General features: G+C 41.0%; 2 protein-coding genes across 2 annotated transcripts; one reads left to right on the top strand and one right to left on the bottom strand.

Moving 5' to 3' along the window:
* The first annotated feature begins 7,910 nt into the window (after positions 1-7,910).
* On the top strand, positions 7,911-9,234 carry srp9 (signal recognition particle 9). The gene is made up of 3 exons (XM_062550655.1): positions 7,911-8,111; positions 8,735-8,803; positions 8,896-9,234. The coding sequence occupies exons 1-3, from the start codon at positions 8,040-8,042 to the stop codon at positions 9,013-9,015; spliced, it is 261 nt and encodes an 86-aa protein (XP_062406639.1). The 5' UTR covers positions 7,911-8,039; the 3' UTR covers positions 9,016-9,234.
* A 5,479-nt stretch (positions 9,235-14,713) lies between these two features.
* slc5a6a (solute carrier family 5 member 6a) lies at positions 14,714-58,624 on the bottom strand. The gene is made up of 17 exons (XM_062550618.1): positions 58,411-58,624; positions 55,517-55,682; positions 45,042-45,492; positions 44,390-44,455; positions 44,235-44,286; positions 44,076-44,143; positions 43,607-43,761; positions 39,519-39,659; positions 39,131-39,260; positions 37,187-37,275; positions 36,974-37,086; positions 36,356-36,423; positions 30,595-30,681; positions 30,331-30,509; positions 27,583-27,686; positions 24,455-24,576; positions 14,714-15,267 (listed from the first exon to the last, which is right to left on the bottom strand). The coding sequence occupies exons 3-17, from the start codon at positions 45,387-45,389 to the stop codon at positions 15,142-15,144; spliced, it is 1,848 nt and encodes a 615-aa protein (XP_062406602.1). The 5' UTR covers positions 45,390-45,492; positions 55,517-55,682; positions 58,411-58,624; the 3' UTR covers positions 14,714-15,141.
* Between the last annotated feature and the right edge of the window lie 2,324 nt (positions 58,625-60,948).

Raw genomic sequence — 60,948 nt, forward strand, 5'->3', positions numbered from 1 at the left:
TGTGTTTCTTCCTCTTTATAATGATACTATGGTTAATTTTAAGTAAATACTATAGTGAAAACAATTGTAAATGCAGAAAACATGAAACCATAGTAGAATATGCCCTATATTTGAACAATATATCAGAATATATGTGAGAAATATAAGTCTGAAATATATAGGTCATGTGATCACAACTTTCATCAAGGGTCACGTGATCATTCTTCTTAGTGCAATATATTTAAATATATTTAATTATATGCAGAAAATATAAGAAAGTGGCCAATTTCAAACATGTACTTATATGTTGACATATATTGATACATATATGTAAATATATGTATTTAACATAGATGTAAATATATGTATTTAACATAGATGTAAATATATGTATTTAACATAGATGTAAATATATGTATTTAACATAGATGCCCTTATACTGGAATATATTCAAGCTGCATACATGTCAATATGTTATTTTTCTGTATGGGAAAATCCAAGTATTTTTCAAACCTTGAAAACACCACATTAAAATCCAAGCATTTTCATGGATTTCAAGCACCCGTACGAACCCTGAAAGTTATATGGGTTCCCTGTCAGCAACGTTGTGCATCAGCACTGACTTACCCCCCGACAGCGTCCTGTGAGCCGAGATCCAGCCGGTTTTTGATCATTTTTGATGCTGAAGAAAGTAGTCCGGCAAGTTTCTGGGGTCACGAAAGTAAAGTGTTTTTCTTCTCAAAAGAAAAACACTTTATATATATATTTGCACCACAAAAACGTTGTCCAGCTGTCAGTAGCGCGCAGTGATAGGAATCGAGAAAAATAGTGCCAAGATAACGAGGTTTGAATTTTTCCTGGACAACGTTTTTGTGGTGCAAATATATCACTCTTTTGAACACGTATGGTTTTGAGAAGAAAAACACTTTACTTTCGTGACCCCAGAAACTTGCCGGACTACTTTCTTCAGCATCAAAAACCGGCTGGATCTCGGCTCACAGGACGCTGTCGGGGGGTAAGTCATTGCTGATGCACAACGTTGCTGACAAGGAACCCATATAACTTCGTGTTTTAAAACCGAACTATCCCTTTAAAAAAACGTTGAAATTTACTTCCTCGGTCTCTGCTGCCGTCTACGTGATAGCTCTGTCCATATCTTTTACTGTCTAATATGATTCCTTCCTATGAACAGCAGTAGTCAAGGCGACATCTAGTCAATATCTATGGGTGCCTTTCATGTAACGATTTATCGGTCCTTCCTTCCTCCCTCGATCCTCGTTCACCGGAAATCGCTCACAGTCGAGGGCACGAGGACATCTCATTCATGTAATAGAGCTCCCCAGTCCCGCCCCTCCTCCGAGAGAGGTGCTTGTCCGGAAGTAAAATTCTCATTCATTTCTCCCATTGACTTCTGGAAAAATTCGGATATAAAGAGTTTTAGACCATGCCTTAGGCTAACCAGCTACGATGTGACTCATAAGCATATAACTTATAATTTCGAGTGAAAAAATGAACAGAAAATGTAAAAAAAGCGAAAGGTACAAGACTGTGTACATATCTTAAATTCCGAGATAGAGAACTCAAATCCCAGGATGCTTTGCAAACGTACACACATTTCCAACATTTGCAGCCTAAAGATAGTTTAACATGGTTCCATATTAATCTGAGAAAAGAAGATGATTACTTCCTACCGTTTCCATTGAGTAAATTCAACCTTCAAGATGAGAAAACCGTTATTTTTCGGAAGACCACACATCGGTCCTGATCAGCCCTGCAGCCATTTTAAGTTTAGAAGTTCCAGCGAGACGAAGCTGGACGATAGGCGCGGGAAAAGCTGAGTACAGTTTGTTTGGCATTGCCATGGCAACGGCGATCTCTACCAATCAAAGGCTCTGCTTTCACCAGTTTTACACGTTAGGGTGTCGGGTAGTGTAGTACTCTCTCGTTAAATCGTGAATAAAGCATTGTTTTCTCAAAACAAGGTTGATGCCCCCATTAACTTTTGACATCTATATGAGCAGGTATAATCGCTTAGTCACATCGTAGCTGGTTTTAAGTCTACCATGGACGGTTACGATGTTATGGCTTATTCTCCAATTGTCAATGGAGAAATTGTATTGGATTTTTACTTCCGGACTAGGCTGTGGGCGGGACTGGGGAGCTCTATTGCAACCAGAGGAGGCAAGACCGAGGACAGAGGAGGGATGTGGCAATCCTGATACGAGAGGAAACATAAGACCATCCCACGCGGAAGTGTTATTTCGGAGATGGGCGTTCTGTGGCTATGCATGGATGAGGTATCCTGTATAACGTTTAAAAATATAGAAATGTTGTCTGTTATTTATGGCGTGTGAAGTTGATGCTAAAAGCTATAGTGGGATTATGTTAGGGGCTCATGAAGAAACATAAATGTAGCCTAACGAACAATAAGTTCATTATTTGAACGTCCTTATCAACATTTGCCATTGAAACATTTTGTGCACAAAAAAGCATCATGTCATCATGTGTTGATTTCAAAACACAATGTTGTGAATGTCCTTTTTATAAGCAGAAGAGCTGACGAGTTGCATGCACACAGATGTCGGCGCGTCTTTTAGATCCGCCCTATTACACTGACGCTGCACGTGCTAAATGGTGTGTATGCAGTCGAGGACGTCTCATAGAGCTCCCCAGTCCCGCCCCTCCTCCGAGAGAGGTGCTTGTCCGGAAGTAAAATTCTCATTCATTTCTCCCATTGACTTCTGGAAAAATTCGGATATAAAGAGTTTTAGACCATGCCTTAGGCTAACCAGCTACGATGTGACTCATAAGCATATAACTTATAATTTCGAGTGAAAAAATGAACAGAAAATGTAAAAAAAGCGAAAGGTACAAGACTGTGTACATATCTTAAATTCCGAGATAGAGAACTCAAATCCCAGGATGCTTTGCAAACGTACACACATTTCCAACATTTGCAGCCTAAAGATAGTTTAACATGGTTCCATATTAATCTGAGAAAAGAAGATGATTACTTCCTACCGTTTCCATTGAGTAAATTCAACCTTCAAGATGAGAAAACCGTTATTTTTCGGAAGACCACACATCGGTCCTGATCAGCCCTGCAGCCATTTTAAGTTTTGAAATTCCAGCGAGACGAAGCTGGACGATAGGCGCGGGAAAAGCTGAGTACAGTTTGTTTGGCATTGCCATGGCAACGGCGATCTCTACCAATCAAAGGCTCTGCTTTCACCAGTTTTACACGTTAGGGTGTCGGGTAGTGTAGTACTCTCTCGTTAAATCGTGAATAAAGCATTGTTTTCTCAAAACAAGGTTGATGCCCCCATTAACTTTTGACATCTATATGAGCAGGTATAATCGCTTAGTCACATCGTAGCTGGTTTTAAGTCTACCATGGACGGTTACGATGTTATGGCTTATTCTCCAATTGTCAATGGAGAAATTGTATTGGATTTTTACTTCCGGACTAGGCTGTGGGCGGGACTGGGGAGCTCTATTTGCGCAGTTCATCAAGCTTCGTTCCTCCATCCTCCGCTCATTCCTTCGTCGTTTCCTTCGCAAAATTCATTAGTATGACCGGGGCGAGGATCGAGGGAGGAAGGAAGGACCGATAAATCGTTACATCCATGTAACGCATAATTTAAAATCACTAGGTCCGACATGATGCTTTTTTGTGCACAAAATGTTTCAATGGCAAATGTTGGTAAGGACGTTCAAATAATGAACTTATTGTTCGTTAGGCTACATTTATGTTTCTTCATGAGCCCCTAACATAATCCCACTATAGGCCTAGCTTTTAGCACCAACTTCACACGCCATAAGTAACAGACAACATTTCTATATTTCTATATTTTGAAACGTTATACAGGATACGTCATCCATGCGTAGCCAGAGAACGCCCATCTCCGAAATAACACTTCCGCGTGGGATGGTCTTATGTTTCCTCTCGTATCGGGATTGCCACACTGTTAGACTTTTTATTGTATTTTTACAGTATCTCACTGGCAACACTGTTGCCAGTGACTTACTGTAAGTAATCTTCTACAGTAGCCTACTGTAGATGTGTTTTCCGGTAATTGCTACCCTTACCGCAATTTAGGTGTACAGTAGAGACACTTACCGCAATTTTAGTGTACAGTATAATGCCCTTACCGCAATTTTTGTGTACAGTAAGATCCCTTACCGCAATTTTATTTTACAGTTTGATGGCTTTACTATAGTTTTATTTTACAGTAAATAATACACTTACCGCAAATTTCCAGTTGCGGTAAATAATTAAATATAAATCCATGACAATTATAGTTAATATAAATGTTTTATTATTCTTTACCATTACAAATTACACACATAAGCTGAAAAATACTTTTACATTAAGTCAATTGAACACAAAAAAAAGAAAACAGACATGTTCATATGCCCATATCATCCCCCAATCAGATATTGTCTTATTATTTAGCAATTATGTACTAAATCTTCATGTTACTGTATAAGAGATATTTAAATAGTTAACCATCTTTACTTAACACCACTGTACATTTCATAAGTTGACTATCAATTGTGAAAAGGTTTGACCCACCCTGTGAATAAAGGAGTGTTTACAGTAACAGAAACAGAAACAATGACAAAGTTTGCTATGTTGATTTGGCTTGTAATACAGGCACAGAGCTTACAACGTCCATTGTAGACTTGTCTTCAATCCTGGCCCACTGGTATTGGCACGTTGCTGACAGTTGATATGTGGAGAAAGAGAAGGAAAACATGTGAGATGGTCATGGATTTATCTCATTTTAATTGCTGACAGCTAACAACCTGTGTACAGTAAGAGGACAACATGCAGACATGTTGGTGACCATATTAACAAAAAAATCAGTTCTGAACATTTCACAAGAGCCAGGTTTTAGAGATGAGACGCAAAGACTGTCCAGTATATTCACGGTTTGTTTTCCTTGTTAGTAAATATGGATTGCTCATACAGTCCTCATGTGAAGTAGTTTATGCAGTTGTTACTCACCTCTGTGGATGCTGACTGTTGATATTCAAGACTGGACCATGTGCTCTTTGTGGGAGACAGTCAGGCTTCAGGCCCAGACTCTACTGCTTCTGGGTGCATTATTCTTCCCATCACTCTCAATTCACGATTTTCCAGTCGCTGTTCTCCATGTAAAACAATGAAAAATACATTGAAAACAATTAAATGTAGGCTACATTTGTAAGTGCACACATTTTAATGTGTAATGTGACAGTGGCCAATCTACCATGGGATAATAAGACAAGATAACATTTGCATGATGTATTGGTAAACTAGGCCTACCACAAGCAAATCACATTATCAAAAAGGCTAAATAGGCAGTGGGTTTCCATTCAGCTCATATTATACTGTTCATGAAAATGTGCAATATTTGCCTCTTTCTATCCAGTTTTACAAATTGACATTATTCAAATTCTAACTTGGGATCAAAACGAAATGTTACTGCTAGTTAATTAACAAATAGCCTAACTAACTAAACGTAACCAACCATTCTGGGGGCGCTTCCCAAAACCAAAGTTAACAACTTCGTCGGTTGCAATGCAATTTCCCATTGCCAACCGACTAAGTTGCTAACAGGGTAGCAACAATGGTTTTGAGAAATGCACCCCAGAATGGTATCAGACTACGTTACCAGAGAGGGTTAAAGTAATCAAGGATCTTTGATGTTACTATAAAACATGATGACCCACTCAGATATCCATTGGTCGTCGTAAAAATAATTAAAGGACTAGAAGATTAGCTAGTTAGCTAATGTTAGCAAGCGTTTAGCTAACGTTAACATACTTAGCACATTTTACTCTAAGTGGACAAGCAGCCAAAGCAATTTTGTGAAAAAGTAAGCTGCAAATACAGTTCTGGTTTAAATGTGGTTAATGCTTACCTTGGGTTTAGTGAATGTTGTCACCCAGCAGTTAGATAATGGCGCGAGTGAAATGAGTTTCACAGGCTCACGGCGAGGCTACACCGGCACGGTCACATAACTGAAGTGTTCCGTTCAAATCCGTTGGCGTAGCTGCTAGCTAGTGCCTGTCTGCTGCCACCACTGTAATAATGTAAACTGGCTACACAAAACTAAACTAAACTAAACTTAACTAAAACCTCATATATACATTTTTATGCGACGTGAACGGAGCTCTTCGATTGCTCAGCCGGGGTATCTGTTAATGGACAGACATTTAAAGTTACAGTAGCACTACTGTTGTTTTTATCTACTGTAAAAGTGTTTAACAGTAGTGCTACCACAAATTACCTATTTCCCAGTAAGTTACCATAAATGATATGAAACGTCATCAAAATGCCCATAATGCAATGCAGAATACAGTAGTGATACTGTAATGGTAAAGTGATGGTATTTTACTGGTCATTTTGCGGTAAGCATACTGGGAAATTACAGTTAACAGTGCACTTCCCTCCTCTGTCCTCGGTCTTGCCTCCTCTGGTTGCAATTACATGAATGAGATGTCCTCGTGCCCTCGACTGTGAGCGATTTCCGGTGAACGAGGATCGAGGGAGGAAGGAAGGACCGATAAATCTTTACATGGAAGGCACCCCAAGGGGGCAGCGAACGTTCTGAGAGTGTAGACAGTATGGCGGCCGCCATGCTAACGAGAAGACCGTGGCTAGCTGGCCATTCCATTGAATCCTATGGAGCGTAAGCGCCACTTTGACATCAAATTACGTTAGAGCTGAAGCGTTTTAAGCCTTTATATGAACATTTTCTATTGTCGGGGTACATACTACATTGTGAAATTGACATAATAATCTCGTAACGGTCTTATCGGCTGAGTAATTAACGTTTTTCCGAAGTCAATGCTAACGTGAGAATGCGCATGCGTCCATAGAGTAGTAAAGCGTCGCCATAGGTCAGACTCGGTCAGACTACGTGCCTACGTCACATGTACGACACCTGAGCCTGCGCAGGAGACTTATGACGGAATAAGAAGACCTAAAAAAACCATTGAAATTTGCTTCCTCGGTCTCTGCTGCCGTCTACGTGATAGCTCTGTCCATATCTTTTACTGTCTATGGCTGCGTTCAGACTGCCTGCCAAAATCCTATTTTAAGCCCATTCAGATTTGTATCGGATGTCACTTTTGAAGTCTGAACAGTGACAGGTCACATGAAATCCGATTTTTGCGAAACGGTTGCAAACCACATCCAGGAGGTAGTTTCATATCGCATTCGTATCAGATATGGACAGATGCGTCTCAGTCTGAACAGCTCCCAACACTTAGATCGGATTTGACTGTACGTGACTTTACGTGCGTGACCGCCCACCGATTTCGAGTTGTGAAGCAACGTTACGGCTATGTCTTTTGACCGTGTTATATTAAACGTGACTTAACAATAGCCTACTCACTGCTAAATATAGCATTATAAAGTCTCTGCTCTATTTCATGGAAGTTGCAAGAATCCACATTGTTCTATTAAATGCCGTTAAATAATTAAATAGCCTCAACAGTTGAAGCGGAGCTTGCCACTGATTAGTTTCGGTTTCTGTTGCGCAAATGCGCACACGTATGCATGCGTTCAATGAACACTCACCTAGTTGTATTGTTCTGTTTAATCACACCAAATTAGCAGGTATTTCCTCCTGATGGCAGAAATGTTTGTTTTCGTTGCTACAGAAACCTGTCAGATCTGTTACTAATGTGACCCAGTCTGAACAGAGCCATATCCGATTTGGACACTTGCTAAAGGCAGTGTGAACAGTCAGCCCTAAAAATCGGATATGAGAAGGAATCAGATTTGAATCAGATTCGTCTGCAGTCTGAACGCGGCCTATGAGGCACCCTAGGAGGAGATGCAAGGAGACTTGCCTCGTCTTTCTTTTTGATCCGAGTTATTACACCTCAGTCCAGTAGATGGCGGTAATGCGCTAAGCTTGCAAGCTAGCAATAAAATTCACAGCAGAAGAAGCAGAGGCTCAGTGGTGCTGTTTCTTCTTTGATGAGGTGGAATTATCTTACTGAGTGGATCAACACGGCTGTATTTTTCAAACTGCTTTAATCTTTCTGTCTTTCTCCAAATCATGCCGTACTATCAAGCATGGGACGAATTTGCCCGGGCTGCCGAAAAGCTATATCTAACTGAACCGATGAAGGTAAAAAAATGTGATCGTCGTTGGCAAATGACTTGCTTAACGTTATCAAAACATTTACTTCCAGTTGTAGTTAGTATGCTTTTTAAAAGATTTCATCCGTTAATATTAGGACAAATTCCACAACGTTAATGGGCTATTTCAGTGAATTAACTGTAACGTTCTTTGTAAAAAAAAACCGGCCAAATTGAGGCTTTGTACGAACAGTAGCCTACATTTTACAACGTTAAATCGTTTTGAATTTGAGAACAGCTAGGCCTGTGGGTTTTTATAGGCCATAGGTGTAGAGACAGGCGGTGATGAGTCTTGTGCATATAAAAACTTGCGCGTTCTTTGTACATCCATCCCTGAGTGATGGTTTTCAGACTGCAAACTCTGTGGGATGTTGTTGCAAGTGTGGTGTGCGAGTGCTTTTGACCAGCATAAAATACATATTTTAAACAAATGTACATCGCAGACTGACTGGCCGGTCACTGGTAATGGCCAATCACATGAAAAATGGCCAATTCTGGTCACCAGCAGATCAATCGATGCATCTCAAGTTTCTATTGCTTTTGGGAATTAAAGAGTTAATTTATTTTGCATCCACGGTTCTTCTAGCTAATGTATGCCTCTTTCTTTTTAAGGTTAGAGTGGTCCTGAAGTACAGGCACTGTGATGGGAACCTCTGTATAAAAGTCACAGATGACGCTGTGGTAAGGGCAAGATTTTTTTGTGGTTTGTATTTTACCACTGATGCTCTCAAACTTATGTTCAATTGTTTGACTTTCTGTTTCTTATATTTCAGTGTTTGCAGTACAAGACCGATCAAGCGCAAGATGTGAAGAAGATTGAAAAGCTACATGGAAAGTTGATGAGATTAATGGTCTCTAAAGAGTCTCACAGTGGTGCAATGGAGACAGATTGATACTGGATTCATTGACTTTGTATTGTGCCAATTTAGAAAATTTTGACATTCAGCCGAAGTATTCACAGTTGAAGCTGTACATGGTTATATATTATTTTCACTTTATTTGTGTAAGCATCTGCTATCAAAGGCAAGCAGGTGAATCACAGTCCTGTAAGTGAGGTGAGGGAACAGGTGTGCTTGCTCAATTTCCAGTCACCAAATAAATTTTGGTCTGTAGCCTCGTGTTCCCTTATTGCTGAGCAGATAAGCATTTCGGGGGCCTTTTAGAGTTTATTGAGGCCTAAAATGCCTGATATCGCAGCAGCTTTTCCAACAAATTGCTAAAGTTGCAGTGTTTTTAGGTGTTCCAAGAAATTGCTGGAGGAAGAGAAAATGGCAAAATAGTTGATAAATGTATTTAGCACTCAAACATACCTTCAGCTGGTTTACCCAGCTTACGATGGTAATTCAGCTGGGTTTGATTGTCTTTCCACCTCAAGATGGTCATTTTAGTTGGTGTTGCTGGTCTACATTGCTGGTTTTTACTGGCCATGCCAGTTTATTTTAGTCATTCTAGCAAACCAGTAGGACCATCTTACACCAACAATGTCAAGCTTGGCTGGCTGGTCACCAGCATGACCATCTTACACCAGCTATACACCAGCATGACTAGCTTCCTCAAATGGTCACACCAGCATGTCTAGCTGGTGGCCTAATCAGCTACACCAGCGAAAACCAGCAAAGACCAACTAAAATGCCAGCTGAATTACCATCAAAAGCTGGGTAAGCCAACTGAGGGTATGTTTTCGCAAGAGTATTGCTGGTATATTTGGTCAACCATCAAGTCAACCTTAAGCTGGTCCGGCTGGTCAACCAGCAATCCACCTTAAGCTGGTCAGGCTTTTTTTTTCTTTCAGCAGGGAGATCATCTTGATATTCTTATTAGAGATAATAAGAAAAGTAAAGGATTACAAAGTAAACCGCTCATAAAAAGTAAGGAAACTTGACTTTGGCCCATTATATCTCCACTTTAATAATACCAATCACTTAAGTGTTTGTCATTTTCATCGTTTATTAGTCACCTTTACAATGAGGTACAGCTTGTAAGCATGGGGCTCCCATGGAATGAGCAACACAAGCAAACGTGTAAGTAGTGCCAATGAAAAATGTGCCAAAATGGCCTGTTATGCTGTTGGAATTCACCTTTGTTACTTCAAGCATTGACGATTGCACTCTCCCACAGAAATGAGGAAAACAAAACATGTTAGGCATACATTCGTTCATTTTATACTCAGTGTCAGGGTCCTCAGTAGCGTGTAGAGGATCCATATGCAGCCACAACAGCTTGGCACCTTCTTCTCATGCTGGTCACCAACCTGGCTACATTCTGCTGTGGGATGGCATTCCATTCCTTGATAAGGATCTGTTAAGTCAGCCAACCTGGTTCTGTTGGTGACTCTGGCACGTACAGCACGCCCAAGCTGATCCCACAAGTGTTCAATTGGGTTGAGGTCTGGATTCACGTCACGGCAGGCCATTCCATCCTCTCCACTCCCAAATTCTGGAGGTACTCTCTGATGATCCCAGCTCTATGGGGGCGAGCGTTGTCATCCTGGAGGATGGCATTTGGTCCCATATTCTGGAGATATGGAATTGCCACTGGCTCCAGAATCTCATCCCGGTATCTAAACTCACCTGTTAGCACTTGAAGCCTAAAACGAGATGTCTGGCAGCAGAACCCTATTACTGGCCATTTTGGCACATTTTTGGTTGGCACTACTCAGACATTTGGCTGTATTGCTCATTCCATGATTGCCCTATGCTTACAAGCTATACCTCATTGTAAAGGTGACAAATCAACGATAAAAATGATATGAAACACTTTACTGGTTGGTATTACTAAAGGGGAGATATAATGGGCCAAAGTCAAGTTTCCTTACTTTTTGGTAGCGGTTTACTTTATGTGTAACTACATGAAGAAAGGCCCTGGCTGGGGTAATTCACAAAGCACTAGCAGTATATCCTTTTGTAGAACCCAGGGGGTCAGGATTTGATTAGCTTCGCCGATTAGCAAGGCACTTCCTCGTCGCCATTTTCCAGAAATACATCATGTCCGGTGCCGTTTTCCTCATGCTGATTGGTGGCTGTTCCACTCTCAGCTCATGCACGAGCTTACTGTGGGCACGAGCTCTCCTTCTGTACCTTACGTCAATCAGTAACCTAGCACTTAATTGGCTGGTAAAACGGCACCGGAAACAAGACCCTTGACACGGCATGTTGACGCCTGAAAAAATCGTTCAATTTTCACTAGCCTAGCATTCCCATCGAAATGAATGGGGGCGGGACTTGTTCACTTTCTCCAGTTTTTATAATACCTCCATGGTAGAACCGTCCAAAAAAAAGACAGCCACCCCCTGAACAAGTCGGCCTCATGTCATATGGTCTAATTGAGTGCCTGTCACTTAAAGGACTTGAGAGTAGGCTACCTTAATTACATAGCAGAGTGGATTGGCTTGTTGCATCTAAATATTTTTGGTGACAAGTGGAAATGACTTTTTGCATAGTGTGTTAGTTAGAATATGTGGATGCAATTCGGGATGTTTTCTATGCCATTAGTTAAAATAAATTGTATATTCATATGTAACGGAGTGGAGAGATGGTCATTCACCCAACGCATATTGGGCGCTGAAATATTCACAAGAATCCATAGAAATTGAATCAACGTGTTGGTTTATCCTATATTAGTTGTGCAGATGTATAGTCTATCTTACACACATCCATTGAACCAACAAAGTAAATGCAAAAATAGAGACTTTTGTGTAATTACTCTATATTTTGTGCAGTCATTCTATATCAGAACACCTGACATACAATCCAAATAGTCAAACCTCAGGGGCCAGTTGTTTTCAAAATGTAATCCAGATCAAAATGATCCAGATTTGGAAATCCCGTTTTTTCGCTATCCAGGATCAGGTAATCCGTTTTACTTTTAAGTCAGTTTTTCAAAGCAACATTGGATTGGATCACCCTTATCCAGATACACAGTTTTCAGGATTACCAAATCCGGATTGGCAGCTAAAGAGCAAGTAGAAGAGCCAACATGGGGTCACTTTAAGTGTTTATTTTGAGACAAAACATAAACATCCACCTCCATGTATCATTTATTTTAAGGCCCCTCACCTGAGCTACAACAGAGAAAAAATGAATATACATTAACAAATGCATTGCGGATATATGGAAAACATGTTAAATAAAAAAATGTCCAATAGTTAACAAAATAATGTTCATGGTTCTTCATCTGAGAAGAAGAGACCCACATTTTCAAGCCCTGCTTTTAGTGTAGTAAGGGAGGTTTTGTCTGATGATTGTTTCTTTGACATTAATATAGGCCTACAGTGATGAATGACAGTGACAAATATTACAAATTGAATATATTATTTTTGTTTGTTATTAAAAATCTGTTTGGGGGGTTTATTTCATGTGGATAAGATAATTTTAGTTTATTATACTGAAAGGCTAAATTGGTAGACTATGTCTACTTTATCACTGTAACGGTTAAACCTGACAAATTCAAGTGCAAAATATAGATACATGTATACAGTAAATTATACAAATGTATTAATTGATCAATTTTAAAATGTTAGTACATTTTCTTCCTGAAATCCACCTTGAAATCCTACCCCTTGCTGGGATCATGGTAATCCTGTTTTTTTGGATCAAAGTTATCCAAGTCCTGCTGAAATGTTTTGAACAACACAAACTGAAGGTTTGATCCATTTCCAAACTAGGATTGGATTACATGATCTGATCCGAATTCAGAATCCTTCTTTCCCTTTTAAACAACCCATTTTCCAGATTTGATCCAATCTGATAACCAAAATCCGATCAGATTACCTTTGAACAACTGGCCCCAGAGTGTTACCTTTCATTTGAGACCAAGATTATGCTTCTATACAAAGGGGTTCATGTGCATGTGCAGTAAGCATTTGATTGTCAGTATGCATTTTGGATAGCCTAAAGTCCTATGGGGAGTTTTCATACAGTAGGGCATTTTAAAAAAACATGTGAGCATACCTTGACAAAATAATGGCCTACAGTACTCATGTTTCATGCTATATTGATCTACTTTTGCACCCAGCTTCGCAAGACCAGGGGCCTCATCTATAAAATGTTCTTGCGGTCAGATTTGATCTAAGACTCAGATTTATAAGAACAGTATTTGAAGTCAGGTTCCAACCTGACGTACGACCATTTCCTTGTGGTAATGCCGGGGTACTGCAAGTAATCTCAGGTCCAAATGCGATGAATTCTCAAAATTCCAAGAAGACCAACGATCTCATGTATTTCTCTACCTCTACCATATGCATGATCAATATCAGCAGAAGTAGTATGTAGAAGTGGAAGTTTTAATTAATTCTTAAAGGTTGGAAAAGGAAAGTGAAAAAATGTGGGTCTATAATATTGTAGTGGAGGCTAAAAGTAAGTAACACAGTTTATTCACCCCTGAAATTTCAGAAATAGAGTTTATCCACCTCTCAAAAGACGTATTCACCTATTGCAACTTTTAACATTCAAAAAGCACACTGTGTTATCTGCATTCACAATATGAACACTCATCAACACTAGGAACCATTTAATCCAATGGTATATACATTTTTTATAAACACTGGATAATGTCCTCCACCATAATCAAACATGTTCTGAATGCCTAAAAAAAAAAAAACAATAGCGCATTACCATGTTCACAGAATTCATGGTTTACCCACTTCTTATTTTACCACTACACCTGTGCTTATATCTTATTTATTTCATAACATCTAAAAAAGCAGGAAGGCCTACCATAGAGTCTTTTATACAGTATATTTAATGTTCTCATCAATATTGACCATAGGGTCTACTTGGGAGTCTGCCTCAAATAAAGGCCTGTGCTTTGTGCTGCCTAAGTAGCCTAAATAAAGACCATAATTGAGGATTGATGGTACAATCTACCGTGCATTATTTATTTTACAGATAGTCTGTTCTTTGTCAAATTTTAGTGAGGCATTAAGCAACTCCCATCTTGTAGCCTTTATTGTAGCCTACTCTGTATGTTGTATTAAGTCCAAACCAGCCAACAGTGAGTGTGTGTGTGTGTCGGTTAATGGAGCATATCTATTTATCCTGCAAACTATGGTTTAGTCTCTCGTAAAACCATGTCAGTTTCGAGATTAGACTAACACGCACTAAATGCGCCCTCTAGTGGGTGATTTGAATTTCCTTGAAGCCAGCAATTGAGATCAAGGTAAAATGCAGCAGCAGGTTAAACCACAGGTACATATTACACAGCAATGGAGCTTAAGTCGTCACGTGACTTCTTGCGTCACCAGGGAGTTTAAAACCGTGTTAAACTCCAAATTAGTGACAGAGCAATTGCACAATCGCGATTACAATTAGTTACACCAACATCTGATTAATCAGTATATAATGTAAACAGATCCACCTCTGAGATTTCCTCCCTCACATTCTCTAACTACTGACCTGATATTTTGAGCTGAGATGATCCAATCTAAAACAGATCAGCAGCTCGTTTTTAATTCAATATGTATCTCCTGTGATGTGTACGGTTATTATTGAACTTTTGCTATTACTTTAACCTACAATGCAAGATAGGCTATTATGAGTTCTGTCAATCATTGAAAGCTTTGGATGGTAGAATTGAGAGATATTGGGGCAAATCTTCATATTTAACACATTTATTGAGAAACAAGGTATAAGAACATGGACATTTTATACCCTGGTATCGATTTGGGAATCGTGAATCATGTAATTTCACTGGTATTGGTATCGACTCCCACATTTCTGTGCCATTCCTTTGTCTGACCAGATTACTTCAGAAATTAGTCAAGTTCGCCAGAGATTGCTGCAATTCCAAGGATGACGATCTACAATCTCTGAAGGATATCATGTGCAGTATGTCACTGATTAACAGAAAATATTTTTTTGTCTATTCAAGTAATACACACATAAAAAATCCTTGACAAGCATTGTCACAAAGGCACAAAGACAAAACCTATCATTTTTAGAAACATGGAAATGGATCTATCTTTTTTCTCCACTGCTTCTCCATCTGTGGCCAGAAAAAACAGGTATGTGCAGTTGGAGCCATTACATGGCTGTTTCCTGCACCACCACCACCTCTTCTCCATGACACTTCTCCTCATCTTGGGAGTAAGACACAGCATTAGTCTCTTTCTGAGCCATTTGATAGGGCTGCTGGTTCAATGCTGGAGACTGCACAACAGATAGAAACACATCCACAGACAGGGCTGTTTGTTAACACACAGGGCCAAACACTGAATTGTTTTGAAAACACTGAAAACCTCAAGCATAGTAGCTATCAAAGAATTATCAATTGGAACTCACCAGCACACTCATGAAACAAAAGAGCAATATCAGCAGTCCTCAATCTCAAAAGGCTCAACATTTTCCAAAATCCAGACAAAAATTCACAGTCAGGCATTGAATTGATTTGAGGGGGCACAAATACATCTCATAGCATAAAATTAAGATCAGCTTTTAAATAAACTCTTTTTTATACATATAAACAGATTGTATTTGTTATATAACAAAGAGAATGACAAAGGGTGAGTTGCACTGATGTAGGCCTACACCTTGAACTATAAAGCATCATCCTAGTACGCGCACACCCAGTCAGCACAAATACGCCTGGAAAAGATCTGAACAGCTTAAATACATTGCGTTCCATTTAGAACGTCTTATTTTGATCTTACAAACAGCGGCGGCATTAGGGAGATGGATGTCCTATTATGATGTATTGATGAGCATCTGGGATACGGCTGCTAAACGCTGTTTGAAGATCTTAGCAAGACGTATCAGATACATCTGCCAGATGAGCAAACGCTCTCTAGAATACATCTTACAGCCGTCCAGCAGACCTTTCGAACACATCTGCAAGACGCCTTGCAGACGTTCTTGTGCTTACTGGGCAGTGAGTCTTCATTTACTAGCTCAGGGGTCGGCAACCTGCGGCTCTGGGGCCACATGCGGCTCTTTAGCGCCACCCTGGTGGCTCCCTGGAGCGTCTTCAAAAATATATGAAAATGAATGGGGGGATTTTTGTTTGTTTGTTTTACAGTTTTTTCTGAATGCTAAAGCACTAATCGTGATTCTTGTAGCACAATTTCTAAAACTATTAACACATATAGCAAAACCACTCACTGAGTTTGCAAAACTAAAAGCACAAACACTGCTTTGAACTCAGTTTGCAATTTTGTAACACACACTTTGCGGAACTTTAAACACAACTCACTGCTTACACTCAATTACCAAATTTCCAACACACTCCTAGCAAAATCATACACATGTATGGCTATCATTAACACTATATTGCCAACTGTCTGGCACATTTTCACATGTGAAAACTGTTTTAGATTATTAGTTCACTTTGCAATCAGCCTAAGCAGTGTAAATAAGGCACAGGTAAGATATCCGTGTGGAGTACAATGGAAGGAGCAGGAAGAGTGAGAATTAGAGGAGGCCTAGGAAGAGGACGTGGAGGTGAAGGAGCGAGAGGGAGAGGACGACAAGGACAAGGAGCCCGGTGCCTTGGACAGGAGGACATCGCATGCAATGTACTGTAGAAATTTTGTGGCCGTACCCAGAGAGATGTCATGATGTAGACAGATTTTTTTTTTTTTTCTCAGTGAAATTACTATTTTGTGTTTTGACTTTGTATTTGTTTTGATGAGTGTGAACACCAATACTTGAAGTTTGGCTTCCTATATGTTTACAGAACTATGCACAAGGTAGGCTACAGTATGTCAGTTTGAGGTCATACTTTTGTCACAGAGAAAGCAAAAGCCAGATGTGTCTTGTATTCATACCATCAGTGTGTAGTTGACACAATGTGTGCTTAGTAGATGATGGCTTGTGTTTAGTGATTGATACAGAAACACCATTTTTACAAAGGTGTGAAGAGTTAATCAAGCTGTGTTCGCTTTTGCAAGAGAACTACAATGTTTTGATAATTTGGTGAAAGGTTTTGCTATTTGTGTGTAGAGTTTTGTAAAAATAGCCAATAGTTACAAAAAAAGTGCTTAACCAATCAGAAAAAACTGTAATATGGTTTCGGTATGAGGACAAACATTCTTAACGTTTTCCAATGTTGTAAAAATGTGCGTAATACATATTAAAGTTTAACATTTCTGTCAATGAAGATTTGATAGCCTGCGACACACGTTTCAGGGCGCCGCCGTGCCAGGCAGGTGGCTGTAAACCTGGTTGTAAACAAATCGGCGGGTGTGTCAGCATGGGCCATGCCATGGATCCCAAAGGGAAAAAGAGAAAGATAGCCGATGAGATCAGAGAATTTAAGGCAGAATGGACCGAATCATTTGCTTTCATTGCCATTGCGGAAGGATTGCCTGCATGTTTGCTTTGTAATGAGAAGTTGGCGAACAACAAAAACCGAAAGACATTTAGAAAAACATTTTCAGGGAAGGCTACATTTGCAGCCGACTACCCAGTTGGGACTCAGAGAAAAAGTGTGATTGCAGTAGCCTACTTCTGGAGAAATTTTGATGCAACCTGAGAGATATTAAAGAGGAACTATGCAGGATTGGCGATTTCATCTCTGGTTTCGGTTTCGTTTTTCGTTTTCGCTCGTTTTATGCTTGCATTTTCTCTGCAGAGCTTCCCCGACAACTTTAGCGTGTATATTTATACATGTATAGGCTATATTTAAATATATAAATTGCAAGCGTGGTTCTTCGTCTCAGACTTTCAGATGTAAACAAGGAGCGATCGTCTCCTGCAGAAAGTTGCATAGGGTCTCTTTAAAACGTGGAAAACAACGGTTCACGGATGGTGACTTAAAGCTACAGCGGAGTAGTCACGTGGTGTGTCATTCTCTCCGAGATGCGCTGCAGGGAAAAACATTTAATCATGAAAGCTCATTGTAGCCTCGTTGTAGCCTACTTAGTCAATTTGATAGTAGGCTAATATAAATATACACTTACAGCCTGTGTTGCCTTCATAAAAGGCTTACATAAGACTTTTCATTTTTTGCGGCTCCAGACAGATTTGTTTTTTGTTTTTTGGTCCAAAATGGCTCTTTGAACATTTTGGGTTGCCGACCCCTGTACTAGCTTAATCGGGTGTTCACATGCGTTAGGAGAAAAGCTGGTCTATCTAAGCAGTGTGTCTGCGCACGGTAAGCCTTTTTGCTCCTGCAGCCTAAAAAACAGGATACAACAGGAAGTAGTTACGAGTCATTGTATTGCATGAGGAAACCAGGCAGAGGTCGGAAGATGGGGGTCGGCCAAATCGGCACGTTGTATGTAGGTATGTGGAACTATGAGCAGCCGTATCATTTTTCTTTGCTGAGTTCTGGGGCCCCCTTCAGAGACCCTCAAAAATCAAACAATTCATGGCTGAAAATGACTGAAGTTGCAATGGCTTCCCTGATTATCCTGATAAAGATATGAACATAAGCTTTATATTTCCATAGAACCTATGTCCCCTAGTTTTACAGACCAACAGTTGAAGATGAAGCATTGAAATGAAGAGGGTGCACAAGGGGGTTATCAGAAGCACTGAAATCAGAATGTTCATCCCTCTAAATTTTGGTCATTTTTGTCTCACATGCAAAGTGGCTTTGATGGATGGTTTTACTGTTGCTGGAGAGAGGAACATCTACTGATTCAAAAACAATTGTTATCTAATTGTGCCACACGCAATGTGTGCCATGCCAGGAGGGTCTTTATGGGGATTTTTCGGGTTTTGGACTATAAAGCTAGGTAATAATAATATCTCACTACAGGGTATGTTATGGCCACTTTTTGTAAAGGGAACTTTTCAAGGAACATTTTACACATTCTCTCGCAGCAACCGAAAGGCCGCAGGAGTGGCGAGGATACATTTACATGCCTAGCAACGGGGATGCTGGCTGCTCTAGCCACTCCGGTTGACTTGTTTTTCTTCGGTTTTTATATTTACTATTTTATTCGCCATTATTTTTCCATTAATCTTGTTTATTTGTTTAGTTTAGCTGTTCAGTTATAGATTGCCTTTTTTATTTCAATCGTTTATTTTGCGTTTCCATACTTTTGGAATACTTCTGCATCTTGGGTTGTGGCGTCTGTGCTCTACCTCTGCGCTCGACCTGCGCTGTGTGGATCAGCTGTTCTGCCGTAGGCACTGTTTGAGACCAAAGAGACTAGCCCAGGGGTTCCCAAACCTTCCCATGACAAGGCCCCCCAAATACCACTAGATTGTGGCCAAGGCCCCCCTTTTGAATGATGTCGTATTGAACCCATCAACGATACGGCTCATATAAGTAATAAGTAAATAAAATAGGCCTATATAGATTTATTTTACAGGCTTTGCAATAATAACACTTATGTATTTAGGGATGTAACGGTTTTACACGGTTATAGTGACCAAAATTATCACAGTTTTCGGTATTATTGTGGTATTTTACAGCAGTGACAATCCTAGTCTCTGTTCAACCCTCCATACACACAGAACATGGCTTGTCTTGTTTCTATTTCATATTTTGAATTCATAAACTTTATATATTTTGTTAACATTTATAGTATTTTAGCATCTGCATAATTACTTATAGCTAAAAAATATTCAGTAATTTGAATACTTCACATTGATTACGCTTGTCTTTAATGACATTAAATGACATTTATGTTTTTGCTGTATTGTTGTGTGTCTTGTTCTTATGTATACCTGTCTGCTGGCTGCACAAAAATTGCCCCTTGGGGACAATAAAGTTTCCTTGACCTTGACCTTGATCACAGGGATGGTGTGCGTGGGTCTAATTGAGTGCCTGTCACTTTAAAAAGTACGTGAATGTAATTAGGTTTCATTCCGTTTTAGGAAAACAGTCACGCATAGTTCAAGGATATGTGTTTTCATTACATAAAATGAATGTTCAAAAGACTAACAAGGTAAAGAAAATAGAAAAGATAAGTGTCTTGCAATGTTAAATTCTATGATTTAGGTAGGTTACCGTGGCATTGTATGTTGTTCCGTTCACTTTTTCCTTGGTCAGGACGCAGAAAGACACAGCGCACGTTTGCGGTGAAAATGTTCCGCCTTTTAAAAGGTGTAGCCTAATCCGAATCGTGGTTAAATCCATATTAGACAACAGAACCAGTAGGGTACCAGTTTTGCTTCTTAGTCTACCAGGCCTATGTCAAAAGCAGGCTCGGATGAAGCTGGAAGGAATGTAACACACGGTTTCCAGACCGTGGTTATCAACCGCAACAATAGATATTTGAAATGAACAAGGTAATTGTTAACGTCAACATTGTTATCATGGTGTACCGTTACACCAGTAATCGTTACATCCCTAAAAGGTATACAACTAATTATTATAATAGTATTCCATATCAATACATAGAAGTAATAGAAATATTTTATGATTTTTTTTTTTTTTTTACAGTTTTACAGTAGCCTATATTTTCATTCAACTTGCTGCGGCCCCCCTAGCGCCCCCTGGCGGCCCCCACTTTGAAAACCACTGGACTAGCCTACTCTGGTGTTGCTGGACTGGGGCCGCGGGCCTCCTTTTTCTGCTGCTGGCTGGGCTGTTTCGAGACTGCGGACTCGGTGGCTGTCTCGGTCGGTTGACTGTCAGCTGGGACATCGGCTGGTCTGGCGCAGGAGAGGGACGCGGCTTCGGGCGAGCACCGGGGGATCCTCCTGTGTCCCAGTGTCCCTTCGCTCTGGTGCAGCGCCACGGCGCATCTTCCTGGTGCCTGGTTGGATGGTCGCGATTTGCCAGCAGGCTGTTTCGGCTGGGCCTGCGGGCCATCTCATCTGCTGAGGATCTGCCAGCGATTGAGGGCTATGTCATGGTGTCACGGGTAGCCTACACTGGCGATTTCGCCGCTCCGTCCAGCATCTGGGCCGTCTTGTGCCAACTTTGCCTTTTGGGACTTATTGAGTGTTTTTTGTTATTCTATGTTATTATTAGCTGTTATTTGTTTCATTTTTGTTTAATGTCGGTCTTTGTATGTCTTGTGTCACGGGTACGCTAGTGATTACGCCGCTCCGTCCGACTTCATTTGTTCTGTGCGACTTTTAAATTTTGTTTGTTTGTCTTCGTCTTGGTGTCACGGGCATGCTGGCGACTACGCCGCTCCGTCTAGCCACTGTTGTCTTGTGTATGTTTCTTGTTTGTCTGATCGTTTGTTTTACAGCACTTTGGTCAACTGTTGTTGTTTTTTTAAAATGCTATACAAATAAATTTACATTGACATTGACATTCTATTGTTGCTCTCTTGGATGCTTAGGTAAGTTCCTTACTAAATTATTGTGTACATTTACTATGTGGTATAATGAAAAAGGCTCGGCATGGGGGCCATCAGGAAATTTAATTTATAGGTGAAATGGGTGCAGAGCTTCATATTCACAGGCAGAGGCGGACATCCTGGGCTCATCCTAATTAGCAGGCAGGTATATCAGATAATTAGTGATATCACCTGTGTTAAATGTACAGGTAGAGTATAAGGCAGGACTTATACTTTGTGGAACCGGTATGTCCACCTCTGTTGACAGGCATATTGAATTTTGGAGTTTGTAACCGTCCACGGGGTTTCTTAGATTTTATGGTTATGGCTGCGCTGACATTTATTGCTACTAGCTAATAGTGGCTTTTCGAAACGCCATGAAAATCCCGCTCTTATTTCTGGACCAGTTCAGAGTTGGTGCTGAGTTGGAACCTGTTTTCCTGACCCGGAGCCAGGTTATTTTGTGTGGAAAAGCAAAGAACCAACCAGCACCAGAACTGCCTTGGTGGAAAAGGGGTATCAGAAACCTTGGTTTTGGATCTCCACACCTGGCCTCACTCAAAGCAGTTTATGTGGCAGAAGGATTCCATGGTAAACATCACAGAGCTCAACCACTGTGTATAGTGGCATGACTGACCCTTTTCTTTGGTCTTGCTTAAATGCACAATGGATGTAGCCTATCTAGACGCACCCTAGCGGCAAAGCCTAGCGGGATGTTGTAGGGTCGCACCGTTTAGGCCAAGCCTGCGTTCGACACCAGGCTAGCCTGTCCAATCAGAACACTATCTGTGTACAGAGTCCTTGAGCCCGCCTTAGCACGGTGACGACAGAGCTGCGAGGCACCTTCGGCTTCCAATATTGACGCCAGGGGGCTTGACCGTGCGCCCTCGTTCGACGAGTTGGGTGTGAGACCGTGTTACAACAACCATAGAGAACAACGAAAGATGGACGAGGCTAACGAAGCGCTGTCGTTTGAATCGGCTTTGGAAGAGTTAGACTTGGGCTTTTCTTTGAAGGTTGAGCAGAAAGAAGCACTCAAGTCATTCGTTTTAAAGAAGGATGTTTGCCGTTTTGCAGACCGGCTACGATTGGTCACAAGTGCTGGCCTATTACGTGCAGAGTAGTTTGAAAGACACCGGTTCATCCCACCCACAGGCTTCAGCTCTGTGAATGGTCCGACTCCAGACTAAACATTTCTGTGTAGTTTGGCTTGCCAGGCTACAATGGATGTGTTAACCACACAACTTCCAGCAATACGCTCAACAAGCAGAAATGATGCTGGTTATGACATGTTATTATACATTATAGTTATCCTTTTTACTGCTTAGAAAAGCGTCACGTTTTATTTTGTGTCACCATACTTGGTCATGTAACTACTTGTGTAACTGTATTTAAATGGATGCGTTCGGTTGCATCTCTGTTTGGATCCTAATGAATGAACTGGGCTAAGCTAAGTGCTAGCAAAGTAAAGATTGAAGATTAAGTGCATGCATTGAGACGCGAGAGGTATATACCAACTCATCCTAGTACAGGGAATAACATAGTTTAATATATAAAACGGTGGAGTGTTTGTTTAAGCAAGCTTCAGTAGAATCCTGGTGTTGCATACACAGTCTCGAGTACAAGCAGATTTCTTCTGCAGTGATGCACTCACTCATCATCAAAATACCAACATACTGTTGCGCTCCTTGCTCCTTTGGCAATGAGATGTCACTCTCATTGGTTTAATGGATGCTACGCCCAAAACAAACCAATGGCTAATTGAGAACCATTAAAACAACTCTTTTAAACGGTGTGCCTGGCGCAGACCAATTTCTCATTTTCAAAATTAGGAATGATAAATCAGACATAACCCAAAGGTGTATGTGCATCGCACTTCAGATTATACACTGAGGGCCAGATGTACTAAGACAGCGCTAATAGCGAGTTTTTGTATCCGCAGAGTGCGAACGCTGTGCTTTGCTATATTGCGTGGTATTTACTAAGCTGTCACTTCATTACGTTAATTGCGTTCAGTGCCGCCCGTTCCCGCCCCCTGTATCACGCCAATTGTGCACGCAGAGCTGAACAACGAGTGCAGTTGAATATTGCAGCAATAAAAACAATCAAAGTTTAGCGGTCATACACGATTCAAAGAGATGCCAACAAGTAGCGACAGACAGAGCAGGCCTAGTAATTCTTCAAATCCACTTAAAAAATACTTGAACTATTTACTGCACGTAGAGGGATATGACTTAATGCCTAGTCTAACCGATTGGGAAGTGTAGGCTATATGTCGTGAAAGAGAAAATACGATTTTAGAGAGGCAAACAAAAGTTAAGGTTGCTTTTGACATAGTACAATGAAGAAAACAGATGCTCTGAATATTGATTCACCTGTCTCTAAAAGTTTTTCTAATAGAGGCATTTAACCGCAATCTGATCTGGATTACAGCTGCTTTCAGAAGGCGGAAATTTTTCAACGCAAAATAGACGTGCGCTGTTTTCATACATCTGGCGGAATACTTAATCAATCGCTATTAGCACCTCTCCTCCCCTGTACTTGCGCGTTACACCCATTTTCACCTGATCCGCCCAGGAATTAATATGCATGAAGGGCCGATCACATTACAGGCGGCATGCGCTATGAAACCCATTCATTTCAATGGGTTGAGAGCGCAAAAAACGGGTCTGCCGCTGTGCTCAGCAAAGCGCAACGCCGGCGGCATCTTGCCGCTTTGCCGCTGTTGCGCGTACCGCGGTCAAAGTTGAAATATGTTGAACTTTGACCGCGGCGCGCTGTAAGTGAATGGTCTTTTGCGCGGAGCCCAGCAGTAACCATAGAAATAGGAGCGGTAACAGCAACAAAAATCGTAGAACGTTATCTCAACCAAGAGCAACCTAGCGGTGAGCGCAGCGCATGCCGCCTGTAATGTGATGGGGCCTTGACACGGAAAAGCGCAAATAGCCATTTTCAGCTCCCACGGCAGGCAGTCTGCGCGTTTCCCTCATTGCGGCTTGTTTGTACATATCCTCCCCATGTTTATACGCGCACGTTACGCCTGAACTGGGCGCAAAACGTTAGTACATCTGGCCCTAAGACTGTTAAAATAGAGATTGTGCATCAGTATCTAAGAAACTGAAAATACCTGTCACTGAACATGTGAACACTACCTTGTCTAACAGTTTGGTGGCACAGCACAGTTTCTCCTTGTAATGCTCTGGTAGGAAAAACAGCAGGGTGCTCAACACAGGGTATACTGTACCGGGGGTCAGCTCCTTCTCCTTCATAGGCCCTGAAAAGCAGTAAAGGAGGTTGGTTTATCAGGCTTGCTCACCACAAATTTCACCTGCAGATAAAAAACAAACCTTATGTTTGTAACTCCCGAGTAAAAACAACCTAGGGTCTTTATACGGTAGTTAACAACTTTAAACTTTTGATTGACAGCAAAATTACCTTAATTGGTGGCGCTTGAGTAAGACCATTTATTTACGTATGCGGGGAGCACATGTATTTGATACCATGCTAAGCAAGGTTGCCTAAAAAGAGGAATATAAAATCATCATTTGACAATCGATCTTAATGCCTTAATTAAAAAAATGAGTAAAAATCAAACCGCTAAGGATACCAATTGATGCTCAATGAGCTCAATGCAAATCAAACAGGCTAATAGGCTAACTGGAAAAAACACCATCTCTAGCTATGGTGAAGGGTATGTGATGATGTGGGGCTATTTTAATTCCAAAGGCCAAGGAAAAAGCATGTCCTAACCAGACGCAATGCGAGCTAACATTTATTAGGCTACATTGCTTGACAACGGGAGAGATAGAATCAGATACATTAAAGTGGATGTAATGAAATTACTTTTTATAATAATTCAGTGTAAACACAACTATTTCAAAAACGATTCTCAAAGGTCAAAGTTCAAAGGTAAAAAACACACAATAAATAAATAAATATATCGAGCTAAGACTTTTGAAGTTTGAACCTTGAAAACAACGGTGTTGGCTCTGTATAAGTAAAAAGAACATTAACAAATGTTATGTAGTTTTACTACAAATTGGAAAAAAGTCAGACTAAATGTGTCACTTAGTGAGTGTCTCTTTCAAATGCAAATTAAGTTGAATGGGCCTTTTGAATGGGCCTGCTGCAGGTGAGAGGACTGAAATCCTAGGATTTTCTTTTATTGTTTTTACAAAGTGCCATAGATACATTCTCTTTTAAAACATATATATTTGGAAACTAGTTGATTAAAGGTTTCTAATGGTGTCACTTATATGTTTCTAGGACAAAAACTAGCAGAGATTGAGATGTGTGTTTGGAACAGTTTTTTCAAATCCCCAGGGGGGGATTTAGACTCCAGAGGGTTAATATGACGTTGGTCCATCCTTCACAGCTATATAGCTTCAACTCTTCGGGGAAGGCTTTCCACAAGGTTTCATCATGTCTGCCTCGTTTTAACGGTTAGGACTATGCTGAAGAGAAAGTCATCTCAAAATAACCTATGGCTGTGAGTTTTGTTTTCAAATGTTTTCATGCGTGTCTGGATAACGGGTGAGGAATGTTTAGGAGACACACACAGCACATGTGTTTTAGGCATAGTACAGGCCCTAATCTCTGACTGGAAGTGCACAGAACTTGTGCATTTAGACAACATTTAAAACATTTCTCGGGTGTGACATCCCTGTCCCTCTCTGTCTGACCTGTCGCAAGTTCACCAACCTCCCGATATCATTCCACAAGCATAAACAGTAATGTTATTCCATGGTTCATGGTTTATATATGTCCCACCTGACTATACTGTAAGTCGCAGGACTAGCCAAACTATGAAAATAAACGGTGACTTATTAGCCTGGCTAGCACCTACCACTTCTCAAATGAGACATGGTCTAGCAAACAAACGTTCATTTTCTCGTATTTGAAAAAAATGCCCAGATCCGTTCATTGGGTGCCACGGATGTCTATCAAATGTGTCTGTGCATAGCTCATCATCGTCTTGCTTTCCCCCCTGTTCTGTGATTGGTCCCCTATCTCAGGCAAAAATTAGGGCGGTAGTTTCCAGACTGCCTTAGCAGCGTGAATCAAATCGCGCGCAAGGCAGCATGGGAACACTCGCCCATAATGCCCATAATGCCACCAATTAATATAATTTTGCTGTCAATCAAAATGTTGAAGTTGTAAACTATATAGACCCTGGGTTGTTTTTACTCCAGACTTAAACTTTGAAGAGTCACACAGTATACTAAATTACGGAGCCCGGGAAGGGTCAGGTGTGCGAATATTTTTTGAGTGCACTTTTGCGTTCCCTCGCAATACTTTTTGCGTTCCCTCGCAATAACGTGTTCCTGTCAACCTGGGCTCCAAACATTAGCCCACCATACAGGTTTACATGGACTGCAGTTCATCTCATGGATAATCTGGACATTATTAAGTTTTACTTTAACCTGGGGCTCACATACAGCAATATACTGGCGGATTTGTCTGTGAGACACAATGTGATCATAAGCATGAAAAGCTAAAGCATGCGTCTGCTAAAGAAAAATGGCTTGTTTCGGCGCAGCATGAGAGTTGACAGCGCATTAACCTGACGTAGCCTAGGCTAACCACTGTACGGAGCCCAATGTTAACTTTTCTTTACGTCTCAGAACGTATAGCTTGAGATTGCTGGGGAGACTTATATTTGGCTGCTCCAGGGCCGAGGCACTTGAATTGACTGGGTTAACTCCCTCTCTCCTTCACAACAGCAGCAGTTTAATAACTTGCACAGTGGTTTGGATCAGAGGATTTATTTCGTAATCTTTATAATATAGCCTACATTCACATCGCTCAGGTCCCTGTAACATGCCTCTCTCTCCCACTCCAATCTCACACACACACACCCTCGTTCCCTCTCTACCCCTCCCACTCCGCAAACGGAACCTGCGGCTTAAAGGGCATACATACAAGTTATTGCGAGGGAACGCAAAAGTATTGCGAGGGAACGCAAAAAGTATTGCGAGGGAACGCAAAACTTGCACTCAAAAATATTCACACACCTGACCCTTCCCGGGCTCCGTACTAAATCAACAATTACAGATTGCTTGGAAAAATATTTTCCAAATTTGAACGCAGAAGTAATATTATCACAAATCGATAGATCCAGACTATTTAGGATCAAAACTGGCTACATACTTACATAACTTGCTAGTGTGGCATAGTCTCAAGGTTTTTTTCTCAAGTGAGTAAGAGAGTAGCTGAGTTCAAGCAAATACAACCGAGGTTCAACAACACGTTTTCCATTTAAAAAAAGGTAGTTCCACACCTGTGAAAAGGCTGACTATCAATCCAACCAGGACAACTGTGGCAGAATTATGAGCACTGTACCACATGTAGGATAGAGAGTACAGTGCCTGCACACCTGTGGGCCTGTGGACAAACAAAGATTTAATTAAAATTCAAATTGAACGGATTTTGTCTCTACACAAATGCAGCATCCTCCACAAATACAACACTGGGTTTTTTTTTATTTGAAAAACCCTTTCTTTTATTTTAAAAAGTCTTTGGCTGCCTTAACATCTTGTTCTATTCACAAGTTAACGATAGCTAACAAGCTAGATTTTCCAAAAGACTGCAATAATGACACTCGCTGACCAGTTTGGTTTCATTACATTATACTATATGGTGTTACAATTGAACTCACACGTCATTGTATTAAGTAAGATCACACATAAAAAGGCAAGTGACATGTGGAACACTGTGGTGGTTGGGGTGGCACACAGTCCTCATTCAGCAGTCGCATGGCCTGAGGAAAGAAACTCCTCAGTCATTCTGTGTGGCCCTGAGCAGGCGGTAGTGTTTCCCTGAGGGCAGCAGGGAAAACAGTCCGATGTTAGGGTGCATGGGGTCCTGGACAGTCCCCCTGGATCTTAATCTGCAGTGCTTGATGTAGATATCCTGCTGTTTGGGAAGGTTGATCTTGATGGGTCATACTTGAAAGGACCACCCTTCTCAGCCTGTTAGTCCCACTTGGTGGTGTTCCCCATCCAAGTGATGATGTTCCCACTCAGGATGCTAACTACAGTGTGAGTGTACAAGTTCCTGAGCACTTCAGAGGAAGCTTGATGTCCCTCAGCCATCCGAGATGGTAAAGATGCTGGTTGGCCTTCTTTACCAGGGTGTTGATGTTGTGAGACCATGACACATGACAAGTGCTGGGAGGTATGGACGCCAAGGTATTTGAAACTTTCCACCTTCTCCACCTGGGGCTCAGCTTTAAATGATTCTCTCTACACCAGTTCACTAGGTGGATGATGTCAGAGTGTAGGCTGCCTCATCATTGTTTGAGATTAGGCCTAAAACATATTTGTGGTCAACAAACTTGACTATGATGTTGGAGTCTGAGATAGCCTTGAAGTCCTGGTGGGCCCCAGTGTGCCCCCTTGGTAGGACTAGGCGCAATAATATCCTCACGCCAAACTGAAACTGAAACTCCATGAGTGATGATATTACTGCGCCAAGTCAAAGTGCTCCCAAGTGCTATTCCACCATACATTATAGTTATTCTTCTTACCCGCTTAGAAAAGCGCCACGTTTTATTTTGGGTCACCGTACTTGGTCGTGTCTACTCGTGTAACTGTATTTTTTTAAAAGTGGAGGTGTTTGGTCGCTTCTACCTTCATCTCTGTTTGGATCCTAATGAATGAACTGGACTAGCTAAGTGCTATCAAAGTAGCACCGCGTGCCAGAGCCATTGAGTGCACGCTTTGAAACGGGAGAGGCATGTATCAACTCTTAGTTAAGGGAATAACATTGTTTAATATGAAAAAAACGGTGGCGTGTTCTCTTACATTTCTTGGCTCATATATCAGCCATAATTTGAAATGGTACATTAACACCACCCACATTATCAAAAAGGCAAATCAGAGACTTTATTTCCTAAGACAGCTGAAGTGAAGTGCATCAAATGCTGGCTTAGCCTCTCATTATTCAGGACATATAGGCTTCATAAAGGTTATGTTTCAGGCTATTACAAAACTGAAGACAGGCCTGCAACAGCCCATCAATTCTGAAGTAGCCTAGTCAGTAGGCTTGGCTAACATTATGGCTACTACAGCCTACATCCCATCCATGGGATAGCCAAACAATTCAGTTTACTGTGCCCAAATAAAACATTTAGTCCAGGTTCAACTAGCCTACATTTCTTGCGGAGTAGCCTACTTGTCACACAAATGTCACACAGCATATCAAATGAATGAGAGTGAAATCTAAGATTTGCGATGGAATTAGGGACATATTTCTGTGATAAATGGTTTGCAGGAATGTTAACATTGAACTTGTAAGGAATTGAATATACAGAGCTCTATGCACCCATTTCTCTCAGTGAAATCTCACAAATTCCTCATTAAACCGATTGGCAAAATGTACATCATAATAAACAGCAGACCTTATCAAATATGATGTAAGGCATCCTTTAAAAACACAATATAAAATACTTTCTCAGATAGGGGTAGCCCAGACTGACAGAGGAAGATATAGTGTAACGGATGCCAGCTAGTTTAGCTGTGCGTGTGGAACATTGGTAAACCTCACTCCCTGACGCCTCAAGAGTGCTGCTGGCATGAAAGCTAGTAGCCTGGGCTTTTAGCTTGATTGCCAGCACGCTCGACTCCCCATCCGAGGTGCTGCTGTTTGCAGGTTCGAGTCTGGGCATGTGCAAGGCTGAACCGCGCTGGTTTACAATAGCGTCTATAGATCATGGCCATTACATTACGATCAACTAGCTGAACATCACAGGTGACAACTTCTGCATAATTTCATTGAGTGCTGAAATGTAGCCTTCACTATTTTCATCTATTTCTGAGCTATTCCATCTGTGTATGTGGTTCTTTTCAAAGTGCATCAGATTGATGCATTTAAACATTAAAATATTAAAAATGTTCTTCCTTTCTTGATTACAACTTCCAGTACATAATAGCACTACTGCTGGAAACAATTCTAGGGGAAACACTGAACACTTTTGCAGTCAAATCCTAACAATCAAACTCTGACATCATAATCATCAATACATCACCTGGATGAAGCAGAGGTTATGATGGTCATCATTGTGGCTGTGGTTGTGGTGCTTATACTTGGTATAGAAGTAGTGTTGACAGTTGGTAGAGGGCCTGGGATAGTTAAACGTGTGACAAAGCTGCCAATTCCAATCCAGAAAGCCATAACTAGGCCTGCAACCAACCCAACAAGGGCACCCTGAGAAAAGACAAATGGTTATCCTGAACCCTTGATTTATAATAAAAAATAGTTGTTCAGTTGTTTAGAGTTGCATTGAACTTACCACAGAGTTAGCCCAGGGGAAGAACATTCCAAGACAGAACACGCCAAGAAGTGGACCACCCACCATACCAAAAATGCTGAGCGCTGCCTGAAAGATGATGAGATAATGTGAGGGGGAATGTGGAAAAAAGGAAAACACCATGCAATTGTTTTTAAACCAGGATTATTAGAATGGACAATAACATTTGATTGTCAATATGCATTTTGGATAGCCAGAAGTCCTATGGGGAGATTCCATAGGGCATTTTAAAAATGCATACCTTGGCAAATAATGGTCTACTACAGTAGTCATATTTCATGCTATATTTATCTACTTTTGCACACAGCTTCACAAGACCTGGTGCTAGGGCTCAGTTGTGACTAAGTCCATACAAGTGACCTACAGGGATGATATGTGGTCAGTTCAGAGATGCTTTTTATCTGGCAGAAAGAAAAAAACTATAGGGTCTCAGCTTTCCAAAGAGGTCAGGCATTTGATGATAGGCCAAACTGGGTGGGAGCAGTTGCCTCTAGAGTAGGAACAGTGCGATCTCAGGGGGAAAGCCAGGATGATTGAAACTCTGGACGAATGAAACATTCCAGTTCTCTCCAAGTGCGATGACTGACAGACTTTGGTCTAAACATAGAGCATGTTAACCTCCTACTATCAGCCAAATATCTTCTTGTGTCCTTTCATCACATAGGCGTTTTTTCATTAAAAAGGTTCAACTTCATGCTTATTCAATAGACAATTTAGTGCTCTTCACAATCACAGACTTTCATGTAGTATGCTTGTTAACATGGAAAGCAAAACAGGCTATGACGGCATATGTGTACTGTATGGCGGGACAATTGAAACAGCTTTTTCAATTGTCCCGATCAGGTTGTAACCCCATTAGGTAAATGCCCAAATATAAGTCAAAAATGATGTATAGAAAATCCATATTAATATAATAATGTATGTAGGTGAGACATGGAAAAGCAGTTTATATTATATTGCCAAAAGTATTGGGTCACTTGCCTTGACCCCCTAGTGACATTCCATTCTTAATCTACAGGGTTTAATATGACGTTGGTTTACCCTTTGTAGAAATAGCAGCTTAAACTCTTCTGGGAAGGCTTTTACTTTTTCAAGGTTTAGGAGCGTGTTTATGGAAATTGCGTTGACCATTCTTCCAAAAGTACATTTGCGAGGCCACACACTGATGTTGGACGAGGAGACTGGCTCTGCTGCTTTGGGCCCACCAGGTAGGGGGTCGAGTTTTCCCATATTATCCCATGGACACTGACAGGCTGTAGGTCGTTAAGGGCACTAATTTGGATGTGCAGCGGCTGTATGTAGCTCATAGCTATATAGTATAAATTATACCAGATTACTTAAAGGGATAGTTCGGATTTTAAGACACGAAGTTGTATGGGTTCCCTGTCAGCAACGTAGTGCATCAGCACTGACTTACCCCCGACAGCGTCCTGTGAGCCGAGATCCAGCCGGTTTTAGATCGTTTTTGATGCTGAAGAAAGTAGTCCGGCAAGTTTCTGGGGTCACGAAAGTAAAGTGTTTTTCTTCTCAAAACCATATGCGTTCAACAGAGTGATATATTTGCACCACAAAAACGTTGTCCAGGAAAAATTCAAACCTCGTTATCACTTACTTATTTTTCGCGATTCCTATCACTGCGCGCTACTGACAGCTGGACAACGTTTTTGTGGTGCAAATATATCACTCTGTTGAACGCATATGGTTTTGAGAAGAAAAACACTTTACTTTCGTGACCCCAGAAACTTGCTGAAGAAAATAGTCCGGCATCAAAAACGATCAAAAACCGGCTGGATCTCGGCTCACAGGACGCTGTCGGGGGTAAGTCAGTGCTGATGCACTACGTTGCTGACAGGGAACCCATACAACTTCGTGTCTTAAAATCCGAACTATCCCTTTAATGTAGAGCATTTTAATACTTAAAAATAACCTTTTATAAATTAAGTTATACTATAATAATTATTCATTTTGTGCCCGAGAGATTGTTTCATTGGCATTATGATCTGGCAAGTGCAGAAGTAGGCTACGCGATTTGAGACATAGCCTACGTCGTTGAGTTTTATCACCCAAAGTTGTGCACTTTACTCCAGTGATGAGCTGAACTGCGTGCTTATGCGTATTCTGCAATTTTCGTTCACCGATATTTTGGGCACAACACATTTTGACTGGTAAAAAAACCACTATGGCAGGTGGAATTCAAAATCCATCCACCACAATGGCTGGTGGCCAAAAAAGTTAACTGGTCCCAAGGCACTTTTTTGACCGACGGGGGCCAACTGATCAGTCAGACTGCTATTCTGCCGACTGTCGGCCGTCGGGTTGGTGTGTCCCAGTCTTAAGGGTTAATGTCCCTGACATTTTGCAACTGAGGTCCATGGCAGGCGTCCCCACTAAAATATTGTTTCATTTTGCAAGTGAGATGTCCACACTGTGGTGTCGTCTCTGCAACGTGTTCGCCCCTCCAGTTTCAGAGTGTATTTACCCTTGAAATTAGGGGTGCAAAGGATCGAAAAAGTCACGGTTCGGATCGTTCCTCGGATCAAGAGGATACTAAGTCAAGAATTACTTTTTCGATGCTTTTTTACAATTTTTGTTGATTTGGTGTTTAATCACCTTATATTGAATATTGTGTGTAAGATGTAAGTGTGCACAAACGAACTTGATATTAGGCTATTATTGTGTTGATGCTATGCAGCCACATCAGCACTTAAACTAGCAGCCATGTAATTGCTGGTTATGGCATGACCGCTAATAACGTGTGTGAGAGCAGAAAATACGCGCAGGCAGGCTAGGGGAGCAGAGCAGGGAGGGACTAGAAGCATGCCTTGTGGACACGCATGTTACTTCAAAAGAACACACGGACATTATTATTAATAATTATTATTATAAATCAATCCGCGGATCATGTGTGTGCCGAACCGAAGATACTGATCCGAACGGATCATGGATCAATGATGATCCGTTGCACCCCTACTTGAAATAGAGTGAAATTACCACTTAGTTATGAAGGAAAATGATGACTTATAAAGGATATAGTCCTTAGATAATAATAGCTTATTTATTTTCTTATTTCAGTTTTGTTCATGCAGTTGCATTTAGTATCCATTCGGTGACAGTATAAGCTCATTAAGTTCAATGCAAATCAAACCAGCTAATAGGCTAACGGAACAAAACCGAACAAAACACCATGCCAATCTCTAGGTATGGTGAAGGGTGTGTGATGATGTGGGGCCATTTTAGTTTCAAGGGTCAAATGAACTTTATCAGAATGCATAGTATCATGGATCCATGAAATAAGTGGCCTTTAAAAATAAAAAACTGCCTGCCCCTATGTTAACCCTATGTGTTAAATTCCCATAGGGTTACGTAGGGGTGCCAATATTTTTGACCCCAGTAGTTTGGGAAGAACATTTATTTATGATACATTATTCATTCACAAAGAAAATTGGTGTCCTTAAAGGTTGGATTTTTCTTCATTTTATGTAAGCCATTACAATCAATTTCCAAAAGATGATTTTATATTCCGCTTTTTAATCAACTTTAGCATGAGTGCCAACAATTTCAGCCATGACTGTATATGTACCAAGTTTGGTTTTGATACATGCATGGGTTGCTGAGATATGAGCTCACTTCCTGTTTGGCGACTTCACTGCAAATTTCGATTCGCTGTTTTGGGCGAACGGTAATACTTCCGAAGACAAAAAGCAATGTGTTGGCAATACACATTCTGTGGATGCTCCGTGTCAAGTTTGGTGTCAGTCGGACAAAATTTGTGAGAGGAGTAGGCTTTCAAGTGTTTTTGATGAAATTCAAAATGGCGGCAAATCCATCATGGCGGAAAATGACGTCATAGGGTGCATTAAACTCGGGCAGGTCCAAGGATTCCAACGATACTTGACTTTTGAAAATCGGACCAACGGGTCAAAAGTTACCTGCGTGAAAGCAAGTCCAACTTTGACCTGTTGATGGCGCTAGAGCTTGTGAGGCGCCAACATGAAATTTGGTGTCATGAATCATGGGACTATCCCTAATCAGTGTGCGAAATTTCACAACCTTTCACCAGTCGGTTCTATGGGCTGCCATTGACTCCCATGGCGGAAGCATAATAATAAGAAAACTAACAAACACAAAAGGTGCCTTCGCAGCTTCGCTGCTTGGCCCCTAACTATAATTCTATAGTGTGTATTGTTTTATTGCCATTGCTTGTGTGTGATGCCAACGAAACACTCTTGGGCACGGAATAGATGACTTTTTGCCCGTTAACCTAGCTAGCTAGCTTGCTAGCTAATATTAACACAGTAAATGAAAAGTGAATGGAAAATAACCTGAAATAACACAAGTTCAGAAACTGCAAAAAAATAGTTCTAGCAAAAATATGTTAGGAAGGTTTATCAAAATGGGTTCGAAACTTACATTGCTGAATGTAGGGCTAAATGGTTAGTTAAAACGAAGTCCTCTGCTACCTAGATGTTGAAGGGTTGGGACTCAACCAATCAGATTGGTTATTGAGGCCGACGGGCCGGCTACTGGCCGACTCTACATGTCAAGTCGGCCAAAACTGGCCAAATTTAGCCCGACGCCGACCAGCACGGGACACACCAAACAGACTCAAGTCCCCGACCGCCCGACGGCCGATTATCGGGTTGGTGTGTGTCCAGGCCTTTAAGTTATGTGTGTGTATTCATACCAAATTGGACTAGGCTACCATACCTTACCAACTATGCACAGTATCACATAAGCTGCACGCCATCAGGCTATCTACAATTTTCTATATATCTAAAGTTAGTCAACATGTTATCAGCAGTGTCAGCGCTTTTTCCTACCTCTTATACAGTAATAGTCTAATTAACTTAATGCAGCTCTATCCACGCACACACATTTTGTTTGAGCAGGAGAGATTAGCACGCAGGCGCTTGTGTTTTCTTGTTGTTTTCTTTTACTTGGCTACCGTTAACAGCACACAATGTGAAGCTAAATCACAACATCACATCATTACTACAACTCATCACGGATATTATATCGCAAGTTCTTTTTAAAAAACAACGAAAACAGAAATGATGGAGAATGGAGGCAGCAAAACTAGAGTTAGGCCTATTCCAGATGGACAAAACAGGTAGACATAGACAATTGGTGTGCTTGTCGGAATTGACTAGCTGTTTAAAGACAGATGTTAACGGTACGCTAGAGCAAAACTAAAGATAACTTTATAAGGCTGCAAATGAGTTGGCCATTGTTAGACTTTATTGTTGTATTAAATTATTGATTGCATGCTATGACCGGCCGGCGTTTGTCTGTCTGTTTGTTTGTTTGTTTGTTTGTCTGTTTGTTAGCAAGGTAAGAATAACCGGATTTCAATGTTGGACTTCCTGCTTTCAATGATGTAAAAATCATCATTTTACATCACTGAAAGCAGGAAGTCCTATTCATGGGTTTCATTGAAATCCGTATTTCTCCCATCTCAAGGCAAAATGAGGGAATGATGCACGACCATTCAAAAACACGACTGGTTTTCTAAAGATACAAAGCTTAATGCTAATCGATGAAGTGTCCCTTTAAGCAGATGTTGTGGTATTTACAGCGTACATGTAGGTGACCGAGTTCCTTCCTAATGTATTGTGATACTGGGTGTGAAATATTGTACATTACAGCAAGATGTACTAAAATATTGCTTCTTAAAACAGAGAATGGTGGTGAGGTTGGTAAAACCAATGAATGAGTAATGGCAACAACAATCGCCTCATCTCACCTGTAGTACAGACCCCATGAGGGAGGCGATGTAAGCCATAGCTAGACACACCATTCCAAATCCAAGTGCTGTGGAGAAGTGAAAAAAAGAGAGATTTAGGGAATATAATATATAGGATTAGCACAATCTTGGATGCCTTTATCACTTTATTCAGCAACTGGTTAGTGCCTGGTCATTTTTGGTTAGTTTTTTGTTTGTTTTATGATCAATAAGTCTCAATAAACAGCTGAGGTTAGTTTGAGTCATAACACATAATAATAGTTTTTATTTTTATTTATTCATTAATTTAGCAGACACTTTTAATCTAACGTGACTTATGTCAATTCTATCACAATGTCCTCTGAGCAACTTGGGGTTAAGTCCCTTGCTCTAGGGCACAACTATGGATGCCGGATATGGAACCCACAACTTCCAAGCTACTGCATGCTAGCCCAGCTCCTAAACCACTATGCAACCACCACTCAATGCGTATACGACCATATAAGTATATGAACAACTTAATTGCCAGTGAATCGTTTTAGATGGGTACAGGCAGAGGCGCCTGACCATTGGTCTCAACCCTCTGTTCGATAATAATACATACAAGTCCAGAAACACCAGAAGAGCTGCAAAGCTCACCAAGGCCTTTTGAGAGCAAGGTGGCCCGTGACTCCTTCATTGCAGGGAAGTAGGGCTTGATCAGATCCTCCATAGTAACTGTTGCCAACGAATTAAATGCAGACGATATAGTACTGCAATTAAAGACAATATTATGGACAAATGGTAAGTGTCAAGCTTTCTTGTCTAGCTGTTATGCTAAAGTTTGTGTAGAGTAACAATAGAAGGAGTTACCTAAGAGCTCCACTGAACAGACACGCAACAAATAGTCCTGGGAGTCCTGGTAAATCTCTCAGCACATCCATTACAAAGTACAACACCATCTAAAAAAATACCACAGACAGCTTTTAAGGAAGGTACACAATATGATTGTACTAAAACATGAACAGAGAGGGAACTCAGGGAGATTAAAAGGGAACCAACTATACCATGGCAACTTGACCAGGCTGAGACATTTGTCCTATAAAGATGATATACAATAGACAGTCCCTCCAGGATCAACTTCTCAAAAAAAGGCATTTATCGAGAAGAAATTGCAGGAGGGAGTGAAAATTGCAAAAACAGTTGTGATTTCTTTTATTTCTTTTATTTCTTGAGGGGGAAACTAAGGGTAGTAAGACAAATAGCACACTGACCATCTTGATACACTTGATACACAAATTCTTTATTTGTAACTAAATGAGGAAATCACAAAGCAGTATAACCTTTTGTAGGACTGTCAAAACAAGACAAGACCCTAAATAAATGCCATCATTGTAGTTTGGCGGCCACTGGTCTAAAGTGCGGTGCAAAATCTCTAATCACGACGCAAAGCTTCTTCCTATTGTAGACTTGAGGTTTTAGCCATGCCCGTCTCTTTTATTGAGCAACATGCCAAGGGGTCTGGTGCATTATCTAAAAATTGCTATCGTACACTACCTAAATCAGATTGCGCTATTGACCAAGGGAAACCTGGTCAGAAATCTGTTGTCCAGAAAGTTGTTATACAGTGAGGAGAAAATATATTTGATACCATGCTAAAGTTGCCTAAAAAGAGGAATAAAAAATCATCATTTGACAATTGATCTTAATGTCTTAATTCAAAAAATGAGTAAAAATAAAACCGCTACGTACACCAATTTGCTTTGGGATTGAAGAATGTGTCGTAAATAAATAAATGTTCTTCCTAAATGCTAGGGGGAAGGAAGTATTTGAACCCCTATGTAACCCTATGGGAATTTAACACATAGGGTTAACATAGGGGCAGGTACATTTTTTATTTTTTAAGGCCATCTATTTCATCTATTTCAGATATTGTGCATCCCTCATTGAGCTCAATGCAATGCAAGTTCCCTCATTGAGCTCAATGCAAATCAAACAGGCTAATAGGCCTATTGGAAAAAGCACCATGCCAATCTCTAGCTATGGTGAAGGGTATGTGATGATGTGGGGCTATTTTAATTCCAAAGGCCAATTAAAAGGTATTGTAAACATAATCATAATATTATGAAATACATCTCACAACGAGTTATTCGCCATCATTTGCAAATTGGTAATGACGGATAAAAGTGATTGGGCAAGAGGCAAGTGGCACAAATAAATCACAGCTTAAGACACACTGTCACGAGATGTAAGCATGCAACTCCTATGCAGGAAAAAATGTCCATACTGTAAGTAGGTTTTTTATTCAGTCATTTGAACATTATTGGGGTAAGTGTTGCTTTTTTCAGGCTATGTTTTTGACAGTAATCTATTGTCAGTTAATAGTGAAAGTAATATTTTGCATGGTGAAGTTGGTTTCACTTTGCCAATGAGTTCAAATATTAGACGAGTGCAGACCATCAAAATACCGATCCATTGTTTGAAGTCGTTGTTGTTGTTAAAGGGAATGACAGATAACTCTCTTTGGTTTAAAGGATGTTACACCCAAAACAGGAAATAACTGGGCATCCTACTAAATTTAAATAAGCTTTTTGCCAGTGACCATCCATTTTAGACTGTCAAAATAGGGCTCCTGACCTTTCACTAATTAAAGTAAAGCTGGTTCTGCTCACTGTCCAGTGATCGCACATCACATCTATCACCTATGCCTATAAAAAGTATTCAACCTCCTTGGGTAGCCCCCTTAACATGACTGACCTAAATCAACAGCAGTTACCACATATATATATAGATTATATTATATAGTTTCTTAAAAACCTGATCATTTGTCTGCACATAGCCCTTATCCAGAGGACTGTCCTCTCCGTATCGTGCATACATGACCAGTCCCATGAGACAGCCCAGTGTTAGGACTATCTGCTGGCAAGGAAAGACCACATAGCAGGACCTGGGAAAACAGGCAGAGATGATCAACACTGTGGAAAAGAGCAACTCTTCAAATAAAGCAATTAGCACTACATTGAAAAAAATGCAGTGTTTTGTACCAACATTAACTAATCAATCATCAAAATTTGAGTTAATTATATGTAGTAAATATAATAGGCCTAATGCCTGATCTGATAAATCATACATTTCACATAAAATATTTGACAACATTATTTTTATGGAGGTGTTTATTTTTCTATCAGAAGCCTTGAAGTCTTACATTACAGCTTCCCTCTCCGTGCGGGAACTTAGGTATCTCTGCACCTGGGCTTGGTTGACACCATACAGAGCTAGCATTAGGAAAATTCCACCAACACTGAGGGTCCAGAATGTGTGCCTTTCAAGTGGGTCAGGGTTCAAGCTACTCGACCCCAGGGGAGTGAAATGGATAAGGAGAGAAAACAATGGCATCTTAGTTACATCATATGACTGGAAAACAATGGGAAAATCATGTAATCTAAACTGCAAGTAAAACAAACGCATTACTTAATCTAAACTGTAATTCCTAACAACTGCAAGCATTTCACTTTTAATTCAGCATGAAAATGTTGAAAGTTTGAAAATATAAAAAGCCTGATTTTATATTCTACAGTTTCTCAATTTCTATTTCAGTAGGCTTAAGTAAACTATGGAAGATTTTCAAATTAATATAGCCTTTATGAAGTCACTTAGATGGCAAACAAACTTGCAATAGGGGAATTGTTCACCTAGTATACCCATACATACAACCGTAGTGAGTCGCTAACAAGAGAATCTGCCACGCAACTTAAATAATAGTAGACCCGAAGACATACCACAAGAATCATGAAACATCACTTTGGCAATAAATATAACTATTTTCATTTGTCTTCTGCCAGATGAAATAACCTATGCCTTTGAAACTGCAGATACCCATAAAAGTATGCTTTACAGCAGTAAGGAAAATATTAGTTGGGTATTCTTAATATTTATTGAGCAGTGGATGTTTTGAAACTTCAAGGAAAAGGTGTCTTGGTCTGTACTTATTTCCATTTTTGGAGGGGGGTACATTTCAATGAACGTACCTAATTCACCATAATTGTGTAAATGAAGTACATATAACCAAAATGGCTGTTAATTTCTAAGTTGCTTTATTAAACATCTACAAGTGTTCTATATTTTAGGTGAAAGTTGAGGTCTCCCTGAGGTTTTGGTGCTTCCCACGTACTACCACCAGATAAAGGCATTGGCCTCACCCACTTACATTTAATGACTTTTATTTAATGTCTCTCTGGCCCTAGTCCTATTCATGCAGCAGCCATGTGTAAACCAAAAGGAGGCTATGGGACACGCTAACTACCATTAACTAATTCTTGCCACCTTCTGGCTAATGCAAAAACATAACGATGAAATAGTTTGTGTACGGCCATATCTTTGTTTTGGTTTACAATAACTGCCATGTGGGTAAGGCAAATTCCCCTTTGATCTGAAGGAGATCTTTTCTAAGAGTAGAGCCACCACCTGTCACAAACTCAGACTCCTGACTCCTTGACTGACATCAACAGGTGGGTTTTAATTTGAAAAGGCAGCTCTGACACAGATGCAGAACAATCCAGAAGGGCACAACAACAAGGGAGATCACAGGGCAAAAAGCAAAACAAGCAGCATCCAAAAAACAGGGATGTGGAAAAACTCAGGAGATTTCTAGGCAAACATAGATAACTAAACACAGGAGTCCAAAGCTCAGAAGATTAAAATACTTAACTCAAACTGGAGAAAGCCAATAAAGTTTGCAAACACAACGCATAGGACATAGCAGTACTATAAAGTCTGTAAGTCATGTAGAAACAAGGTCAGACCAAGACTGGGGACTGGAGCGTGCTTTTAAAGGTGGTTTAACGAGCGTGAAACCATGAGCAGGTGAGGAAGACTAATAGAGAATGGGAATATGACGTGGCGGACGTGGGTGAGGTTTGCGCCGCGGTGGCGTCTGGGATACAAGTGAGGCCTCTTGTACGCTACTGCCAATTGCTGCCAATGCTGTATGATTGTAAACATTGTAACACCTGTTTTTCACACATCATGGGACAAACATGTTGTGTTGTTGTTGTCCGTGCCCACGATCGTCAGGGTAAAAAAAAATCATCAACGCAGTGTCTTTTTATTTAAATATCCAGCAAACTGATGCGCAAGCAGCAACTTCAAAGCTCTGGCCTGATGCTGTAGTCTCAGAGAGGTCCATCACGTTGCTGCTGAGCTGCCATGCTAACATCATCTTGCTGTGAGAACTCTGGACTGAGAAATGTCATGAGACATCTGGCACTGTCATGGGTCCATCAAACTGCTAGTCTGTTTGGAGAGATTGCGACTTCAGACTGCAATTAGTTCAATGCTCCCAACTTGCAACACTAGCTAGTTAATGCAGTAGAACTTTGCTTATTGATAGACTTTGCAGTTTGCCCACCTTTTAAATATGGGCCCATGATGTTGATGTCTTCAACAACTGACTAAACAGTTTTGGATAAAGCCTTTACTAAAACTTTAACAAAACATCCACTTTATGTTAAAGAGCAATCTTGTTGAGTACAGTCTACATTAAGAGTTGGCCAATTAACGGCCAGGCTGATTATTAGGGCCGATACTTAGCATTTTTACAATAATCGGGATCGGCCATTTTTTCCACCGATAAGCCGATATTGAAATGAATAAAGAATGAAACCCGCTACTTTGTCTGTAAGCGTCTCACTCCCTGCATTTGCCACTTTGTGGTCGAGAGCACTGTCCCGCCCACTACACCGTCTGACTTGTCAGTCAGCACAAATCCAGCCAATCAGGATGAAAACTGAATGAACACAGATTTTTTACTGCTTGTGGAGGCAGTGTACACTGCACCATGGAGGTATTATGTATAACTAACCTGACTAAGTCCCGCCCTCCATACAAATGAATGGCGGAGGCTAGGCTAGTAAATCCGGCCAATTCATAGTAAACGGCATATTAAACACTGGAGCTCGGATCCAGCGCCAGTCGGCTCTGACCATGCGCCAAGTTCCAAGCTGGAAATGATGCATGAACCAACATCGATTTTTATTAGACATTTTGTAAAAAGAGTCTTGTCCTCCAGTTCAGAGGGTGGCGATAATGCACATACCTTGCTTACCGCGTAACAAGAAGAAGAAAGAGTTGCTCAGGAACGCACACCTGAGTCCGAGTGGAGTCCCGCACTGAGTAACGTTTGGCTGTAGCCGCCGGATAGGTATCCACCCACCAACATGTACGGTGTACGCGCATGAGAGCTAGTGCCCAACACGGATTTTCGTGCATGGAGCTGGTTCTAAATGCTGCAGCGCCATACTTGAAAATGGTGTATGCTAACATGCCGAAGCTAATCTACACGGTCTTGACCCCCTGCACTGCCTTTTTCGAAAGTAAGAACATACATTGCTGAAGTTGCAATGAATTACATTCACTCTGTCTCAAATCGCTTACTTCCTTGAGTACACTTTCATGCAACATCTTATGTGCGCTGTGTGCTTACTGGCATACAGGTAGTGTGCACATTTGAACAGAATTGTGTCATATCAAACACTAACCTCTGTGCACTTCATGGAAATGACGATCGCAATTCTTAAATATAATTTTATTGGTGTCCTCTATTCGACAGTGACATGGTCATACTGTGTCAAAACATGAACAGTTTATGGTATAACTTGCTTGTACCTCTGTAAAGTGTGTTTTCCACCGCTGCTGCTTCAGATTTCTTTACCGCGACTACCACAAGTTTGAAAATACTCCACCCCCTTCCGCTATATAGCCAAGATGGCCTCCACTGAGGGCGAAAAGTGTCCATCATCCACACTTCGTCGTTCGAAGTTACAGTGTGAACGCCCTCATGCACTCAAACTACGTATTGTAAGTGCAGAAGTATGTGATCTGAGACACAGTGAATCTCTACACTGAAGTTGCAAAAACACCAGCTTTGCTAGCTTTTGTCTCTTTGATCCGGATCCCTAAAACGCCCAACTCCTCCATTTAGTTAATTCACGAATAATGCACATTATATGTGTTTACTATCTAGGCTACTATTAGCCTATCTTAGCATACAAACTAGAGCTTCATGATGTTGTTAGTAAAGGTAAGTAAGTATATAATCCTTTTTTTAAAAGGTAACATTATAGCTAGGCAGGCTCTTAACCGAACAGACCAAAACCAGAGCCCGTCAATAAAATGGCAATGTTAACCAGTCTTACAAGTCCATAAACCAAAGACCTACTTCAAGTTCACTAAACGGCATGCCGGAATTTAATCTGTGTTGTAGGGTGTACAGCAGCAAATGTTGAAGGCACTTACTCTAACCCAGAAATTCGATTCCCATCCTGTGCTTTCCTCCACACCTCTGTGATGCCCCCTGCTTGGTGAGCTCCCACTATAATCACTGCCAGCTGGCCAGCAAACATCACAATGGTCTGAAACACATCTGTCCAGATGACTGCTTTCAAGCCTCCCTGTCATTACAGAAAATCAGAAAATACAAGATATGTAGAATAGGCCATAGGCCATAGCAGCTTTGGTATGTTATTAGGTAATTACCACAGGTAACATGAGGATAAGTACAGAGAAACTATATGTGAAATACTAAGAAACACCTAAGAGCCCTATTTTGACAATCTAAAACGCATGCAGCGCTCTAACATTATCTAGACCTTTCCAAAAAAAACTTTCATTGGGAGGTGGGTTGGGGTGGGGTGCATTGTAGCTCCCTTTGGCCCAAGGGCAAGAAGGTGAAAACAATGCATTATAAGAAATGACAAATACTTACAAGAGTTGTATACAATGTGCAGACTAAACCCATGGCTAGCACTGCCCCCCAGAGATCAAACCCTGTCACTATATAAACACAGAGTTCAAACATTAGAACAGTTCTTATTAAAATGGAAATAAACAGTATAATTTTCTAAAGTGTATGTTCCATTTTCACCTGCATTAAGAGCCAGTGCAGGTGCATACAGGACAACTCCCATGTATATTACCTACAATATCAAAATATCATGAAAATATTAATAGCAAAATACCAATATATTCACAGTCTACTTACAAAATAGAACAAATGTGAATTACAAAAAAAAACGTCACCATCTGAAAAATGAACGTCACTGTCCCACAGATACGGACTGTTTTGTTGAATCGCAGTTCCAGGTACTGCAACAGACAAGAAGCATGAGGGAAAAAGCATCAGCAAAACAGCAAGTGATATGGTGAATCAGCATACTCCCAGATCTATCAGCGTGCATTAGTTCATTGAGATAAGAATTCGGGGGAAAAAATCTCTGACCTCTCTCTTCCTGCTATCCATATCTTCCAGCCAATGCCATTGAGGAGGCACTATAGGTCCCTGCCTGCTAAAATATCCTGATTAAAAATACATTTTCCCCCACAACAATAAAGACTCTGAACACTTTTGTTGCAAATGCTGTCTTTAGAGTTCATCTCTGACATCATATGGTATATTGTCTGTTGTGCTAGTCATTGTTGCTAATGTCTAATGTCTATGTTTCTGACACTGAAAAGCAAATTCCACCAACCTTAGTCGTGTGGTTATATGATTATGATTCTAATGTGAAGTAAAACACAGACACATACTGTATTTCTTAGCTTAGCATTTCTCCATACACACTTCTTATAACTAAATGTACAATTACATGTTAAAACAGTCTTAACACAAACTGTTTTGCACCAACCGTCACACACTCCACAAACAACATTAAGGCTTTTCAATTTCTGGTACCTCATAAGCACTGGACAGGCGTAGACGGTAGAAAATAGGGATGAATATGTGAGCAGGAATGAGCAAACCCAGGAAGTAAGAGCACCCCAAGAACCAGTACTGGGTACCATGGGTGTAGACTTCTGAGGGGGCCCCCAGAATGGCAACAGCAGATTGGAAAGTGGCTAGCAGTGATAGTGAAACAGGAAAGCAACTCATGCTGCGGTCAGCCAGAAGAAATTCCTGTGTGGTCCGTTGACGTCCCCCAGAAAATGCATGAAACAGCCCAATGCCAGTGGAGGCCACCAGGAGGATGACAAAAATCACGTAATCCAGTGTGGAAAAGTGCATCTGGACCACATCTCCCATGATGGCTAATGTCAATGAGAACACCTGCACAGGTTGAATTCAAGACTATTTCCCTGAGATTACAACCATTTGATCTTCTGCAAAGGCCTCTGAAGACTCCTTTCTGAAAAAAAGTTAAAACAAGTTAAATAACATAGCATTTACAACAAAGCTGTAAAGGAGATTTAAACCTGACGACAAACTGTATCTCCTCCTATCTGACATTCTGTGTGGAAACTGTGATACTAACAAAACAGGTCAAGCTATATCCCAACATAAATCCTTGGGACACTAAGGACATGAAACACTGGCTAAATAACAAGAAAGCAGGGAGACACAGAGTCAAAGAGCTGAAGAGTGAGCTGAGGAAGAAGACGAGACTGGCCAAAAGCCCTGATTCTGCGACTCAAGACGCTACCCAACTCCTGGTACAGGCAATGGTCATCTCTCGACTTGACTACTGTAATGCCTTCCTGACAGGTCTCCCAGCCTGCGCTATGAACCCCCTTCAAATGATCCAGAATGCAGCAGCGCACCTGGTCTACAACCAACCCAGAAGGGCGCATGTCACCCCATTGCTCATCCAGCTACACTGGCTACCGTTGGCCGCCCGCATCAAATTGAAGGCTCTAACGCTTGCCTACAAAGTACTCTCTGGCTCTGCTCCCACCTATTTGAATGCCCTCATACAGGCATACGCTACCACACGGCCGGTGCGCTCCTCAGCCGAGCGACGTCTAGCTCTTCCACCAGCACGCTCAGGCCAATCCAAACTTTTCTCATCCGTCGTCCCTCGTTAATGGAACGCACTACCTGTTCCTACTAGAGTAGGGACATCCTAACCTGACTTTCGCCAGATCCTGTAGTTCGCTGTCTGCTTCACACAAGGATCTGGGACTTCTCGATAGGAGATGTATTTATGAAGGCGGGTCCTTGTAAAACATCCTCGCATGTGATTTGATAAACCACTTGCCTGTTATCTTGAATGACGTGCTAGGCTTCTTCAAGCTCTTGCCAAACCCGGTCGGAAGAAGAGTAAAAACATCCTTGCCACCAATAAATGTCTTCAAAACCATTCTCTGTTAATCTTTTAAAGAATGAATACTCGATAGATTCGACAAAACGGTTGAAATAGCAGAATCAATGTCAGCACAAGACTCCTCGCTGCGTGCCGCCATTGTTGTTTGAATCAAACACTCGCTTCGGCGCTCCTGATTGGTTCATCATTTTTTGCTCACTGGAAGGAGTTTGGATTGCCCTCGAGTCCAGACCCTTGTGTGGAGCTCAGCGAAACGCTTCTGGTGGAGCATGGCTGAACTACAAGGGTCTGGCGAGAGTCAGGCTAGGGACATCCCTCACCATCTTCAAAAAATGTCTGAAAACCTAGCTCTTCAGAGAACATCTCCTCTCATAGCACTACTACAGACAATTGCACTCATAGCCCTATTCACACGGGATTAGTATTACCTGTGGACCTTTGGTGATTTGTGATAATTGCGGAGGATGCCTGAGATCTTAGTCCCGTGCGAATGTGCCATGTCTGTAATTTGTAAAGTAAAAATTCTGCCGCAAATTACCTACTGTATTTCGCCAAACACAGACGTCCGTGATAATACTAATCCCGTGCGAATCTGCACCTCAGTGATTGTTATTGCAATTGCCTATCTTTTCTACTTTCTGCGTTGTTTTCGGATGTTAGAATACGACATATCCGGGTGTAATGTCAGTGAAAATAGAGTAATTTACAGACTTTGCTTATCCCGTGCAAATGCGCTGCAAGTAACACAGAGGTGGGGCGGTAATTTGAAAATTACCAAAGGTCCTCAGGTAATACTAATCCCGTGTGAATAGGACTATTGATGCACTTATTACACTGATGCACTTACTGTAGTTTTTAATTTGTTGTTAGAAGTGCTCTTAAGCTTAAATGTTTTTACCATGTCAGTGAAAATAGAGTAATTTACAGACTTTGCTTATCCCGTGCAAATGCGCTGCAAGTAACACAGAGGTGGGGCGGTAATTTGAAAATTACCAAAGGTCCCCAGGTAATACTAATCCCGTGTGAATAGGACTATTGATGCACTTATTACACTGATGCACTTACTGTAGTTTTTCATTTGTTGTTAGAAGTGCTCTTAAGCTTAAATGTTTTTACCATGTTGTAATGCTTTGGTTAAAAAGCGCGAGGCAAATGTTTTAAATTTCTAAAACAGAAAGACTGAGGAGGTGTCTTTCCTCAAGCCATCCATCCGCATGGCAGGGAATAAAGAGCATTACAAACTACAAGGGCAGCAACTCCACACTCTCCAACACAGATGCTTCGCTAGCAGACGAGCTGAACTGCTTCTTTGCTCGCTTCGAGGTGGAAGAGTACAACATCAACATCGGATGTGCTGCCTTCAGCACCTACCCACTCACAGTGCAGGAGGGTGATGTGAGGAGGGTGCTCAAATCAGTGAATCTGAAGACATTCACCATCATCCCGGTTCCAAAAAAGCCCTCCCCCAGCAGTCTGAATGACTATAGACCAGTTGCACTCACACTGTAAAGTGCTTTGAGAGGCTGGTATTAAAGCACATCAAAGCCAGTCTCCCATCAACCCTGGATCCGCACAGATGACGGATGATGCCATCTCCATAGCTCTTCATACAGCCCTAAACCATCTAGAGCACAGTGGAACATATGTGAAGATGCTCTTTGTAGATTACGGCTCAGCATTCAACACAATCATCCCAGACATCCTCATCAGAAAGCTGTCTGACCTTGGCCTCTCCTCTTGTATCTGCCGCTGGATCATGGACTTCTTAACCAACAGGCCCGAATATGTGAAGCTTGGCCCCCACAAATTACAGCACCCTCACTCTCAGCACAGGCTCCCCTCAGGGCTGTTATGTGTGTTGAGTCCTCTGCTGTACTCATTGTACACCTGTGACTGCAACCCCTCCTACCCCAGCAACATCATCATAAAGTTTGCAGACGACACCACACAAGTCGGACTAATTTCAGGGAGAGATATGGCGGCCTACAGAGCAGAGGTCCAAAGTCTATTCACATGGTGCACAGAAAACAACTTGTCTCTCAACACTGGAAAAAAAAAAGTGCAGTGCTGACCGCTCCCTCTTTACATCAATGGACCCTGTGGAGAGGGTACACAATGTAAAATTCCTGGGAACCCTCATCTCGGACCAACTCACATGGATGGACAACACCACGGCAGTGGTAAAGAAGGCACAACAACGCCTGCGTTTTCTCAGACTTCTATATACTGTATATATAAAACAAACTTGTCTGAGAAGTTGATGGTGTCAAAAAACGAATGCAGAGTAATCAACACAGCACAGCAACAAGATCACTGGTTGTCCTCTACCCTCACTAGAGGGCATTGCCAACTCAAGACTGCTCTCAAAAGCCACAAAAATCACACATGACTGTCCTCACCCTGGTCATTCACTGTTTGCCCAGGGAGATGTTATAGATGCCTAAAATCAAGGACTAGCAGATTTAAGCAATAACAATCTTAAATGAAGCTAAACTATTTAAATGATGAAATTACTCCGCACTTTATTCACATCAGATCTATTTCTTTATTATTTATCACATGCTTTTATTTTTGTAATATTTATCACATGTGCTTGCAGACAAGGTGTGAGAATCTTTGCAATGAATGTTGGGAGGATGTATTTGATACAGTATGCATGTGTATGTGCATGTGGAGGAATGTTAAAGGAACCTTATGTGAGAAATGTATTTTAATTAATCATCAAATGGCCCTGATATGTTACTAGACATTAAGAAATCATGCTGATTTCAAATACTTATATTACTGACAACAGTAGTCCGGCCAGGATATTGTCATTTAAAAGTGAAGTTGCAGCCCTCAACTGATGTTGATGTTGTCATGTTGAGTCACAAAGTCATTGTTTCGGCATCCAGGTTGTCAGCTCTGCTAGTTACCACAGCTGCAGTTACAAACGTGTTGGATAAAAAACGTTATGAAACCTAAAAGACCTCGTTATGAATCTGAAATATGTCCGAAATAAAACAAAGATTTATATAGGAGACTGAGACGACTGAAAACGGAGAAGAATTTGAAAACAGATGTCAATGTTGTTAATTTGTTCCTGGACAGGTAAGATTTGTCTATGTTTGGCCAACTCACTTGTGCTAAATGTAAATGGACAAATATTCGTGACAGTCGAACAAAGTTATGCATGTTTGTGCACAGTAATGTTACGTTAGCGCATATGGAGGAGGTGGGTCATCGAATTGAAATTGGATGGGAATTGTTTGAGAAATAAAAACGGTGAGTAGTCACTGATAACGTCAGTAATGCATTATCAGAGTCCATTATTATGCTAAGACGCTGAGGAAAACAACATTAGCACTTGCCATTGGAAGCTGTAGCAGCTGACGTTCCTGCTGGATCCTGCAGCCTAGCTGGCAACTGCGACTGAGGGGGGAGGGGATACACCGCTCTACAGTATTTTGAAAGTAATTGCAGTACTAGTTTTGGCCAAAATCCTACATACGGTTCCCTTAAATTTGTGATGAATGTTGCAATGAATGTTGCAATGTTTTATATTAAGTGTTGATGACGCACTTTACTAGAGCGGCTGTATGAATTTCATTGTATTGATGAAACAACAATAAAGGCATTCATTCATTCATTCATATACCATCCTACGGTGGCCCAGAAGTGCAAAACACAACACAAATAAGACAACACAACACAAATAAGACAACACAACACAAAGAGAGAAATCACGGCCCCGAAGTGCACAACACAACACAGAAAGAGACAACACAACACAAAAAAGAGAAAAACGGCCTCGAAGTGCACAACACAACAGCAAATCACACAACACAAAACAAAAAAAGACAACACAACACAAAAAGAGCTACAACACAACACAAAAAGAGACAACACGGCCCCGAAGTGCACAACACAACGGCAAATCACACAACACAACACAAAAAGAGACAACACAACACAAAAAGAGAAAACACAGCCCCGAAGTGGACAACACAACGGTAAATCACACAACACAACACAAAAAGAGACAACATAACATAAATAAGACAACACAACACAATTAGAGAAACCTCGGCCCCGAAGTGCACAACACAACGGCAAATCACACAACACAACACAAAAAGAGACAACACAACACAATTAAGAGACAACACAACGGAAGAGGTAGGTACCTTCGGGCCACATGAATCGTCGATGATTGGACAAAACAACTGGGACACGTACGTACAGCCCGCAGAAAATAGCATGCTCTTCACATGTCCATAAGAACCCATAGTAATGGAATAGGCTATCCACGTTGTATTTTATTCATAATATGTTTGGTAGATGTATAATCCAACTCATACAAAAGCAACAAGTTCGAAACAAATCATCTGACTGCGAATTGAAATCAGGAAGTAAAACAGCTTGTAACTCTGTCACCGTTCTAGATACCGTCATATACCATATTATGGTAATTTTCGTGAGATCCTCCTGGTTACCGTAGTAGCTACCCCACATGTCTTTCTGCAACGAGATATTCGAAACCGGAGGAGATTGGGCAAGAGAGCTGTCAATCAGGCTCCCCAGCTTTGAATGACGACAGCAGTAGTCAACCACATGCCTCGTCATTGAAAACCGGATAATGTTGAAGCCAAGGGGTAGACGATTTCAGTGATATGCGACTTTACTTTATAAACCCTATAAAGCCCCCGTAACATTCATTAAAAGATATAAAGAGACATGCAGGCTGAAATAATTCGAAGATTTAATGGTGCATACTGACAATAAAACTCTTATTACACAAGAAGCCCTTTGAGTAGAAGCATAATATTGGTGTCAAATGAAAGCTAACATTCTGGAGATTTTCTTGATATCCACACTTGTATGACACTGACTGTCATAGAATCAAAGAAAAACTATAACTTCACACATTAATTTGCTTATTTAAGAGCAGTTCTTTTGTCCAATCAGCGACGATTCATGTGGCCCGAGGGTACCTACCTCTTCCGTTTTGGTTAATGTCGTTAAGTTGTCTCTTTTTGTGTTGTTGTCTCTTTTTGTGTTGTGTTGTGTGATTTGCCGTTGTGTTGTGCACTTCGAGGCCGTTTTTTCTCTTTTTTGTGTTGTGCTGTGCACTTCGGGGCCGTGATTTCTCTCTTTGTGTTGTGTTGTGTTGTCTTATTTGTGTTGTGTTGTCTTATTTGTGTTGTGTTTTGCACTTCAGGGCCACCGTACCATCCTCAAATAAACTACTATCCCAAATCAGAATAGTAACGCAAACAGACATCACCATAAGAATACCCTGCCAAATGGGAATCGGATCTATCTCTTTCCACCGATGCCAATTTCTGGACCCAAGTCTGCAAAAATACCTTTCTCATGACCAAAAACTCCAACCTGCAGCTAATTCAATACAAGACTATCCACATGACTCACCTCACTGGAGAGAAGATCTCACGTGGGCTTCACTTCAGATGCGTCCTCACTGCACTTACAACTGCCCGAACACATACATATATTCATGCATTTTGGCACAGTTCCCCTATAAAGCAATTGTGGGAAAAGGTTACAGGGCTCCTTTACGCCTTCTTTGGCTGCTGCATCCCAGCGTCCCCATCTCTCTGTCTGCTTGGAGACACCTACACAACCAGCCTGAACCACATTAACTGCAAAACTCTGTTGGTTGCGCTAGCTGTCGCCAAGAATATCATCGTCTTGAACTGAAAAACAAAAAACAAAATTCATATTTCTGTCTGGAAAAAACAATTATTGGATCACATCTAATTAGAAAGGTCAAATAGCCCATCTGGTAATAACTCAAAAGACTCCTTCTCCATTTGACTGTGACTCTCCAAATTCCTAAATTTATAGCTCTGTTGGCCCCCTCTGCCTGAGACTCCCCCTCTGCCTGAGTTTTCACAATTACACCTACCATCAACCTTAGCAAGCTTGCCTCACCACTGTCCGCCATACTCCTTCACCACCCATGCCACACCAATACATAGAACAGCAATTGAGATAAATCTGTAGGATTTACACCCCAAACCTCCTATGCCCCTATGACTGCCAGGGCCAGCTCCACTCTGTGTACCCCACTTTTTAATGCTCGTCACGCTAGATGTCCAACATTCACACCCACATTCAAGAGACCAATAACTAAATGGACTATAAATGGGGCTAGGTGGGGTACTGTGTGGAGAACCTGAAGAGGCCCTGCGCAGTCGGGCCCCGCCTCTTTTTAATGCATCACACATTAGAGAAGCCACACAATCAGTCCACAGGTAGTGTGAGGGTGGTGCTTGAGGGGAGACCTGAATAAGTCCTCCCCATGCTCCGCACCTATGTTATTGCACCTAGACTTTAGAAAGCACATAAACCAGATAGTGGGGCATGTAGTGGAGCTGGCCCAACAACTGGGGCACTCTGACTGAGAATTCAGTCTCAACTTTCAAAAGAGGTCAAGCAATTGATGATGGGCCAAAGAATGTGGGAAGTGCCCCCCTAAGTAGATGATGTGCATTTGTGCAATGTCAGGCAAAAAAAGATATAATAAAAATAAATGGGGTTGCAGGTTAAGTATGTAATTTCATTATTCTGTTATACTCTTCCTAGTCTTACACATATTTTCGGGTGTAATATTATCCAGTTGTCAATGTTTAGTGGCAAAGGTCCTGACTGTTGTCTGTATTGTTGTCAGGGGCAACAAATATAAATGGTTGCATATAGCCAACTACACTATTAAACAAGACTCGGGCATTTATTCCATCAACAACGCGAATGCAGAGTTAACAGGAGAGTTTAGCACATTACGTAAGGGATAATGTATAGAACGCCGGTCATTATCGGAAAATAATTCCCGACGCGCAGCGGAGGGGTTTTGCTTCGTCCTGCAGGGAATTATTTTCCGATAATGACCGGCGTTCTATACATTATCCCGCTTATTATACGGCAACTTGCCAAAACGAGAAAAGAAACTTATCTCAATGTGTCTTTAGCAATGACTTGGCTACCGTTTCGTGGCTTCCGCTACAACTAGCAGAGTGAACCCGTTACGATTGACCCATTGTCAATTTGTTTCCATTTCCTACTGCTACTTTTATGTATGTAAATGAGTGTCTGCATGTGTGTGCTTGCTTTTGTTAATGTTTGCTTCTCTGTCTGTGAATTTTCGCTTGTGAATGTGTGTGGTTGGGGTAATGGGATGTGTGTGTGTGTGTATGTGTGTGTGTGTGTGTGTGTGTGTGTGTGTGTGTGTGTGTGTGTGTGTGTGTGTGCACATCTGCTTGCCTGCATTTGTGTGTCTTTTAAGTGTCTGTGTGTGTGTGTATGTTCACTTGTGAGTGTGTGTGTGTGTGTGTGTGTGTGGGTGGGTGCGTGCGTGTGTGTGTGTGCGAGTTTGTGTGTGTGCATGGTGTGGGTGTGTTTGTGCATGCATGCATGCAGGTGTTTATGTGTGTGTGTGTGTGTGTGTGTGTGCGAGTGCATGCCTGCTTGTCTACGGAGTGTGTATGTGTGAGTTGGAGAACATGCACCAAAGATACCTGCGATTACAATGCCTCATTTTTGCTTTTTTATTTTTGACTAGGTGGCGCTATACATTAAAGGGGACATATTATGCACTCACTTTTTGCGGGCCTTTGTGTTCATATTTAGGCCTCTACTGTTCTTATAAACATCCGTTTTCTGTAGATCAGTAGAAAGACTTTGGTGTCAAGAAAGTATGCTGCTGTGAGCCATTTGGATGGCTCCCTTATTCTGATGTCATACTAAGGGAATTTGCATAGACCAACCCTAGCACCAGGGTCTAACATATGTGGTTGGATGCCGACTCTGTTTGTAGCCATTTTCACCTGTGAAACGAGCAGTGTAATCAATATACGCAGCCGGAGGCGTGGCCAGCCCAGAAACGGCTCAATTTGGGAGAGACCAATTCTAACTTAGTTTAAAAAGAGGTATAATATGTCCCCTTTAAGTGACTGGCTATAGGGCGGGTTGACACGGCCCCTAGGCCCTCGGTTCATGAGATATTCACAGAAAACTGTATCCGGCCATATACAGGCCAGTTAGTGTACAGTAACATAAATTAATTTCTTGTATGGCCCCCCATGAACAGAATTTCATGAAGCTTGGCGTGCATTCAGAGGGTGTCATAATGACACTTCCACTTTTGTGCAGATGTCGCTATACATGAAATGAGTGGTTATGGGATGGGTTGAAAACTGTGTTCACCCTACCCTCCTTTCGGGAGGTCCAGTCAAAATCAAAACAAAAACAATGGTTCCATGCTATCCTTGTGGGGCCACATGCTACATGTCTTTCAGTGTCCCGGGAATCCTTCGCTAAGTGGCAGTCATAATTAAATCAATCCCGCAGTGGCCAATCAACAAACAAGAATTTCACTGGGGTTATGAAGCAGGCACCTTCCTTCATCCTTGTTTCATTGAATTGGGCCCACAACCTCTCCTTGATTGATGATTGCCAATAATTATGGGTTACTGTAACCGTAACAGTATTTACTGCAACAACCAAAGCTGCATCATAACTTTCCAATTTCTTTGGAATCTGACCGCACTAGAACGCACACACACACACACACACACACAAACACACGCCCTGCTCATTCTACACTGGCTTCTTTTAAGAAAGAAAAGAAATAAAAGCATAAACACAACAATCAAGAAACATACTTTCACTGTTCCTTCAAATTAGCTCTTATGTGTCTGTAACATTTGTAAAACACATATAACATTTACATATAACACCACATTTTCTCTACCACAACTGATAGGTTAGTCAACTACCCTTGATGTACTGTAGCTGTTATGATAAAAGCCATAATAAGATAAAATGGCAAAGGGTAATTAGGTGAGGATGACCTAAAGATCGTACTATATACGCAAAATCAAGATTAATAGCTTACTAAGACAAAAATGATATTAACAAAGCAGTGGCCTCACACTGGGTAACTCAGGCTTTGCCAGACCAAAAGCAATAGCCAAACAAATGTCCCCTTTCCCCCCAAATCTGTGAATCCACTACAGTTTTCCATGTGTATGCTCTTTCCCTTAATATTCACTGATTAAAATATCGTATTGTGGTTGGTTGAATTAAAAATGAATATAGCAGTTCTTACCTCTGGATACTAAGCAGACCATCAAATGACAAAACGAGGAGGTCTACTTCTCATGATGTACACTTATTAACCTGGGCACGGGAGGCAACATTTCAAGGCAGTACGAGATGGGCTGGTGGGTGTTTCCAAATTTGCATAAATGTAGGTTGTCCAAGATAGCTTTCCCCTAAAAAAATAAAATATAGAATAGTTTTTGACATGGTGCAAAACATGATTTACTGTGCTACCTGACTGACAACTAACAATTTTTGCATAAAACTATTAAGTGTCTATACTGTACATGACATAACTATTGTAACCAAATGTCACCGAGTACTCCCTGGAAAACCCACATACCATCATCAAATGTAATATAACCAGGGAGTAAAGTTAGTGTAAATACCATTGTGTTAAAAATGAACTTATGGACTCTGTGCTACCAATAGGCCTGAGCCCTGAACAGACACTGGAAAATAAGTCACGTTCCAAAAGTTCCACATGCACATAACTAGGGTTGAAGGTTAATTGCACTCATCTAGTAAGGGTTGCATATCTTCACTTTTGTGTGTTTCAAGGTCGGATTGTAAGGGTGTACCAGATACAAAGCATTGAAACCGTACAATAACGTGGGGAAAAAAAATCATGATAGTATTGTTGGAAGTCACAGTAATCCACTGGTGCTGTAAGAGCTGTTGTTTAATGATCAGTGTGCAGAGTCCTTCTGCAAAAATGCATTGAAATACAGCTGCAGGTAGCAACATGGAGGCCAAGCAAATCAACAGGATACAACCAAACAGTCAAACTAGGCAGTATCTTCTGGCCTTTTGAGAATTAGGTCTACAGTTTACATTACAGTTTATATCAAAGGAATATCTTGAACTTAAAACTTAAATAAAACAAAATTCTGTGGTCCTATAATACTTCTGTGGTTCCATATAGTATGCCTTTTACACACCTTCCAAAGTAGGACTATTTGAAAGTGTTTGACTGCATGGAAACTAGAACAATTCGTGTTAAGCACCATTTTATATTTTATACAGGCTAATGTGGGCCCACAGAATATGACAGAAGTAGCTTATGAGAATGGCACCCAGTTTTTTTTCAGAACGCACATGCCCATGATGTACGATATCATAACACTTCAAATTAAATCCATCTGATAAATGTTTATAAGGCTTGCTCTGAATATCATGTGTATGGGTGAAGACTGGAGCCTATAGCCTATTAATGATTAAAACCACTTCATGTGTTAATGATTGTTCATGAATGTCAAATTAACTGTGTGCAACACTCATTAAATGTCAAATGACAAACTGAAGCCATTGCATTTTAGAAAATTACATGTCACAAACATTTGGCAGTACTATAAGACTTACGGGAGACAATAGCCTATATTAAGTTGTTACCAATTTTATTCAACTACACCTAGAAAAGAATCTGGAGTTAACCGAAAAATGTATGATATAGCCAATAATTAAGCCTATGCCAAGGTTGTTTAGAGGTTAAGCTATTTATTCATTTGCTCGTTTTGTTCAAAAGTGAAGACAAAATCCTGTAGATGGCGCTTGTAAATAAGACAGAAACCTTCAATTATTCCCTTAATTTTACAATATCCTCTTTTCTACCTTGTGCACGAGCAGGCATGGAGCTGACCCAAGCCTTGCTTGAATAAAGGAAAGCAAGATGCAGCTAATTTGAGTTAATGGAACGGCTTCAATCTTCAGTGAAAGTCTACGCTTCAAGCCAGGCTATTTCCGTTAATTGCAGCCTTTATTAGTGAGGTTGATGGAACCCCCTGGCTGCTTGTTTTTCCTCACGTGACTGGCAACCCTGTCAAACATGTCACGTGACTGCCAACGCTGTCAAACAACCGTATTTCACTTGCAGTAGGCCTATTGTTTAGCCCAGCTATCACCAAACTAAGCTCGGTCTTTTGAAAATGAACATTAGTCTGGGAGACTGTGCTATATTTCTGCTGCACAAGAGGCATGATCAATAGGTATAATTCAAATGACTTTAGATAGCACCTGGAGGATAAGGCAGTTTGTGACTGGTTCCAGTAAACGTAGACAGGAAGCAGGAGAGATAAATGTGCAGCTTTCCAGCCTGAGCTGCAGGGCGACAGCAGGCTGGATTTACCCAGTCTACCTATGTTCGCAGAGCTCTAGAGCTAGTTTTACAAAAATGTAACAATCTTTTCTATCTATTAACTGAGTTGGAAGCTTAAGAGAATGACAAGAGGGTAATAGCCTACCTATTAGGTAGGAATAGCCTACCTATTTTGCGTGGCATGCATTTCAATCATATCTTTCACTTAGTTAAATGCCAAATGTGCTCATCAAAAAAGCTTGTGCATTTCAAGAGGGCCACATTTTTCTTTCCACTGGTATCAAGTCGCATAGCATAACCCAGGGACGTTTTCCCCAGCAAATCGCTTAGGGTTAAAAGTCAGTCCAGCTATCCATCAGTGCAGAGGTGAAACACGTGGGAACACAACAACGCGTAGCTGTATCACGAATACTATTTTGGAAAATTATAGAAAATAAGGTCACAAAAGCACCGCAAGGAGCATGTCCCCATCAACCTTCAAGTAGTAGGCATGCCCTGGCAGGTTTTAGGTAAACACTGAATGAAGACATTCTCAGCGTCATATCACCCAATGAACATTGTTTACTTGTTAATGCTATGCATTAACCTATTAAAGGATACAATTAATTGGTCAAAAATATAGCCTATTAAGCTATTTTTTTCACCGTCATACCGCATGAGTTTCGCAGGTCGCGTAGGCTGTTCTTCAATGAAATAGTGGGCATTCGTGTCATTTATGCCAGTCACTCAGTCATATCATAAATTTAAATGATAGGCAATCAAAGGCATCGGGAAGTTATTAGCCTATCTCAAAGTAAAGGATTTACCAGTGCTACAGCTGGCTTTTTTTCTTCAAATGAATGGTGGAACAAATCACAACTGGTACATCCGTCTTCTTAAGCGAAATTAGCTTCAGATTCGCATTGGAAAAGCTATCTTGCTCTCCACGCTATGGGCAATTATTGTCATACTGGGAAATACTACCAATAATACATGTGCCCATTTTTTTCGGTCACAAGCAAAGTATTTCAACATAATCTGAGACCTCATTCAAGAGCTTCTGGACCTATCCAGGACTCACTGGTAAAACCACTGGCAGTCAAGCAGAGAGGTTATTCCATAGTCTCGCGGGAGTATCGTGACGAGATTTTTCATAGACCGCAACTAACTCTTTTATTTGGGTCCCCTATGGCAGTGTTTTTCAACCACTGTGCCGTGGCACACTAGTGTGCCGTGACACATTGCTAGGTGTGCCGTGGGAAATTATCCAATTTCATCTAAGTGGTCTAAAAAAGAGTGAATAGAAATAATTTTCTTTGTGTTCATTTGATTCCTATTCAAGACACTTTGACAAGAATGACTTGATATCATTAATGCGGGCTACAGATTTTTATTTAATTTAATTTTCCATAAAATTTCATTTTATTTAACATTTTCGGCTGGTGGTGTGCCTCAGGATTTTTTCAATGAAAAAAGTGTGCCTTGGCTCAAAAAAGGTTGAAAAACACTGCCCTATGGTATCATCTCGTGTGGAAATAACAGACTATGAAGCTGCTGATCGCCTGGCTAAGAAGGCTCATAGAATCTTAATGGACAGTATACAACTGAGAAGACTGGAGGTTAAACATATATTTAAAATAGACTTACAATCGTTTATATAAAATTCAGAATAGGTGACTAATTGCCAGGTGGTTGGAAGCGAATGGGGAGAGAATATGTGATCACACGACTTAGGGCATATGCGAATAGGGAAACATGCAACAGCTCATCAGAGCTTCAGAATAACGGCAAATAGAAATGTACAGCATTAGCCTCGGCCTACTGATAATTTCAAGCAGTAGCAAAACCATAGATAGTAAAAACCGTTTGTTGCATCAAGCTCATACATTCTTCTTCTCAAATAGAACATGAATGCACTGGCATACATTACGTGACTCCTAGTGCCTCCTAGTGGCGGTACAGGTAGAGAAAGTAATCTCATGCACCTACTAGTCTGGTTGCGTTCCTACATTGACTAGATGTCGCCCCAGCTAACAATTTCTGGTTAGGAGAACGTTTTTAGAACGTTTTTTTCTTGGTTCGGGGAACGTTGCCTGAAAGTTGCGAAAGTTGCCCCATGGTTCCCCAGGAAAGTTTTCTTGACGAAAATACAACGTTTTTTTCTGGTTATTTATTTTGGTAAGCAGAACGTTCTCCTACCCTTTAGGGAACTTTACAATATTTGGTTGCATTAACGTTCCCCTAACCTCCCAGCAACAAAGTGTAAAGGGGAAAAAAATATGTAGATTTATCGTGACATCCAGACATGGCTCCGCTGTACACTCGCCGTCTGCGACGACTATCTGCGACGGCTATCTGTGACCTGGGAGAGCGAACATCTCTGATGATTAAGGCAATGACAATTCACTACACGTATGTTCTTTCACTTACCATTAGTTGCTTGCTGAACAGCGACGTATACGGCCCGTTAATTTTCATATGTGTCAGCTAAGTATTTAAATGCGGTTAGGTCTAATACTTTCTTGTCTACGGTGTCTTTTTCCCTATAATAAACGATTAGTCAGATCAAAACATCAGCAGAGCAGGCGCTAGCCTAACACACTGTTTCAAAATTCAAAACTGGCTGTTTTTATTGCATCGTATGCCATTAAAAGTCCTCGGTTCAGAATTATGATGGATTTTGGTTTATTTTGTTTTAAATTGGGACTGGGAATTGTGGTATAGGCTGAGTGAACAACACAGTAAACATAGGCTATAACTTGGACTACGTGTTAATATAAAACAATTCTCCCCCGGGAACATTGTGCTGTTTAAGATGCAGTCTCAACGTTTGAGAAAGAATTCATTGGAGTCCTCATCATCATATTTTCATAACAAATAAAGCTTTAAAAACATGAATGCATTTCAGGTGCCACTCTAATCGATATGGAACACTATTCGTCAGATTAGTTAGCATGAAATCGTTGTGTGCCTGCCTGGGACTATGGCTAGCTATAGCTCTTCCACCCGGTTTACCCTGTAGCCTACAGTGTTTTTTAAAAGCCTGTTGACTGTTGGACTTAATGGAACAAGTGCATGGAGAACGATGTGAAGAATGTGATCGATAGCATACAGCCAGTAGCCTACTTGAGTAACTTTATCTCTGTGTTATCCAAATGTCTTAAAGTTAGCGAGGTTGAGTCTGCTAACACACCAACACACCAGAGCTGGCTGTTTTTTTTTCACGGACCCGAGATGGAAGTTTCTCAACCTAGCTTCTTCTCGCGCTGGCTAGACGGGCTGGCTCTGGTCGGCCGAATATCAATCCAACAGAGGGGGGAAGAATAGAATAGGCCTATATGTCGATTTTGCAACAAATTATTCCG

Source organism: Sardina pilchardus, chromosome 12 (genome assembly GCF_963854185.1).
Source record: "Sardina pilchardus chromosome 12, fSarPil1.1, whole genome shotgun sequence".
Taxonomy (NCBI): domain Eukaryota; kingdom Metazoa; phylum Chordata; class Actinopteri; order Clupeiformes; family Clupeidae; genus Sardina; species Sardina pilchardus.

What these genes read in the sequence shown, in the direction of transcription:
- slc5a6a (XM_062550618.1), bottom strand. Translation starts at nt 45,389, where the DNA reads ATGGGAGATGTGGTCCAGATGCACTTTTCCACACTGGATTACGTGATT. An exon ending in GCCTGTCCAGTGCTTATGAG is followed by an intron (nt 44,456 to 45,041) that starts GTACCAGAAATT and finishes TGTCTGTTGCAG; the next exon opens with TACCTGGAACTGCGATTCAA. An exon ending in AATCGAATTTCTGGGTTAGA is followed by an intron (nt 39,660 to 43,606) that starts GTAAGTGCCTTC and finishes GGGGTCGAGTAG; the next exon opens with CTTGAACCCTGACCCACTTG.
- srp9 (XM_062550655.1), top strand. Translation starts at nt 8,040, where the DNA reads ATGCCGTACTATCAAGCATGGGACGAATTTGCCCGGGCTGCCGAAAAG. An exon ending in ATCTAACTGAACCGATGAAG is followed by an intron (nt 8,112 to 8,734) that starts GTAAAAAAATGT and finishes TTTCTTTTTAAG; the next exon opens with GTTAGAGTGGTCCTGAAGTA. An exon ending in AAGTCACAGATGACGCTGTG is followed by an intron (nt 8,804 to 8,895) that starts GTAAGGGCAAGA and finishes CTTATATTTCAG; the next exon opens with TGTTTGCAGTACAAGACCGA.